This window comes from Lactuca sativa, chromosome 8 (genome assembly GCF_002870075.4).
Source record: "Lactuca sativa cultivar Salinas chromosome 8, Lsat_Salinas_v11, whole genome shotgun sequence".
Taxonomy (NCBI): Eukaryota; Viridiplantae; Streptophyta; class Magnoliopsida; order Asterales; family Asteraceae; genus Lactuca; species Lactuca sativa.
The window spans coordinates 26888775-26960863 of NC_056630.2; the positions used below are offsets into that span (position 1 = coordinate 26888775).

The following is a 72089-nucleotide window of genomic DNA, read 5'->3' on the forward strand; positions in this document are numbered from 1 at the left end:
AATTCATGTATAAATAATGAATTATGTGTTTCGTTTACAAATAAATCAAATTGTAATCGTAAATGAATAAATCATTTATATTTATAAATATACTTGTAATTATAAATAAATTAAAAACAAAGTAAATATAAAAAATCAACTAAATTTGTAATCATGAATAAACTTATAATCATATGTAAATATATTCGAAATCATAAATGCATAAGTTAAAATATAGAGATATTTTTTTAATGTCCTTGTAATCATAAATGAATAAATCATTTATATTTATAAATATACTTATAATCATAAATAAATTAAAAACAAAGTAAATATAAAAAATCAACTAAATTTGTAATCATGAATAAACTTATAATCATATGTAAATACATTCGAAATCATTTAAATAAATGAATAAGTTAAAATATAGAAATATTTTTTAATGTCCTTGTAATCATAAATGAGCAAAATATATTTTCATTCCTTCCAACGAAGGTGCTCTTGTTGATGTCTCTTTAGGACAATCTCAGTTGCATCCATCTTTTTAAAAAAAATGTTCGACGATACAAACATGATATTTTTAACAAATTTATAAATAAAGATTTATTACAATAATAGTCGTTGAAGTTGTTAATATAAATATGAAAAAAAATCATAATATATTCTTATATTTTTTGTCAAATTTTGTAAAACATTATTTAATACAGTATCGTCAATTTCTCAAGAAAATCTCTATGATACGTTTTTAATGGATTTAATTGAAAAAAAATCGAAGTTTATTTCCATCCATTTATGTATTAAATTCTTTGATCACTAATTATAATGTTTAGTTATAACTTTGCAACCAAAGTTGTTGGTTTTTATCAAATATATACATTAATTGATACCATTTTTATTTTTATTTTTTATATAATAATATATAAAAGTTGATCTAGATTCGTTAATTATTCATAACAAAGTCATAAAAATATTAAAAAATCACTTTGAAGTTTAAAAAATCAATTTATTTAGATTTTAGTTTATTTTAGTAGCTCGCAGATGTTAAAAAAACAAACAATTTTTTTTTTCAGACTGCAGACGTTTGATCCACCTCTTCTACTGCAGAGGTCTACAGATATGATCCGCAGACCGTAGACATTTTGTTTCAGAGAAAACAAACAGCATCTAACTCTTTCTAACTTTCTATCTACAAGAAATGGAAAGAATATCATACCTAGATGTTCATATTAAATGTTTAATCATTAATGAAATACGATTTTAATAGTATATGAATAAAACACAATTGTAATCACTATTAGGAAATAAAACCTTATTATCGAACAAAAAAAAATCAAATATGCATAAATAATTTTGAAACATTTATCTAGGACGATATTTTTATTCATTCTTAGAAAATAATATGAAAGGTTAAAGTTAAGTAATTAATTAACGATAAAAGGAATAATTAACAACCAAAAAAATCTAATCAACATATGACTTGAACAAAAAAAATTGTGTAATTCTTTTTTCCTTTCCACTTAAACTTTCACAACAAATCAGTCTACTAGACTAGTGAATATGTAAATTGAAAAACATAAAACCTTCCACTTTCAACACAAAAAAATTAGAATCTATGAATTAGCTAAGATATGATGTTTAAATAAAACCTATTTCCCTATCCAATTTCGTCGAGAATTATATTAGAAGTAACAAACATATTGCCTATTGTCATATTCACTTGTAAGAGTCATAATGAACTAACAAGCATATTACCTATTATCATATTCACTTGTAAGACACATAATGAACTAACACACATTATACATGTTATCTAAAACATACTAGGGTCTGATTTCTCGCGTTACGCTGAGCGTAATGCTCCAGTACGCAGGGCATAGTCTAGATCAGACCGGAGTCGTCATCGCTTACGAACGCGGAACACTTGAGTGGGTCATGCATCGGGGTACGTTGGGCGTACAGCACTACGCTGGGAGTAGTTGGATCGAATCGATGACTCCTCCCCTCCTTCGGATAATATCCGAATTCATATTAAAATTTATATATATATATATATATATATATATATATATATATATATATATATATATATATATATATATATATATATATATATATATATATATATATTAATTATTTAAAAACTTCTGAAATTCATATCTTCCTCATACGAGCTCCGTTTTCGACGTTCTTTATATCCACGTGTAGGTGAGACTACGCTCTACAACTTTCGTTTAGACTTCGTCGGCTAATTTTGACTTTAATTTTATTATATTATTTTAGTAGGCCAGGTCAGGAAAACTCCATTATAAATTCATAACTTCTTCATCTGACGTCCGTTTTCGTCTGTCTTTTTACCGCTGTACTACTATTAACGAGAACTTCGACTCTCGTTTAGATTGTTTCGGCTAGAAATCACTCGATCTCAAATCGAGTATTCGGGCTGCATACCGCTAAGCTGAAACTTCGGAAAATCATAACTTCTTCATGCGAAGTCAGATTAGGGCGTTCTTTTTATGCATGCTCTCGGTTTAACAAACACTACGACTTTCATTTAGATCACTAAGACTAAAAATCGCTCCAACGTAAATTCTCTTTTTACGTCATTCAGTGTCGTGTCGCATCTGTCGCGAAACTTCGACATGTCATAACTTCTTCGTTATAACTCGGATTTCGGCGTTCTTTATATGTACGAAATCCTTGTAACATATACTACAGATTAGTTAAGATTATTCATCCTAAATAATCTTCTATCAAAAAGTCATTTTTGACGCTTATCTTCTCTAAATTGACTAGCCTTGATCTACGGGCGTTACATGATTAGATCTCCTTCTTAGCAACTTTGCTTGTTTTTGGTCCAAATAATATAGTCCTTGAGAGTTGGACGTCCCAAATGGAAAGCACTTCAGATCCGGAGTCTTGAAGGACTTTCATGGCATAAAAGTGCCAACTTTATGGCCATAGAAGCCCATGCAACCTTTGGACCATCATTTTGGTCTTTTGAAGCTCCTATTGCCATGCAAGTGGATAAATTTTTAGACTTTACGTGATCATTTAGTCCCTAGAGTCCAGATCTATGACCTTATGGTCTACCTTGAAGTTTTGATGGCTTTTGGAGTTAGATCTAAGCCATTTTGGGTTAGGTTTTGAGTTTTATGCGTTGGGAGAGGACCTTAATGGGTAAAGCTGGAAACTTTACCCTTCTAAACGTATTTCCAGCTTGGATCCAGAGGATAGGGTTTTGTTTGGAAGAATAGGGACTTAACGCATTAAGAAGGCTAGCAGACTAAAGAACTCGACGAGTTCATAGAGGAACGCGGCGAGTTGACTCGAAAAGTCCCGATTCTGTTGAAATGGAAGAACTCGGTGAGTTTAGGGAAAACTCAACGAGTTAAAGCGAGATATCGCGATTTTGTGATTTACAGGAACTCGACGAGTTGAAGGTATGAATCGAAGAGTTGAGTCATCTCGAAGCGTTGACTTTGAGTTTGACCGAGGTTGACCCTGGGAGTGTTATAAAGTATGGAATGGATTCAAAAGGGTTGTTCCATGTAGGGGTTGGGCCCAATTTAGAAATTTGGGCCATTGGTCGGCCATGAATGGGCTTCGGAAGTCTAGCTAGTATTGGGCTTTTCATGTTATGGTTTTGGGCCTTTGGCATGGACCAAATTAGATCAGGGCTAAAATGGTCGTTTTACCCTAAGAAGGATTATTGGTTTTGACTAAGTGTCATTTTGGTAATGATAGCTCGGGCAGTCGTCGAAGCAGTCATTAGAGACCACTTACCGTGAGATTATGCATTCAGCTTTGTGAAGTGAGTTTCCTCCTATGTGAGCATGTCGAAGGCACCAATATCGGCCCGTATTTATGATTGTATGCTTTTTGGATTATGGTCCGATAGCATGCGGGGCTCGAGGAATGTGTATATGTTTGTTCCGGACTACAGTTCAATGTTGGGCGGTGCCCAATGAAGGTGTGCATGTTTAGTTATACTTGTTGTCTATGTGATACTTGTATGTGCTTGGTAGGGAAGTGAGTGTGGGCAGGGTCCCGTATCTCACCACTAGCTAAGTGTGGACGAGGTTCCATATCTTATCATTAGCATAGTATGGGCGGGGCCCATGATAGGCGAGGCCTTAGGACATGAAAGTATAGTACTGTGTATGTTTTCTTTATGTGCTAGCATGATTATGCGATTTTGATTGTATATGTATAGCGGGCGAGGCCCATTGACAAGCGTGGCTTGGGATAGACAGATTAATATACCGAGTGGGGCTCGATGCCAGGCGGGGCCAGATGTCGTACATTGTCTGATGCCGAGTGGGGCCCGATGAAGGGGCGGGGGCCCCGTAAATGTGATTATGTGTATGGTATGTGGTAGTTTGGGGATACTCACTAAGCTTCGTGCTTACGGTTTTCATTTTTGGTTTCAGGTACTTCTGGTAGCAAGGGGAAGAGCTCGGGATGACTGCATTGCATACACCATGATGATTTAGCCCGGAAAGTTTACTCAGATGTTTTGATATGATACTCTGATTTAATACTATGAATTATGTTTTTAGATGGAATGATTTTAATAACTATGGTTTATTTAATAATTAAAAAGGAAATTTATGGTGATGATTTTTTGGGATGTTACAAGTTGGTATCAGAGCCTTGATTTGAGGGATTCGACACACTCTTGGGTACGAAATTTTCAAAAGAAAATCATTTTTATAAAAAGGATTTCCAAAAGAGAAAAGGGTGTGGTGCATGCAATCAGACGAGCTCGATTAAGTTCTCCCAAATTACCCATACATTTTAGTTATGATATGATATTATTATGAGAACGGCATGCTAGATTAAGGCTAAGGATCTAGGAAGGATGCCTTGTATGCCTATTGTATGAGCTTATTATACTGCATGCTATTACCGATTAGTTAGTGATATGATGGCCTGAGTAGGAAAATGCTTGGTTTGGGTTTCTTAATGCTCAAATGCTGCTTGCTTTGTGCTTTTAGGAGTTCTAGTTATCTTTAACTAACTAGTAAACGAATATGTTAAGTTGCATATTACGAGGACTAAATAATTTCCGAAGGTTAGGTTTAGCCCTATCTAGCAGATCTCGTTTGAGTCTAACCGTTTTAGGGAGAGACCTCTCATTCAAAGAATTATATGGTATCAGTAATATGTAATGGTATTCTCAAGCTAGTTAGGGGGAGATAACAGGGACTTCTTATGCAGCTGATGATAGAGAGTGGGTCGGAGATTACCCTAGGGCAAACCTAGGATGAGATTAATGCTGGGAGCAGTATCAAAGGGACTTGGTGGAGTCAAGGAAATTCTTGAGGAAAGTACAGATAAATGTGGAAGGTAGTATGGGCCCGTACTACTCAAAGTAGAGGATCCATACTCGAGTCAAGGAGGGTTGAGATGAAACCAGGGAACTTGTAGTGTGTGTGATCCCTCGATAGTGATGAGTATTCTGATAATTGTTATGATATGTTCAAGCATGGTGACGCTACGTACAAGACCAATTGGCAATTCTGGTGTCGACGAGGGATCAGTCTCGGGCTCTGGAGTCGGGCAGCTCGATGATCTGATGAGGGAGTTCATTTCATCTGAGATTACGTGCAGTATCATTGAGCAGACTCCTGTGATCTTTGGTTTAGTAAAAGAGGGGATTTTGGAGCTATTGGATAGTCGTCTCGGGGCCTTTCAGGCCGATATTGTAGCAGGGCAGTTGGTGGCTCATCCAGAGCCTGAAGCCTGTGGATCTCTAGGATCCTTTTGGAAGGAGGATCCTATTATTAGCTTCTGTTATTTGGGATCAAAGGTGAGTTATGCACCATGTCTTCAGGAGAGTCAACTTCAGGATTGGATTGTTGCAGAGGTTTCGTGGGCCCTCCGCGAGGAGTTACCCGACGACATTGGGCGTGTCACCGATAGAGTGGTCACCGGGATCGAGAGGCGGGCCACAACTATTCAGGCGATTGATGAGGTGGTCAGGGTGACCCGGGAGCAGGAGATTGGTTTAGATAGTCAGCTGAGGAAGAGGTAGCGGACTTCTGGTCAGGCTCGACAATCTGGGCAGTTGGACGCTGTCGTAGCTGGTGTCAGAGACCCGAGGGGTCGAGATGGTTGCTCGAGTGATGAGGGGACACGGGAGGATGCGCACAGCAAGTCTAAGTGCGGCAGGTGCGGTTGGAAGGGTCACAAACACCGAGAATGCAAATTATCCTCTTTGGATATATGAGTTATTTGGGTAATTGGTCCTTTTTAGCAAATTTTGGTACTTTGGTGGCTTGTTTTTAGAGTTTTAAGCAACTCTGGAGGTGTTTGATGATGATAGTTTATGGATATATCATTGAGTTGGGGATTTAGTGCAAGATATGGCTCTTTATTTCCTATGTAAGTTGATAAGTACATTTTTGGGTCCTTTGGTGAATTAGGGTTTGAGATCTAGATTGTTTGGATAAAAAAGGATAAAATTGGAAACTTTATCCATCAAGACATCGTAGAGATCAGATATGAGAGTTATGGCCCTTGGCTTTATGGTTTATGGATTTAAATATTGGTTGGTAAATTGATTATTCGTGGGGAGCGATGCGGTTCTGTAGAGCGAGGCATGCTTCTGCTAAAATTGACTTGAATTCATCTATGGTGTTATATAGTGAGCCATAGAGCATATGCGGTTGAGCATCGTGCCTCTACAGGGAGCGGTGTTCCTAGTCAAAGTAAAATTTTGATTGTTAACCATTGACTTTTGACAAGTTTTGACTGTGGGTCAAACCCTTTGGTTTTAGGTGTGGACTGAGGTTTGAACTTTATGGGTGTGCAGGTGATAGGTTGGTCTGATCAATGCCAAAATCAGAGTGTATAACTGTGATTCCTCAAATTTTTGAGTGTAACATCTCGACTTCCAGGTATTATTCATTTTGACCCTTAGTATGAGTATTGTTTGTAAATTTGGTCCTGAATGGCATTTTTGTAATTTGTGGGAGTAGCTTGCATATGTTGAAAGTACCCAAGCGTATACTGTGCATACGTGGCCTGGACCAAAACCCTAATGATTAGGGTTTACACCCTATTTAAACCTCATTATAGCCTCAAAAACCTTTCATTCATCATCCTCCATCCTCCAACTCGACCCTAGCTAACCACAATCCATTTTTAGAGCATCTTTGAGCTTTGAGTGTGTATTTTGGTGACCTTTAAGGAGGAAGAAGGAAGAGGAGACTATCTTAGAAGAGTGAAGCACTTTGGACTTAGAAACACATCATCATTTGGCACTACTTGGAGGTAGAAAGCTCTGATCTTGATGAAGTTTTGCTTGGATCATGATTAGCCATGGATTGTGATCATTTTGGTCCCATAAGCTTGATGTATTGAGTATGGGTTCCTCTAACTCATATGAGCTATCATTTTAGACATTTTGGAGTGTTTAGAGCTATAAAAATGTGACTTTGGCTCTTAGTTTCTTTCCATGCATATGCTAGAATATTGTAATTGGTTAATAGCTTAGGGTTTTGTTTTTGGACACCTTCTACACATGTTAAGTCATAAAGAGAAACTTTATGAATTAGGGAGACTTTTGGGACTAGATCTGATCATTTCTCGTGTTGGCTTAGTGAATTAAGAGCTTAAAAGAAAGTTGATGGTTCAATAGAGTACGTTGGGCATACTAGATGGTACACTACACATACTCGGTCAACACCTCGTAACCTAGTCAATGGCGAACTACGTTGGTCGTTCTTACTGAGCACGCCGAGCGTACTCAGTCAGGAGGCTTACTTGACTTTTCTTGACTTGTTGAGTTTCACCCTTTGACCGAAAGTTTGACTAGGATTGACTTAGGGGTATTTTGGGTATTTTGAGTTGTGGATTGAGATTGGGTCACTTTTATTGCATAGGTGACTGGTAGAGTAGATATTCGGAGCAGTGACCTTTTCAGCTACCTGTTCAGACTCAGATGTGAGTTTTCCTTACTTTACTCATGGGTCAAAGGCACCAAGGCTGACCCACTAGGTTGTGTGCCCTAATATACAAGATGTTATTTATGAGGTAGTGATCTGTTAGATCTGTATCCTGGTATATAAGATTTGTTATGTGGTAGTGATCTGTAGATCTACATGTTGCATGTTGATTGTTTATATGTTTATCTATAGCATATGTCATAACATGGTTTAGGGTTAAGGCTTTACTACTATGTACATGAGCAAATAGACCGAGGGTAATCCAACCCGGTGGCTGTGGACCTAAGGGTAAGTCAGCCCGATAACTGATTGGGCCCATTACATATTGGCATTCTGGTCCGATTATTGATTGGGCTGAGGGTAAACCAGCCCGATGACTATGGACCTGGGGGTATTCCAGTCTGATAACTTATTGGACCTTGCATGCATGATTATTTATGTTCTGGTTATATGTGGTACTCTAGGGGAACTCATTAAGCTTTGGCTTATGATTTTAGTTTTATGTTTCAGGTACTTTAGAGGATCAAAGGAAAACAAGAGTCGGATCGTGCAGATCCTCTTTGTTTTGATCATACTGATTTGGGACACTCTGATATATGATTTCTACATTTTAGAACAATGTTTTGCAAACGATTAGTTTTGAATTGGGTGGTGTCTGAAAACAATGATTCTACTTGATTTAAAATGAAAATATATTCCTTGATTTTTTGGATGTTTCTAGTTGGTATTAGAGCGTTGGTTTGAGAGAATTGGATGATCGTTCATGTGAATCCAGACTCAAACTAAGGATCTGAAAAAGTTTTCAAAAATGTTTTCAAAAGTAACCAAGGAAGGGTGCGATGTGTATGATTAACCAAAGCAGAAAGTATACCCCAAGTTACCCGCACTGTTATATGTTATTGATGATTGAGATAAAACTGCATGCTAGTGGTAGGCTAGGGATCTTTAGGAATTTCATGATAGAATTGGTTGATGTATGATGCCTGATAGCTTAGGAGAACTTCTTGTATGTTAGATGAAATTGGCATCATTATTGTAGTTGCTTAGTGTGTACATCATAGTTGTACATAACTAAGATTCTATAGCCTGAGAATGTTTGATTTGGCCTTACTTCTTGTTCCTTTTCTGGTTGTGGTCTTAGGGTAGAATCAAGTATTCGATTGTCTATAGGATCCAATGTTATGTATAATTAGTATGTACGAGCGGTTACAGGGTTGGTGGAAGTTTCATGAGTGAGTATATGGGTGTTACATGCCAGTTGAGGAAGGATTAGCCACTCTCTCGAGAGTGAGGATAGGATGTATACATATCCTAGTTGTGGTTTTTGTTTTTGGGTAGTTTGTGATGATAATTTGAGACATATATGGGTAGGTGTGGAAGGTATTATAGGCTCGTACTACAGGAATCATAGGATCCATACGCATAGCAAGGAAGTCACAAAACCCGAGGGTTTAGTCTATCTGGGATGGTTATGATTGTATGAATAATGGCATTTCTGATATATTTTGGTTCACTTTCAGTATGGTGTTCATGAGAGGATCAGGTTTTGGATCTTGAGCAAGTGGCCAAGATAGGCCAGGGTTGACTGGTGACCAGATACGAGAGATGATTTCCGCTGAGGTGGCTACTTCTGTTCGGGGATCTATTATGGAGTTTTTTGGGTCTATCAAGACTACCAAGATTAAGTTATTCGATGATCGCTATGTTGCAATCTATGAGGCTGTTATTGCTGCAACTACCGTTGTTGTTGCTACCATGGGGGTCCGGGGGAGAGTGCTTTCCAATATCATGACTTCGATAATATGAAGCCCTTATAGTTTGCTGAGGTCAAGGACCCGATTATGGAGATGACATGGTTGTCTGATGTGGATGGTTGTTTCTTCACATGTTCTTGCCCGGATGACCAAAAGGTCAAGTGCGCCCTGAACCTTCTCCGGTTAGGGGTGAAGGATTGGTGATTGGTTCGTATACTCCTTATCAGAGGGCTGCAGTGACTTGGGAGCTGTTATTTGAGATGTTTTGTATGAGGTATGTGCCCATGATGAAGAGGGAGAGATTGGATCAAGAGTACCTAGATCTGAGATAGACGACTGAGACAGTGATGGAGATTACTAAGATGTTAACTGAGAGTGATTTGTTTCAATCCTGAGTTCTTTGTTTTGGAGCAGGCTCAGATGACTCGGTACTTGAGAATCGTCAAGATAGATATTCGGCAGTTTGTATCCACCCAACGTTATGGTGCCCTCGCTGAGCTTCAGGATTCCACGAGGAGACGAGTGATTGAGATGGAGTTTCAGACGAAGGAGCAGCGGCAGGCTCCCGTTCAATTATAGCTGGCAGTAAAGCGGTTCAAGCCCATTGATTCGTGTTCTAGGGGACAGACGGGCCGCACTTGTGGAAATTATGGAAAAGTTTATGAGGGTGCTTTTTGTTCTTCTTTAAGGTGCCACAAATGTGGCAGGGAGGGTCACATTTCTAGGGATTACTATCATCAGGCCTAGCTAGCAAGTTCCAGGATCTGTTATTACTATGAGCAGGTTGGCCGTGTGAAGGCCAACAGTCTCTTGTTTGCTGCGAGATCGACGCATGATCCAATACCGACTACATTGAGGATCACAGATGAACGCTAGGGTAGGGCGGAGCCCTCGGGGGCTCGGGGTGGTGCTTTTCATCTCCCAGCAGAGGACGCCAGGCGGCATCGGATGTCGTTACTAGTATGTTTTCATTTATTATATGCCGATTATTTTATGTTATGCTTATATTTATGATTATATTAGGTACCTTGTTAATGAACTCCTTTCCTTCTCTAATGCTTTTTGACTCAGGTGTGAGTCGTTCCTTTGTATCTCGGTCATTTAGTAGGGGTTTTTATATGACTATTGGCGATTTGGAGTGTCTGTTAGGGGTTTCTATTGCAAATAAACAAGGGATTTCTACATTGAGCGTTTACTAGGGTTGTGGTTTGGAGTTCTTCAGGATGTCATACCCGATTGATCCAATCCCTATTCCCATGAGGGGCGTATGTGTGATAGTAGGGATGTACTGGTTGAGCAGGTTTGGTTTGATGATCGAGTGTGAGGGTCAGCGGGTGGTAGTTTGAACCTCAAGTGGGGTAGAACTGATTATTTATGGAGAGGGTACCCGAATTAGATCAGTTTTTTGTTCTGCTGCCAGGGCTCGACAATATCTGCAGCACGGGTGTATGGGTTATCTTGCGTATGTGGTTGACACCTTGGTTGGGAATGAGGTTTTAATTTCGGATGTGCCTGTTGTTAGAGAGTTTGCTAATGTGTTCCCTGAGGAGTTACCCGGTGTGCCTCCTAAGAGGCAGGTTAAGTTCAGGATCGATTTGATCCCTTGTTTAACCCCTGTTGCTAAGGTACCGTACCGATTGGTACGACCGGAGATGCAGAAGTTGTCCTCTCAGCTTTAAGAGCTGTTAGGCATGCATTTTATTAGGATGACCAGTTTTCCGTGGGGAACACCAATTTTGTTTGTCAAGAAGAATGATGGTTCACACCAAATGTGCATTGATTATCAAGAGTTAAACAAGTTGACGTTGAAGAACCGTTATCTACTTACATAAATTGATGACCTTTTCGATCAACTGCAGGACACATCCTGGTTTTCTAAGATCGATATGAGATCAGGGTATCATTAGATGAGTGTTAGAGAGGAGGATATGGAGAAGACCACGTTTCGGACTCGTTATGGTCATTACGAGTTCATGATGATTCTGTTTGGGCTCACCAATGTTCCGACAACATTCATGGATTTGATGAATTGATTGTTCAGGCTGGTGCTCGATCGTTCAATCATTGTTTTTATTGATGATATCCTAGTCTATTTCAAGACCAGGGAGCAGCATGAGGAGCACCTTTGAGAGCTTCTGGGAGTTTTAAGGAGGGAACGAATATATTCCAAGTTCTCAAAGTGTTAGTTTTGGTTACGTGAAATCCAATTCTTAGGACACCTTGTTAACAAGAATGGGATTTTGGTTTACCCGACCAAGATTGAGGCGGTTATGCAGTGGGAGGATCCAAAGTCTCCCTCACGGATCAAGAGCTTTTTGCGATTAGTCAGGTATTATCAGAGATTTATTCAAGATTTATCCAAGATTGTTGTGCCCCTCACTCATATGATGAGGAAGGGAGTGGATTTTTGTTAGAGCCCTGAGCAGCAACCTATATTGGATACTCTGAGGAAGAAGTTATGTGAGGAGCCACTGTTGACCCTCCCTGAGGGTTTTGAGGATTTTGTAGTATTTTGTGATGCATCTATCACTTGCATGTGGGTAGTTCTTATGCAGCATGGGAGGCTTATTGCTTATGCTTCTCGGCAGCTGAAGCTGCATGAGGTTCGTTATCCAACTCATGATTTGGAGTTGGGAGTAGTGGTGTTTGGTCTCAAGATTTGGCGACATTCTTTGTATAGGGTCCGATGTACTATCTACACGGATCACAAGAGCTTGAGAAATCTCATGGATCAACCAAATCTGAACATGAGACAACATAGGTGGCTTGACGAGGTCACGGATTATGACTGCGAGATTCTGTACCACCCGGGGAAAGCGAATGTGGTCGCTGATGCTTTGAGCCGCAGGTCGGTTAGTTCCTCGGTTGGGAGTTTATATTTGATGATTTTGATTGATTCGCCATTGCTGGATTTGATTAGGGAGGCTCAGGCTGAGGGAGTTAAGAAAGAGAACTAGAAGTGGGAACTAGAAGCGGGAGTGAATCGGGGGCAAGATTGATAGGTTTTCTTCCTACGGTCGTGGATTGTTGACCCGGTAAGGTCGAGTTTCGGTACCATATTTTGGTGGGGTCATACAGACCTACTGGAGGAGGCACACAAGTCCATATTTTCAATACACCCTGGAGCCACCAAGATGTATCGGGATTTGCGACTTATTTATTGGTGGTCGTGCATAAAGAGGGAGATATCATGTTATGTTGAGAGGTGCTTGACCTGTCGGATGGTCAAGGTCGAGCACAAGAGGCCGTGTGGAAAGCTTCATCCTTTGGAGGTTACCATGTTGGAATGGGAGCATATCACCAGGGAATTTATCATAAAGTTACCTTAGACGGCTAAGGGGTTCTATGCGATCTAGTTAATAGTGGATCATCTGACCAAGAGTGCCCACTTCTTAGCTATTCGATAAAGATCCTAGGCCGAGAAATTGGCCGATGTGTACGTGCAAGAGATTATTGCCCAACATCGTGTTCCGGTTTCTATTGTATCAGATTGGGATGCTTAGTTCACTTCACGGTTTTGGCAGAAGTTCCACGAGGAACTGGGTATGAGGTTGCATTTTAGAACTACTTATCATCCACATACTGACGATCAGGGTGAGGGGACCATTCAGACACTTAAAGGCATGTTGCAAGACTATGTGATTGATTTCAATGGGAGTTGGGACTCCTACCTTCCCCTAATTGAGTTTCCAGACAACAAAAACTATCACTCCAGTATCAGTGCACCGAAGTAGTCCTTCAAACGACATAGCTTATTTAGCAGATCATATAGAGATTGCAGGCAGCTCAGAGTCGGCATAAGAGTTATGCCGATAGACGCCAATCGGAGTTGGAGTTCCAGGGTGGAGACATGGTTCTACTGAAGGTATCACCCTGGATGGGTGTAATACACTTCAGGAAGAGGGGCAAGTTAGGGACCTAATTTATTGGACCATTTTGAGCGATTGCCAGCGTCTGCAGGGTAGCTTACCGGTTGGATTTACCTGAGGAGCTCAGTTAGATCCACAACACCTTCCATGTTTCCCAACTTCAGATGTGTGTCGTTGATGATTCAACAATTGTTCTGTTGGATGATATTCAGTTTGATGATCACCTGGATTTTTTTGAGAGACCAATGGAGATTTTGGATAGGATGACAAAGGCCTTGTGCAACATGGTGGTATCTATGGTCAAGGTCTAGTGGCAGCATCGGAAAGGTTCTTAATGGACTTGGGAACCCAAGCCAAAGATACAATAGCATTAACCTGAGTTGTTCACTACAACGGAATTCGTGGACGAATTTTGATTCAAGCGGAGGAGAATTGTAACATCTTTACTTACAGGTATTTTTCATTTTGACCCTTAGTATGAGTATTGTTTGCAAATTTGGTCCGGAATGGCATTTGTGTAGTTTTTTTGGAGTGGCTTGCCTACGATGGGCGTACCCAAGCATACACTGGGCGTATGTGGCCTACACCAAAATCCTAATATTCAGGGTTTGCTCAAACCCCTTTCATTTATCAGCCTCCATCCTCCAACTCGACCCTAGCTAACCCTAATCCATATTTAGAGCATCTTTGAGTTTTGAGTGTGTGTTTTGGTCATCTTTAAGGAGGAAGAAGGAAGAGGATACTATCTTAGAAGAGTGAAGCACTTTGGATTCAGAAACACATCATCATTTGGCACTACTTGGAGGTAAAAAAAATGTGATCTTGATGAATTTTTGCTTAGATCTTGATTAGCCATGGATTGTGTTCATTTTGGTCCCATAAGCTTGATGTATTGAGTATGGGTTACTCTAATTCATTTGATCTATTATTTTAGACATTTTGGAGTGTTTAGAGCCATAAAAATGTGATCTTGGCTCTTAGTTTCTTTCCATGCACATGCCATAATGTCTTAAATGGTTAATAGGTTGGGGGTTTTTTGTTATTGGATACCTTCTAGACATGTTAAGTTATAAAGTTGGAAACTTTACGAGCTAGGGCGACTTTTGGGACCAAATCAGATCATTTGACGTGTTGACTTCATGAATTAAGAGCTTAAAAGAGAGTGAGTTGTTCAGTGGAGTATGTTGGGCATACCAGATGGTAGACTGCAGATACTCGGTCAGAACCCCGTAACCTAGTCAATGGCGAACTACGTTGGGCGTAGTTACTAAGCACATCGAGCATACTCAGTCAGGAGGCTTCCTTGACTTTTATTGACTTGTTGACTTTAACCCTTTGACGATAAGTTTGAAAAGGATTGAGTTAGGGGTATTTTGGGTATTTTGAGTTGTGGGTTGAGCTTAGGTCACTTTTATTGCATAGGTGACTGGTAGAGTTGATATTTTGAGTAGTGAGCTTTTCAACTATCTGTTCAGACTGAGAGGTGATTTTTCCTCATTGTACTCATGGGTCGAAGGCACCAATGCCGACTCATTAGGTTATGTGCCCTGATATACAGGATGTTATTATGCTATAGTGATCTACTAGATCTGTATCATGGTATATAGGATTTATTATGTGGTAGTGATCTGTAGATCTTCCTGTTTCCTGTTGATTGTTGATATGTTTATCTATTTCATATGTCAGCATAATATCGTTTAGGGTTGAGGCTTTACTGCTATGTGCGCGAGCCAACAGACTAGGGGTAATCCAGCCCGATGGATCTGGACCCAAGGGTATTCCAGTTTGATGACTGACTGGTCCCGTTAGATATTGGCATTCCAGTCCCATGACTTATTGGGCCAGGGGTAAACTAGCCCGATGGCTGTGGACCCGGGGGTATTCCAGTCCGATGACTGAGAGGACCCAGCAAGCATGATTGTATATGTTATATGTTGTGTGGTGGTACTTTGGGGGGCCTGTTAGAGTGTTGTATGAGTCCTCGGTAGGTTAGGACTTGATTGTGTTGTTGTATGTTGTTAAGCAGACAAACTAGTTTGTTAATTGCTTGAGGTGTTGGACTGTTTGTTTATCTACTGTGTGTGTGTATATATATATATATATATATATATATATATATATATATATATATATATATATATATATATATATATATATATATATATATATATGTTGACATACTCTGGGATGAGTTGAAAATGATCCAACTATGTGCTATAGGTCAAGATACTCGGAGCGGTCCAACTTTATGCTGAAGGAAAAAGGAAAACCAAATTTCTATTGAAGGATAAGGGTGGACCAGCTTTGTGGTGAAGGGTGAAGGGAGGGACAACCCAGTTTGATGTTGAAGGTTGACACGTGTTTGCATTGTGTGTATATTGTAATATGTGGCATTTAAGGGAACTAACCAAGCTTTGCGTTTACAATTGTGGATTAAACATTTTTAGGTACTTCAGATGACTATGGGATGGCGAAGGCATGCTTGTACACACTGATCAACATCTTTCGTATAACGTGATTCCGTGATATGTATTAAGCTCCGATTTTATGATTTCACCTTTTGGAACAAATGGTTTTATTGTTTTTGGTTTATAAAAATGGTATTTAATCTTAATTAAGAATTGAAAATTTTATTGTGAAAAATGGGACGGTACACTATCTGTACAAAACAGAGAAGAACTAAAAACATAATACATGTGCCATCACCTTGAGTAATGGCAAGGAATATTATGGTCCAAGTAAGGTTGAAGAAGAAGAAGAAGAAGAAAAAGATGATGATGAAATAGATCTAGAGAAGGAAGAGTCTAAAGTGAATTAAAATAAAACACCAGTTGAAGTGAAGATTACCTTTCCTTAATTATCTAGAAGATTTGGAAAATCAAAGTGTAACAGAGAAGATAATGAAATCATGCAGATGTTCAAAAAGGTTGATGTAAATATTCTACTCATTGATTCTATAAACTAACTTCAAGGATTTGCAAAATTCCTTAAGAAAGTATGCACATCTAAGAAAAAGTTGAATGGGAATGAAACTGTGAAAGTAAGTGAAAATATATTTTTTATGTTATACAAAAGATTACCTCAAAAATAGAAGGATTTGGGTGTTTCACAATTCCTTGCAAGTTAGGTAATCTTTATGTTCCACGATCTATGATAGACCTTGGAGCTTCTACCAATGTTTTTCCATATTCCATTTTTAAAATATTTAACATTGGAACATTAAAGAGGATTGGGGTAATCATCCAATTGGTTGACCATTCTTTAGTACATCAAAAAGGCGTGCTAGAGGATATGTTAGTTCAAGAGAATATACAAGTATTTTTAGAAGATTTTTAGATTTTATACATGGATGATGATGATGCACCTAATTCAAGCTTAATCCTTTTAAGGAGGCCCTTTTTGAAAACAACCAGAACAAAAATTGACTTTTTTTAGTGGCAAATTGTCATGGAATTTGATGAAGAAATGATAAATTTCAATATTAATATTGTTATGCGATATGCAAGTGATGATTCATATTTGAATTTTGTGCATGTCATTGAGCCATTAACCGAATAATGTTTTGTTTTATCTCATTTTGATGTGTTTGCCTAAGTTCTATGTGACATCCCCATATTTCTCGGCCAAAAAAGACCGATTTAATTTATGCTTTTTAAAATAAAATCAGAGAAATCTTTTTATAAGATGTTGCGGAATTGGTCCCCAAACAACATATGATAAAAGTTTATCAAAATCATTCATTAAGAAGGTATATATTTTCCATATATATATCAAAACCTCGGGATGTCATGTTCCGATACAGATCAAAAGCATAAACAAGACATTATAAGCCTTTCAACAGTTATTTACAACTACTGACCTATAATCCAAAAATCACTCGTCATCCTCCAACTATGCTCGGGGCCCACTACCTGTGATCATAAAACTGAGTGGGTCAGGCTTGGGAGCCTGGTGAGCATATAGGGTTTTTCAACCCACAATAATAATATACTTATTAAGTTCACCAATCAACAATAACCCTGATTACCCATTCCCGTTGTCCTCACTTTACGTCCCTAAACACCTATCACAAGGGACCTAGCCTAAGGATTATCATCGGGATGGACACTACTGCTAAGGGGATTCCTCGGCAATAAATTTCCTAAAGGCAACCATGTGGGGGATGGAGTACATCTGGTGAGCACACAGTTCAAATAAACACACAGTTTGAATAAACACCTACAGGCTGCGAGCCTGCTAGTGTTCCACTGGACTATCTAGAAAGTCCGTGGTCGTCATCTATACTCCGCTAGATGACTAGATCATCAATATCATCTATAACGAGGCCTCTCATTATTTCATTTTATCACACAGCAACTATTATATCTACCCATGTTTTACCCAACACATTTTGTAGATAAAAAGCATATACAATTTAAAACTTGTATAAAACATCAATTCAACAGTCACCTCGAATAAACAATTAGCATATTTACACATAACACGTATTTCAAGGTAAATACTTCATATCTATGTGTAAATTGAAAGTAACTACACACTCACGTATTTTGGTGAAAATTGGGCAGCAATTCGTTTCCTAAAACGATTATTTCTAATAAAACCGGGAGTTTTATTGAGAAACCGGGCTCTGCAAAAGTCTGGCTTCGAAACCGAAAAGATAAATTTTTCGGGCTTCTCGAGCGCTTCGTGGCGTATTCCGGGCTTTACAATCGATACCGGGGCTTTGCGGGATGTTAAGATGAAAGAAATATGGAGAAAGGGGCTAAAAGTGGCAATTTCTTAAAAATATCCGAGAAGGCTCGGAGCCTTCTATTTATAGGGGGAAGCTTCTGATCGGACGGCTGAGAAGCTTCTGATCCAACAGCTGAGAAGGCTCGTAGGCGAAGACTCGCACATGGCTCGCACCTACGAGGGCTCGCTGGCGGCTTCTAAGTGGACCGCGGCTTACTGGTGTACCTGCGAGGCTCGGAGCTAGGTTAAGCGAGGCTCGGGGCTAGGTGCGAGGCTCGGACTGAGAGCTGGCTGCTTCGGATTGGGCCTCCTCTTCGGTCGAATCAGAAGAGGACACGTGGCTTCGCATGACTCAGCAGCTTCGGTGACTCAGCAGCCTGATGACTCAGCAGCTTCGGTGACTTAGCAGCCTGGTGACTCAGCAGGACACGTGTCACATTCTAAGCGAGGGTGACGTGGCAATTGTGACTATGCGAAATTTCTCGGTTTTCATGCCAAAACTTCTAAAATTCATAACTTTCACATACGAGCTCCGTTTTTGACGTTCTTTATATCCACGCGTAGCTAAAATTACGATCTACAACTTCCGTTTAGACTTCGTCAGCTAATTTTGACTTTAAATTTTGTATTATTATATTTAACAGACCGGGACAGGAAATCCGTTAAAAATTCATAACTTCTTCATCCGACGTCCGTTTTCGTCAGAATTTTTACCGTTGTGCTCCTAATGACGAGACCTTCAATTCTCGTTTAGGTTGTGTCGGCTAAAAATCGCTCGATCTAAAATTCGAGTTTTTAGCTGTCTACTGCTACGCTGAAACTTCGAAAAATCATAACTTCCTCATACGAAGTCAGATTTGGGCGTTCTTTTTATCGAACTTCTTAGTTTAACGAATACTACGACTTTCATTTAGATTACTAAGGCTAAAAAGTAGTTTATCAAAAACTCACTTTTTACGACATTCAGCACCGTGTCGGTTTTGTCGCGAAACTTCGACATGTCATAACTTCTTCGTTATAACTCGGATTTTGGTATTATTTATATCCCTGAAATCCTTGTTTCGACCACTAAAACTTTATGTAAAGATATCGGGCTTATCTCACACTTTAATTTTGACGCTTATTTTTATTCTTAATTAATTAAGCCCTAATAATTAAGCATAAAACACATAATTCACATAATATTCACATAATTCCTTTCCATTTCTTCAAAATAAGTTACAAAGGTTAACCTAGACTATCAACTCAATATAAATACCTAGGCTAGAAGCACGAGTGTTACATTCTAAATAGGAATCTTCAAAAATGAAGTGGAGAAACTTTCCAAAAGGTTCAAGATCGATGAGGAGCGTTTGAAGTATGCTTATCTTGGAGAAAATAGACTTTACCCGCGATCATTTCCATCAAGTTGACAACCAAGAAGAAGAAGAAGAAGAGCTTGTTACAAATTTAAAACAATATTAGGAAGCTATTGGGTGGGCTATAGCCGACATCAAAGGTTTAATTCCTTCTCTTTGTATGCACAAGATCCTTATGGAAGAAAACTATAAGCCTTCATGAGAAGCTCAAAGGCGTTTGAACCCTCTGATTATGGAAGTTGTGAAGAAAGAAAACTTAAAGTGTTGAATATTGAATGATCTATCCTATATCGGATAACAAGTGGGTAAGCACGATCCAAGTTGCACCAAAGAAGAAAGGTATTACCATTACTAAGAATGACCAATATGAGTTAGTCCCCTCTCGTATGCAAAATTGGTGGAGAGTTTGTACAGATTATAGAAGACTCGCTGCCTCACTCGAAAAGATCCTTTTTTTTTTAATTCTCTTTATCAACCAAATATTGGAAAGGTTAGTGGGAAAGACTTATTATTGTTGTTTGGATACATATTTTGGTTTTCATAAAATACATGATGCACCTAAAAATCAAGAGAAAACCGTGTTTAATATTCTGAATTTTAATAGGATTTATGATTCAAAATTCTATTCAAATTCCATGTTGTTGGATGTTTTGGACTATTAAAACTCATTTCATCTAGATTGATAATTAAAACACTAATATTCTCTAGTATTTTAAAATTGTCAAAAGCATTTTACTCAGAATATGATCTTTAAGTAAAACCTCATCTAATTAATCTAATCTAAACAAGTTCTTAAATTAAATCACTAGATTGCTTTATGTTTCTTGCAGTTGTTACCAATAATGCCTAATATTCCTCTTATGCTTCAAAATGTAAAAGAATTCAATCTTTGATTACACTTATTTTGATTCTTTTAAAATCAATTTGTATCTAGTTCTAAACTACAAAGCATATACGAATTTCATACTTTGAATAGCTAGGATACTTCAAACCCTAAATTTATTCATCAAGTGAAAAGAGTTTGAATCACGTATGTAATTAAAATCAAATCATAGATTACTAGATAAAAGAGAGAATTAAGTTCACATCACAATTCAAACAAATATTTCAGAGTCTAAGAACCGAAAATGAAAGGAAAATTAGCCACACATGACTAATTTGAAATACAAATTCAACTAGTTTAGATCTTAAAACAACTTACAAATTCAAAGAAAGAGTATTTCCAAAGTGTTAATCAATGACAAGTTCTCCCAAAATCACCCCTCTAAAGTATGTGTTCGAAGTTGTCTAAAATTAATAAAAAAAATGATAGATACATCGGACATGAACCAAAAACTACCAAAATTACATTACGTGGCCTGTGTAATGATTAGCCTTGTGAAAGTGTGGTCGTGTAATGACAAAGTACATTTCTATGGCTAATTTTCGAACCAAAGTACATTGCTCAAATATTAGTGCATATTGTAAAACCCAGTCATGTAATGGTATAACATTCTGAAAGGATGGCTGTGCAATGAAAAACTTCTACTGAATTTCTATGAAACATACCCGTATAATGGTATGAGTAAATGAAGTGCGGGCCATGCTTTAATCTGAGAAAAATTCAGTCTTTGATTTTCTAACTTCATCAATTTAGCTCCAAAAAATCTGAAACTTTGCGTAGCACTTCCTTCAACATTCCAAGCATACGTTAATCTTCAAATCACTTGAAATATCCACGAAAACCATGAAAGTAGATGAATTATCAAATTATTCCTGAAAATGCAAAATACATATAAAATTATACTAAAATGCAATGTAATCCATGAAATAAACATGGAATGGAAATGCAAAAAGGTGCATTTTATGCACTTAAAGAGACCATGCTTGCAAGCACAAGGCATACAACTCTTTTTTCCTATCAAACTTTATGTTCTAATTGTTCTAATTTGTATCAGATAAGTCTTTAGGATCCATTTTAGGTAGGACATTCTCAATAACATACACCTTCTTGTCAGTTATAGAGATATTCAAATTTATATGCCACTCAATGAAGTGTTCACCATTAAGTTTCTCCTTATTAAGGAGGAAGATATGGTTAAGTTTTTGAAGGATGTTATGGTTACATACAAAAGAATTAAAGTTTAATTTTACTATTTTTGATATTTCATCATTTATAAATTAATCACCCTTATGTTTTTTATGAACTCAAGTTAATAAATGCAAAAATCTGCGTTAAATGATTATTATTATGCTTTGTTGATCATACACGTAAAAATAAGTTTAACTCGTTGGCAATTGTTACCAATTGTATCTTCATACAACTCTTAGATCATTATGAGACTCTGAACGGTAATACAATTATCATATGGCATGGATAATCCTATCTTTACCGCGTACTTATGTCTAACCAGAGTCATAGTTAAATCATACAACTTGAAACATATGAATTTCTTATTGAGTAGGTTTTGAAAATTCAGCTTGGGATGACAAATTATTGGTTAGGTGTTACCTTGTCGAAAGTTCTATGTACAAGCAGTTAAACATTTTGACGATGATATTCAAGTTTAGGTTGTTTATTAAAGTTTGTATATTTGTATTTTATAAAAGTTAATTTGTGTTACAAATATATTGCATCTATACAAAAGATATTCGTCAACATGATATGTTTAAAACAATTTTACAACAAAAATCTAAAAAACAATTTTTTGAAATTATTATGTTTAGGAAAATAAACCGTTTATTTTAGGAAGTTGTTTCAATGTTTCTAGTTATGGTTCATAAAACTATGGCAATAAAAACAATCTATTTTAATAAATAAAGATTTTTTTTTGTCGCATGTCACATTCTCATTCATTTTGCAAAATTTCATTTTGTAGTTATTTTGAATTAATTTTTTTTTCAACATGTTATTTTATGGGTTTTTCTACTTTCTTAAATTCCACATGATATTTTAATGTAATAATTTCATTAAATATAGTAATATATATATATATATATATATATATATATATATATATATATATATATATATATATATATATATATATCAATTTCAGTAATTGACTTAACTTCTAATTTTAAAGTTCTCAAATTAAAACTCATTAGTTTTTTTATTTATTTAAATTATTTTTTAAAATTTAAAAGATAAAAAATATTTCAATTATAATAATTTATTATTTTTCTAACTTTCTTATAAATTCAAAATTCTCAAATATTTACATCTTCATATATATATATATATATATATATATATATATATATATATATATATATATATATATATATATATATATATTTATTTTAAATTAACCTATATATTATGGATCTTACAGTTAATAAATAAAACATAACAAATAGTTATAACCAACATTAAAGTAAAAGATATATATTGGCTAAACTGAATCAAGTATATGTAGTTTCTTGCATGGTTTCTTTTCTTTACCATGTGTATACAATGACAAATGCATAACATTTGAAGAGAGTTGTCACTCGTAAATGAAGGTGGTGCACCAAATGCACTACGGAGGTCCGCCACTATATATTTCTTATTTTCTATTGTTTCATTATGTATAAGGATCTTGTAATATTTGATTACCACTTATAATTGTTGTGTAGTCTTTTCTACATAAAAGATACCATTTAAATAAATCAATAAGAATAGTCAAGACATAAGTTCAATTGTATAAATATAAAAACTAGAAACATAAAATTTAAGGTTAGTAGATATTAAATAATTGATGTATATAAGAATAAATGTTATCTAATAATAAATATGTATAAACAAATATTATTATATATGTATATGTAAATTTTAATACATGTAAATAGATGTTTGTATTAATACGTAAATGTTATATGATATAAACATTGTTTGTTTGTTTTAAGTAGTTATTATGTTCTTAAAGAAATGCATGTTTTGATTATGATTGATGAGCTGTATGTTTTAATATCTAGCTAGGTTTTGGGTTGATCACATATTATAATTCGGTGCGATTAAGATATGATTAATCAAAACCTATTGAGAAATTTAAGGATAAAACAGAAAAAGTTTGGAGAAAAATGAATTAATTATTAAAATGTATACAAAGGTGCCTACTGCCTATGTGACATTTTATTGTGTGATATTTATTTCGTAAAACCCTTTATTCATTGAACATGCATTGTAGATAATATTTTATAGATTTGACTATACAATGGAAAATTATGTAGTCACTCAAATGGTCTCTCAATTATTTATAATAATTTTAGAACTTTTTTTTTTTTTTTTTTTTTGAAGATAACACTCATCGCAAGTTCTCACTTTTCATTACATTATCATATACTATAAAGTAAAATATGATTGGTGAATGATGAGATTTCCTCCTATCCCATTAAAGGATGTTTCCTTTTTCGAAAATAACGACAAGAAAGCGAAAGTTTCGAAAAAAAAAATACTTCATACTCAAATAATCTTAATAATCTTAATTAAGGGCATCCATTAACTGAAATTTTGATCCATAACTAACACTCATTATTAATACTTAATATCTTACATAAAACAACATTCTGATCAACAACATTGAAACACATACCCATTAATTGAGTAGATACAAAGTTCTAAAATGGCAAAATAACATGAGGGCCCGGGGTATCCATAATTGAAACGCATGCATTTACATCACATTTCCATGGTCCCGATTAAACCATGAGCAAGACATCTACACCCTCATTAACACAAAAACCACCACACACTTTCTTACACATACAAACAATTTCTTCCCATCTTTTTCAAGAAAATTGACCAATCGATTTCTCTCAAACATGGGTGCTGCTTCTAAACGATTCAATGGCCCTGGCTGCACCGGCTCTCAAGATGAATTGATGGTAGAAAGCCGCGATGGCTGCACCTATACAAGGTCCGACCCAGAATATCCACTACAAAGTCAACGAACAACACAATTAAGTCATAATCTTAGAACTTTTCTATAAATGGTATGAGCATCGAATAATTAAAACTCACTTGATCATCCCAAGCTTTCTCCTTGTTGTAAATGACCGCAGCTCCCAAACTCCTAGCCGGATTAATACCCGTTCCAGTAATGGGAATCGTGGCTAAGTGAACCACAAACACAGCGAACCCAATGGGTAGAGGTGCTAACACCTATACATGTTAAAACACATATACGTTTGATAGTTATAAAAGAACAATGATAGATAAGATAGCAGGAAGGAAAGTATATATACGTACAGGAACAAAGGAGTCTCGGGCACTCCTCTTGGGGTCAGTGGCGGAGAAGACTGTGTAAACAAGAACGAAAGTGCCGATGATCTCTGCACCCAAACCAGCGGCTTTGTTGTAGCCATCGGCTAGCTCATTGGCACCACCACCATAGTTGTTGTAGTAAGTCGGGTTGAAGCCCTTGACTATTCCCACACCACAAATGGCTCCTAAGCACTGAGCCACTATGTACATGAAGGCTCGATTGAATGACACCTTACGAGCCAGAAAAAGACCAAATGTGACGGCTGGGTTAATGTGGCCACCTGCACATTCAGTCTAGGTACATGAATATATATGCAATAATTGTATATGATGAATAGTAATAATAATTCTCAAAGTCACGGCCGAGACATTTATGGTTAACTCATCTTTTTGTTTTTATGTACATCCATTAATGGAGTATGAGGTTAAAGTATCAAATGAAGATTGTGCAACGGTTGAAATAAAAGAAGAGGTGCCAGGCCAACTTACCGGAGATACCGGCGGTGCAGTAAACCAGAACGAAGATCATGGAACCGAAGGCCCAAGCAATACCCAGGATACCTACGCCGCCGCAGGGATCGGCGCCCTTGTCGATCTGACCCTTGTAGCCGATAACTGTTAAGACAGTAACGTAAAGGAAGAGAAGGGTGGCAACGAACTCGGCAATCACAGCCCTGTAGAATGACCACTTGATCAGCTCCTTGGGCTCTATGAATGACACCGGTGGTGGGTCGTGGTAGTCCTTCGGCGTGTCTCCCACTTCCGCCACTTCCCCCACTTCTTGCGTCATGTTGAAAAGAGAGAAAGATGAGTTTTAGAGAGAGTGGCGGTGGTTGCAGATGTGGCTGTTGGCTACTGGTGTGGTTGTGAGATAGCAGTGGGATGATAAAATGAGTGTGGAGGGGAGTGTATATAAAGGAAGTGAGGGGAGATAAGATGAGGGGTGAAGTTTTAAGAAGACTATATCCTTTAGGGGGGGAATGTAATATACCAGGAAGATGGTAGCCTTCATATGAAACTTCGTTAGTTCGTTTCAACCTAATCTATTTACATAATTACCCCACCACCTTCTCATGTTTTATCGTTTTTCGCCCTACATTTCTTCATTCTATGGTTTTTATTGGAAGAACACAGCTAGTTTGGTGACAATAATGGTGATAGCTATAGACCTTACAAATGAAAACAAACTCACAACTATCATTAAGCTTATCGTATTTCTTTCTGATGAAAACGAATGTAAGATAAAATATATATCTAATACAATAAAATACATCATATGTAAATATGTATGAAAAAAGTTTTAAATAACGTTTTTTAATATAATAGCTTAGTTTAATCACATAAGGATGTGGATGTTGTGGTGTTCGATTTTGCTGACATGGAATCGATTTGCTTATGTATGCTCTATCATTCATGTCCTTCTTTACAAATTCCTATACCCCACATTGTCCAACGCGAACATCCCTTTCACGCAACAATATATGTCCATGATTTCTACAAACAGCAAATGTACAACTCCATCGATAAAACTAAGAATAGGCCCATTCTTCGTCGACAGATTTGGAATTAATTACCTAACATATTAAATTACACTAGGTCAAGTAATGATTTCAATGTTTTGATTCAAAAATTTATTGGAACTGTTCAATCAATTGAGAACTAGGTCAAGTAATGTTTAGATTTGGAGGAATGGGTTGATGGAAAAAAGGATTTGGAAGTTACTTGGAAGCAAATGTTGTAAAAAAATGGAGTTGTATCAACTCTAGAATCACCCAACTTAACCCATGATTCCAATGGAATTTGACATTCCAAGCTTACTAGAATGATTAAAATGTATAATACGAGCTTACTAACCACTTAGAAGGATTCTTGGTGATGTTGGAAACCATTAAAGGTTTATTGGATACAAAGAATCATGAAAGTCCATAAGAGTTACCATATGACTTGGATGAAGACCAAACGACTTAATCATTAAATAAGGAATTATAATAATAATTAAGTTAACTAGTGTAAAATTACTTCAAATGTTTCAAATATATATATATATATATATATATATATATATATATATATATATATATATATATATATATATATATATATATATATATATATATATATATATATATATATATATAAACACACACTAGCCGTTTGCCTGCGCAAAGCAGCGGCGGCGAATAGTTTCTTTCAAGCAATTAGTTCCATTCGGAGACATGTTATATTTCTAAGATCACTTGCATCATTATCGATCGGTTTCACAAAAATAAAAAGTGCAATGCCAAAACAAAAAAATATTGTGGTGGTGGATTCCATGGAGGAAAAGGAGATGAATATTTGAATTAGTCTCCAGTCAACTATATTTTATGCAAAAAATTAGGGAACTCCAATTTGAATGAGCTTTTAAATTTCAAACAATTTGTCGAAAAGAAGTGTTTCAGATTTTGAATGCACCAGATACCAGAGAAGAGATATTTTAGGAGTATAAGTTGAGTCAAAATTGATGAAAATACTAATTCAATCCCTAAACATAAGGAAATACTAATTTAAATGTGTTTATAATACTTGTATCTCTAGCATTATCATTTGTAAGATATATATTATAATATTATTATATTAATAGTTGGTTGTATTTTAAGCTTAAAGACTTGAAAGTCTAAAAAAATATTATTATTATATTAATTCTATTTATAGAAATAGTAAGATTTCTTTTATAAGGTAACTAGCCGTCTCCCCGCGCAAAGCTGCGGGCGGCGAATAATTTGATATCTTTAGAGTTAAAACCATTTTGCGTTCACTTCGAGAAATGAATATTAAATGACATTTATTTTTCAAGAGCATTACCATACCATATTAAGGGGGTGTTTGACTAAGTTTTTTTAAAATAACTTATTAGGTTCCACATCACTATAAGTTAAAAAAGTATTTGGATTAAAATAACTTATTTCGGTGGGAACCTCTAATACGTCATTTTTTCATAAGTTACCCTACACTTACTTATTAACTTATAAGCTAATAAACTAATAAACAATAAATTTTTTCTACCAAACACCCCCTAAATGGTTATTACTTTCATTTATACATATCCAAACCACTTGTACTGTTTATCGTCCTCTCTTTTTTTCGTTTTCCTTAATTCATTTATTAATTTAATGTCCTACTAAGTAAAATGCTAAAATATATAAATAATAGTTTATAAAATAAACCTTTAGAATATCAGGTGTTGTGATTCAAAAGTCGATAAATAGGCTTTTGAGAAGGCCAAAATACTCAGGTGTCAACTTGTTCATTGTGATTTTAAACCAAGTTTGGTCACAAATTAAAACATTTTCAACGATGGTATATAATTCAAGGATTCATATTGATTTAGGTTCTCGAAACCTTAAAATATTGAATAAAATCTATATAGAACCTTATAATAAGGGCAATAATCACCATAATCAGAAAGTCCATGTGTTGAAACTTGATAGTATAAGGACCAGTGATGAAAAAGGTTTTATTTTTAGACTAAACAAGATTAAAAATATACAAACTACCTTAATCATGTCAAATCTTGTGTTTAACCGTTCTTTATTGCAAAAGTGAGATGCCAAAATATACAAACTAATGATAATACAATGCTCTAACTGGCCCTCTTGGTTGAGTTCTTTGAACCTGCAAAGCCAACACATTAAAGAAACATAGTAAAAACCTTTTTAGGAACAAACCTGATATAATAAAGCCTTCACCCCATATATTTATAAGATAAAAATACAAAAAGTTAAAAATGATGAAATCAATTACAAGTAAGGATTAAAATAAAAACCTGTTAAGAAAGAGCCATCTGCAGGAGGGATATTTGAATCAACATGTATTTTCTGATGGTTTCAAATTTTGAATTATCCGAAATTTAGCGAAGGAGATAGAATTTGTTGAGAAATATAAGGATTCAAAACACAGGTTAAAATTTAATATTATTTTATTAATGACTACTTGTACTATTAGCTTAATGATTTGAACGTCTTAAAAAAAATAATATTATTATATTCAATCTGTTTTTAGAAATAGTGGGATTTATTTTATAAGATAGTAAAGATATATATATATATATATATATATATATATATATATATATTATGCTTTATCCACATAAAAAATCCTTCCTTATAGACATATTATGTAAAGTTTTTTTTTTTTTTTTTTTTTTTTTTTAATTCAACATGAAAGGAAAGGTCGCTTCATTGAATATAAGACATGTTTTCGTTTAATTGTGGTGAGTATAACTCATGCAAACTCGTTATTATAGGTCAAATTCATCATTATATGGTAGGGTGTTTTTGAGGATGTATCTATCTTATTTTGATAACCGTCATGAATAATACATTTATAGTGATGTGTTTTTTCCCTATAGTCATAAATGTTCACTTATAGTCACCATTATTTTTGACTTTTGGAGATACGAATATAATTATGTTTTAATGATAAGTTATCTTTACCAACATGTTTAATGGTTTATTATTATTATTGTTTCTATACATCGAAAAATAAAAAAACTAGGACGTCACCAAAAATGATCTATACTAACGTGTTATTTCTTTTCTTATGATTATTGATAACTTTTACTGACATGTTTAATATTATATGGTGAATATTATGTAAGTACACTTATAATGATGTGTTTTTTTCCTATAAAGTCATACATGTTCACGAATGTAATAAGTCGTAAGGATAATTTATCTTTACTAACATATTTAATGTTTTATCATAACTATTGTTTACATACATCGACAAGTTTAATCCGTCACAAAAAATGATTTATACAAACACTAACACGTATTTTATTATTTATATTGTAGAATGTTTTTTTAATTTAATTACACATATTATATAAAATATAATGTAATAAAAAACTAATTTTTAATAATATTAATTATATAAAGTTATTATATAAAAAAACATACATACATACAATGATATAAATCAAATAAACTAAACTCTACTTTTTTATTATGAGTATTGTTGTTTTTAGTTGCTGCACTCTTTTATCTTGTTGCTGGATAATAACTCTTGGTTGTTTTTTCTTAGGCTTTGTATTTCATTATTTGCTTGAACCATATGCACATCTAAATCTTGTAACAACATAAATAAAAATAGGTGTTAAACTTGCATTGAAGTAAACATGCACAATTAATGTATGTAATAAACCAATAGAATCGTTTTTTAAAATTTATATGGTTTAACTAATGACTATAAATATTAAGAGTAAATTACAAGAATGGTCCCTATGGTTTGTGGTAATTTTTACGTTTAGTCCCTAACTTATTTTTTTTTTTTTTAAATCGGAAGGTCCCTATAGTTTATTTTTGTTAAACGTTTGGTCTCTGTCTTACCTAAAAAGACTATTTTGCCCTTGATTTTTTAATTTATTTAAATAAACACACTCCAACCCCACTTCCACTTCACCTTACCTTACCTTATTTACCCTGTTTTATTTATATAAATTAAAAAATCAAGGGTAAAATAGTCTTTTTAGCTAAGACAAAAACCAAGCGCGCAACAAAAACAAACTGTAGGTACCTTCCGAGTTAAAAAAAATAAGTTAGAGACCAAACGTGCAGATTACCCCAAACCATAGGGACCATTCGTGTAATTGACTCAAATATTAAATAATATAACTTATACAACTAAAGTACCTTAAGATCAAGGGTTACAAGATTTTTTTTCCCAAGCAACAAAACAAACTATTACATTGAAAACTGTTAACGGTACGCAGGTGGCTAGCTTTATTGCTTCATCCACAGAAACTCTATAGTAATCAGTCGTCAGTGGCTTTCCATATATTGTCTAGTTTTCATCGATAGAATAGTGTACATAACCCTTTGCAAAGACATCGGTATGATTACATACTGAAAGTTAACATTTTATTTTCTACAAAGATATAGATACATATATTAATAAATTTATAAGTACAAAGTTTAACTGACACCTGAATATCTATGTAAACATGTCAAATATACGTACTTTGGTCAATTGTTGCAGTGTCTTGGGTTGAACTGTTGATATCCCATTTTATGTTGAAGATACAACTTGTGGCTCCTCACAAATAGATGCAACATGATTTTCTTCACCAACATGCAAACTTTCCCGAAAATAATGCACCATGTTTTGTCTATGGAAAACATGAGTTAATTAAAAATATTAGAAAAGAAGTGTACAAAACATATTATTATATTATGGTGTTCAAACCATTTGGGGGGTATTTAAGAAGTTGATGTACCTACAAAATTGTTAATTTTTCTGGGATGACAATATGCGATGAAAACATTAATTAGCAACCCATTATAATAAACCTATCATCAAAATTCACTTACTTTTTCTATAGGAACCTTTTTTGGAGATGGTGTAGTAGTTATTGGAGACTCCCCAATATTATGATTCACTTGATTACCCATAGGAGTTACCAAACTCATCAGATAGTCAACTTTTGTCTTTAGATCTTGATTTTTTCTTTTTTGTTCTTCTAGGCTTTACTGAAAGAAAGCAATTGTTTCTTTTGATGAGGATCTAGCTCGAGGCAGATCCCAACATCTTGTTGGAGCAACTCCCATGCCAACCCCTTACATATACACCATAATATTTGCCAAAGACTAGTTAGAGGGCATCTGTGGCTGGTTCAAGAATGGTTTTTCCTTCTTCAACTGCAATTTCATGATAGATCTGGAAAGAATGCATGTCAAATAAATATAATATTAATTAGATGCGTTCTTTATCAATTAGCATTAAAAAACACCAAAACCAGATATATAGAAGATGCTAGTTTGACACTACATACCAATTCTTCTGCAACAAGTTTTACTTCTTCTCGATCATATTTTCCCTCTTTATTTTCCCGTCCTTTCCTCCACGATAAAGACCGCTGGGGAACTTCATCCATACCAATTACTTTATCTCTCACCTACTAAAAGAATGATCAACCGACAAAGCAAAAATCAAACAACTTGCAAGTATATACCATATTAACTAAACAAGTAATTAATTAATAAAGACATACATGTTCAATAATTGAAATACCGATCAATGGACTTACTATTTTTTTGTAATTTAGCATACACCCACGTCCTAATTTATGTGGATAAATGGACTTTGCTCGAGCGGCTTTTCCTTTATCAGACTTGGCATTCAACACAAAGTAAATAAAAGGATGCATGTCATCAAATGATTTATAAATTAAGTAGTTATAACATTAATTTGGACCAATTTTATTACTGTATAACCTTAAATGCTTTTGATTTTACAGTTTCAACGAATGCATACCAATCACTTTTTTTTTTTTTTTTTATAAACGAACGATATTGAGGTGATCAATGTCTAAGTATGTTTGGTGTACCCAAGTTTGGCTTTTTGAATTGCTTATTAACATGATTTCTGAAAGTGTGCCGAAATCTACCAATAAGGTACAAACTTTCTACCTTGCACGCTCATCGATTTAAAAAAACCATTGCATGAATAATTACGTGTACACTAGTAAAACAAAGTGTGATTGGGATTTGGTTATTTAACTCATGCGTGAGAATGTGGGATTGCTAATAATTTAACTCAATAAACATTTTTTTTTATATATTCCTTACTATTAGCTTATGTGGTGACAAAAAACTCTTTTTTAAATGTTTAATTGGATAAAAAAACTTTGGTTTCGTATATAATTAAGCTATAATAATTTGATAATTAAGTCATCTTATTTGTATTACCTTATATATATATATATATATATATATATATATATATATATATATATATATATATATATATATATATAAAAAGAGAGAGAGAGAGAGACAAAAAAAACTTTTTTTTTAAATGTTTAATTGGATAAAAAATTTTGGTTTCGTATATAATTAAGCTATAATAATTTGATAATTAAGTCATTTTATTTGTATTACTTTTTATATATATATATATATATATAGCATGTCCGTTTTGTGGTGAAGGTATTTGGAAAAGTTATTTATGTTAAGGGTCCATAAGTAGCACATAAGTTATTCATCCAAAATAATTTTATAAATAACTTTTTTTTCGATCACGCATATAGTGGCGGGATGAAACCAAAATGTTGTTTTAAGACCATTGGAGTTTGTCTAATATGTTATCAAATATAAAATAATGTACAATTAATGAAAAAGAGATCAAAATTCAAATATATTACATTCATGCATGCATATCCATTGTTGTTTTTGCCCATAAATTGTCCTTCACTTTAACTGAGACTCTCTTACACGTGTTGTACTTCGGTATGATATTTTTCCAAACACCAAAACTTCATGTCAATTGGGATAGATGTTGAATTGACATGAAGTTTTGGTAATCTAAGATCCCTCTATAACCCTTGTTGTTGCAATTTGCTATAGCAAAACCAATCAAACAATGCATGTAAAGTAATATATATATATATATATATATATATATATATATATATATATATATATATATATATATATATATATATATATATATATATATATAACCAATGAACCAAAGAACCAATCATTTTTTTCAACTTTTAGAACTTATTTTTTTTATCAAGAAAAAAACTAAAAATACAGAAAATCATAATTTTTTATCCTTTTTCCAATGATACCAAATTCGATAAAAAAAATTTACTTTTCGTCAAATTTACAGTATCAATCTGTGCAGATTCACAATATGAATCCGAATTCACATGGTGAATCTGAAATACGGTGAATCAGAAAAATATATAAGCATTTATGAATTTAGATATTTTAGTTTTTTTTTATATAAAGAATAAACTCCAAAACTTGAAAATGTATTTAGTCCTTGGAGAACCACTAATAATGATTCTCTATTGAACTTTCTCTCTCTCTCTCTCTCTCTCTCTCTCTCTCTCTCTATATATATATATATATATATATATATATATATATATATATATATATATATATATATATATATATATACACACACACTAGATTAAAAAGTTGTAAGTAATTTAGTACCAACTATTATCATCCACCAAAATAATGTCATCATTTTCAGCACCGAACGCTGAATCATCTTCGCTTTTTTCCAAGTCAAGACTAGAACTATATATATAATCTTCATTGAGTGAGATTTTAAAACAATGTTATAGTATTTTATAGATTATACTTTTAATCTTCTACGTCCTATCGAACTTGTTCGGCTAACGACATTCCACCGTGCAAAGGAGCGGTGGGTGAAATGACACAATTTAACGGTCATTTTGTAGGTTGTTTCCTTATACCCCCTCTTATAGCGTGGCTTCGTAAATGTGGTCTACTATTGATTTGAGTGACTTTTGTTATAGATATACTATTAAATGTTTATATATATATATATAAGGGTGTATTTTTAAACCTTTTTAAAACACAATGTTTAAATATTAGTTATCAAAATTATTTATATATGATTAATTAAACAATTTAAACGTATCATGGATTTATAATTATCTTTTAATTAATGTTATAATTAAATTTATTATTGAATTCATAAGGATATTTCAATTTAATTAATCTTATAATTAAATATTATCTTTCCAAGATTATCTCATAATATATACGGTTTTATTTTAATTATCCAAGATATGCAAAAATTCGGTTTTTGGCAGAATTCAAATCAGATAATTACTAAAAATTAACCACACAAATCAGATTAGGCAGAAATTCCCGAGATTTGGTTTTGATCCGAAGTTACGTCGTGACACATTGGCTGTCACGTTGTCACAAACAATATTTCAAAAAATTATTTTATTCGATTCAACTTATGCACTTTTAATGTTAGACACACCAATACTCTGATACCATTGATTGGTTTATTAGGTTACAAAAACTATTTGTTTGTAGAATTTCACTTAACGCATAATAGGCACATGCAACCTAAATGATCTATGTCTTTAACACTTTGAATGTAACATACAATGAAAAACAAAACTAACATAAACCCTAACGGAAACCCTAGTGTAATCAAAATATAATAATTATGGTTACATACATTTGATTTGTTGTAGCAAACAAATCATTTCTATCCCTTGTAGTTGTTGGTCTTGAAAAGCTTAGCACCAAAATGATGATGTCTATGTTGGCTCACACCCAAACCCATAAACTATAGAATGAAGATGAGAGAGAGGAGATATAAAGGAGTTTTCGTTCATATGCTTATAGGTAATTTCATGAATGAAAATTGCAAGCCAGGGGGTCCTATTTATAGTTTAAGTAACTTATAGATAAAGCAAGATTTAAATTGATTTTAATCCAAATTCAAATCTTTTCCTTTTATACAACCAGAAGGCTTCCAGAAACCCTAGAAGAGCTCCCAAAACCGTCCATGATTGGACAGTTCTAGAATTGTTTTTTCGTTCAGATATTGAGCAATTACAATTCACCCATTGCACCTTTAATCAATTCTAATTAATGTCGAATTAGTTGCAAATTAAATCTGATTAATAATTAATCAATTCTAATTGATTTCACATTAATTTATTAATCATATAAATTAACAAATCAATTATTTAACAATCTGTCTCATATTAATTTATTAATCACATAATATATTAAAAAATAATTTACCCATAATTTCCAATTAGTTTGTTAATCATATAATCATCTAATAATTTATACGTTTATCTCCTAATATCATTTCTAGCTATTTTTGGTCATGAGGGCAACTCAAACATGACTTTGTTTCTCTTTACAAGAGTATACCAATTTAGTTATGAGCTTCGACACCTTAATCCAACAGTAAGCTTGAATTTTCGGATGAACTGAAAGGTATTCATAAAACCTTTCATGTGTGTTATCTAAGGAAGTGCTTGGGAGAAGAACTTGACAAGAGGTTATTTGAGGAACCAGAAGCGATTGTCGATCGTAAAACGAAAAAGTTGTGTCACAAGATGATTGATTTGGTACTTATTGGTTGGAAACATAGCGCGTGTTGAACCTAACTTGGGAGACAGAAACTAACATGAAAAGTCGTTATCCATAACTGTTTGTTGGTGCATTATTCCGGGATGAAATCATCCAATATGGGTGATAATTGTAACGCCTGCATTTTTTGTTAGACATTTTAAGAATAGACCCTTATTTACGTTGTTATTTAAATGTATAGTGTATTCTAAATAAATAATAAATGAGAAGTTTTTCTTATGTGATATGTTTATGGAGTGTTCTTTGTATATAATATGGATTGATGTTATATGGATAAATATTATAACACTATAATATGTGTATAAAAATACGATTAAGAACAAGTCGAAAGACTAAAAATATGGATTAAAAATAAATTGAAAATCATCTGATGAAGTCTGAGCAAAAGTTGTAGTACCCATAAATATCTACATGTACAAATAAAGAATGTCTAAATCTAACTCCGTATGAAGAAATTATGATTGTTTTCAAAGTTTCGAGTGTGACACACTACAACACTGTGCGATATAGAAATTGAAATGAAAATCGGTTGATTATTAACCAAAATAATATATATGAAAGTTGTGGTACTTTTCAATAGGAGGCCAACAAGATAAAGAACGTCAAAAACGGGGTTCGTACAAAGCAGTTACGAATTTCGCAACATTATCTACGGTCTAAGCCTTCGTGTGCCGTAAAATGAAAATAAACTGAAAATTAGCCGATAGAGTCTAAATGAAAGTTTTAGTAATCGTCGAGTGCTACACTTGGATATAAAGACCATCGAAGATGGATCTCATATGTGAAAGTTATGAATTTTACAAAATAATAAAATTACGACCAATCAGGAAGCGACACGTGGCCCCATGGGAGTGCGACACGTGTCGTGATCAGACTCACCCTTTCCACTCCATGCATGGCTAGGCTTGGATGTGCGGCACATGGCGATAGGCACGGTGCACCCAGCCGAGTCACGTCCTTCTTTGCTGGCTATAAATAGATGCAAAATCATGCTTAGAAACTTGCCAATTCTCTCAAAACTCTCCCAATCTCTCTTGAATCCTTGAGGCTCGGTTCTAGTACTTCTTAGATCTTAGTATCAAAGCTCTGAAGCTTTGAAGAGCCCAAAGAATTAGATTTTTTGGTTTTGAAGTTCTGCCCGCGCAAAGTCTGGTTTTTTGCTAAATGACCTATAAGTTGAGTTATGTAAATGCTTTAAGTATAACTTATATTTATGTTTATAATCATTATTATGAACTTATAAATACGATTTATCCATAATACCAGTCATTATATTGATCGGTCTACTTATGAAAATGATGAAAAAGTAAGAACAGTGAGGTGTTTAAAGTGATTTTCCAAACACTGTATCTTTATATACCAAACGGATCCTACCTCTAAACGATCTTACCTGGTTTTTTCTTATCAGCTATAATTTGGTATTTCGTTTGGAATTATTTATAAATCTAAGAAACAACAATTATAGCCGCAAATGATATAAAGATGAGCGGACATAATAATATTTTATCTAGGTTCTTTTTAAAAGAAAAAGTTTAAGCGTATCTGGAGCACATATTTAACTTAAAGTCTTTCACCTTTAGTCAGGTAAGTGCGTAAATACTTTGAAGTGCATAATTATAATAAAATTAATTATCACAAGTATTTATCATTCGAAAGATTGTTTATATGTTAACTGTTTAATATATGTATTTTTTGTGTTGATTTTAATTATTAAGTCATAATAGTATTGTGAAATCAGGAAACTTTATTTAAACTCGAGTTTCTTTTATGATAATCTTGTTAAATTTAATTTAATATTATCAAGAAAATTTAGATCGAAGTAAGTTGAAAGCCTGAATAGTCTCATAGTCGGGTAATGTGTGAGACTTAGAGCGAAGTGTAGTAGTTCTCCTCTTTTTGGGTAATAAGGATTAGAAGGTCTAGATTAGATAGTCGCGGGGGGGGGGGGGGGTATGTCTAGAGGATCTTCTAGACTGAGATGACAACACTTGATTATTTTAGACGGTCTTGTGAATTACATTAATAGTGTGACGTTATTGTAACACTCCAATCCACGTATTCCATTATTCCCCCTCAAGTATTTCAATTTTATCACAAATGGTCCTTTTCGTATGTTGGGTGTACATCTGTGTACACTTAGCGTACGTGTGTGAGGGTATCGGGTGGTTGGGGATCGTACGTTGGGCGTACGAGCATGTATGCGGGGCGTACATGGCGGATGTCTAAAACAATAAATCTTTGCCTTGCACCCTATTTAAGCAACCTTATATCATTTGAACCAAACCCTAATTAGCCTCCATAGCCTCATTTCGTCCCTTAACCCCAGATTTTCTTGTGAGTATGATTCTTGAGCTTAAAGAGTGTTTTTGTGGCCATTTTAGAGAGCATTCAAGAAGGAGAAGGTGGTGATCAAGTTTTGGGTGTCATTGAGCTTCTGGATCCTGCATCTAGTTCATCTTGAGGAACTCCTGGAGGTATAAAGTCATAACCTTGTCATCTCTTTTGTTAGTTACAACTAGGGTTTTGTTATGAAGTCCCTTTTTGGTTCTTAGACCCTCTCTTGTGAGTTGAGCAACTCCAAATGTAACGACCAAAATTTCAAAACAATTAAAACTTTTCAAAAACCACTCATTTTAATAACGTTGTTACAAAAAGGTTTTCAATACATTATTTAACAGAGTATTTTCCCAGGTTCATATCATAAAACATCAACGCGAGGAATGGTACGATCACGCCTTTGCCTTGCCACAGCCTCCTGAGAACCTGAAAACATCAAACCACAACTGTAAGCCCGAAAGCTTAGTGAGATACCCCCAAAATACCAACCACATATACGCCTTTCCAGGCCTCGACCTTCTGGTCCAAAACATATCGCCTTTCGGCCCATAACACAATGCCTTCTGGCCCATAACATATTGCCTTCCGGCCCACAGCATAATAAGCATACATATCAGCATAAAGGCATACATAACCTAACAGGACATAGAGCGACCCTGCATACCGGGTCACACCCCAGGTCTAGCAATCATATGCATAACACATAATCATATAACAGTTCACAGTCAGCAATCGATCAACAGACCACATAACATAGCATTACTCTATTCAAGATACCAGACTAACCGGTCACTAGCATAACATCACCATAAGAATCAGTCAACATACTAATTACACACATACGCCTTTCCAGGCCATGACCTTCCAGTCCACATAGCAATGCCTTCCGGCCCACAACATGTAATGCCTTCCGGCCCACAACATGTAATGCCTTCCGGCCCACAACATATAACCACTGACAACTACCCGGATTTCCATCCGATAAAAAGGTTGGCCTTGGTGCCATAAACCCTAGCGATATAGTGAGGATAACTCACCTCGAAACTGCCGACTGAACAGATAACTCAAGCTGCTCCAATCACTGATACGGTCTCCACCTCCGGACAGCCACCAATGCACTGAACTCAACAATAATCAATAATTACCAAAATACCCCTGGAACCACTGGTCAACCCTTGGTCAAAGACAAGGTCAAAGTCAACCCCTGACTGACCCTACTCGCCGAGTCAACCCGATGACTCGCCGAGTTCCCATAATCAAAACTTCACTCAATCCGCGACCTAACTCGCCGAGTCACCCCGAGACTCGCCGAGTTCAACAACTCTGAGTCCACTCGCCCTCAACTCACCGAGTCATCCCTTGACTCACTGATTCTCTACTCAACCCTAGAATATCGGGACTCTTCGACAAGACTCGCCGAGTCCAAGGACAGACTCGCCGAGTCTATGGCTATCTTCAACCTACTCACCGAGTTGTTCATACAACTCGCCGAGTCCAAGGGCATCTTCAAGCTACCCGCCGAGTCTGTTCATCGGACTCGGCGAGTCCATGCCATGCAACCGCTCAAACTGCTTTCTAAGGTCAGATCTGCTCCGGCAATTCATAGGTCTGGCCTTCCTAGACTGGTTCATCACGTAAAGTCCTCATTTCGGTGCTCATAATACACTCCATGCCTCATAATTCACATTTTGACCTAAGGCATAAGGATTCCAATCCAAAACCTCCATTGATTCTCGAAAAGCTCAGGCATGGGACCTTCTGGACTTCCAAGGGTCCCAATATAGGGTTCCAATCGCTTGGGGGACTAAGGAAGCACTCAATCTAGCCACAAAAGGGTTCCATAAACCCTAAATCCATATACACATCAACATAGAAGGGAACAACTCGAAAATATTACCTGAATAACGTTGCTCTGTGTCCCCAACCCTCAGAATATGGCTTCTCGTGTTGTTCCCTTAACCAAGCCTCCTCCTCCTTGCAAAATAACACTTCCAAGATCAATAATGGACTTCCACCTTGCTCCAGATGCTCACAATCGAATTAGGGTTTCTCTCAAAGGACTAGGGTGAACAATGACGGCCATAAGGCCCCTTATATATGTCCCAAACCTGGGAAGTTAGGGTTTCGCTAAACAGCGCGGACTCGCCGAGTCCATATCCGGACTCGTCGAGTCCAGTCGCAAACCCGCGACCAGATCTGCGATCCTACTCGGCGAGTCTGAGCTCCAACTCGCCGAGTCCCCTCTTAAAACACCCAAAATCATAAATATAACAATATTTGGAATTCCGGGCTGTTACAATTCTCCCCCACTTATATTAGGCTTCGCCCTAGAAGCCTACAGCAACTCAACTCCAAGGATATTCCCATAACACTCCACCGGGCCTTAACCGGCCCAGGTCTCTCAAGGCATAAATATCGAAACTCGAACATACATTCCCCTCCTTCACGGTGTCCTGATCACCATCTCGAACCGGGCATCGACTGTACCCCTGATCATCACTCTCAATAACCGAGAATTACCCAAGATGCAACTTTGCTCTAAATCGCAACGATCACTCGACCCATAAGAGCTAGAAAACGCTGAACCATCGAATCCCCAATCCGAGTTCCACTCTATCCATTCCGCGACGACGGAATGACCCATCCTCAATCTCAGAGCAACTCTCACGAGTTCCCCTCTTGCAACCGCATACTCATGCTGGACTAGCTCCTACACCCTCAGGTTGGGAAAACCTGACGCACTGATAATATCCTCAAACATCTCCCAGAATGAATCACTAATATACACCCCATACCCTGATCAGAATCACATTGAGAGTTCAAGACACTCTCTCTCTCTACATCCCTTCCGAGCCTTTTGGCTCTACACTTGCGGATTTCCCTCCGCGACCTCAGCGGTCATTCCAAACCGGATGAGCTTCTAATCCACTGCCGCAAACACGCTGCTCACTAACCATACTCGAATTGCTCTAACATAACTTTGCTCTGCCACTTTCACTTCCGTGGACTTGTACTCCCTCTCGGAGTTACACACCTCTTACCTTTCTCTCTTCCTTTACCAAGGAATCCACCCGGCTACAATGTCACTCCGACAAATGCCATGGTGCTTGCCCGACGCTACACCACCCTTAGCATGTCCGCTATCCATCCAATACACTTATTCTGACTCTCCTCGCAGGGACTCTCAAGCCCATGCACTACCTCAACTAAACAAGATCGCTACCCGGGGCCAGACCTTCCATTGCAAACACACTGCAACATACACAATCCGCAATCTCAAACTGATCCAACAATACCAGCAGAGTCTCCAGCATGACTGGACCGACTCACATAACACATATTAGCCACTCGAAGCTATATCTCTGTGGGTCCATACACCCAAACTCTGCGAACCCTCAGGTTCTGACTCTGGGAACCTTCCGGTTCCAACTCTAGAAACATGCACAACATAAATCCCGTGGGATTAATGCAGTACAACCCATCACGTACATCAAGCATACAAATACTCTGATCACATAACCCCAGTTACCTACTCAAACTTGATCCCGGCCTGCTCCCAGGCCTCCACAATCAAATGCCCTAGGTCTGTATCCCGCCCCGCATGCCCGACACTCGCTCCTATCAACCTATACTCTGGGCTGACAGAATGCTGCTGAATCCCAACAGCTAAGCATCCTCAAATACTCATCGATCTCCTGGAGAATTCTCCAATTCTCCCCCACTTAAAGCACTGACTAACAACCACCAGTCGCCAACAACGACCTTCCAAAACAACCCTACACAAAGAGAACACTTACACACTGGCTGCTTCCCACAAGCATAAACAACCCTCAGCAAAACACATCTCCTCACTGATCAATCCGCTCAAAAGAATCCAATCTCCACTTATCCATCCCACGATTGTAGATGCTACCCGACACTCAACCCAATGCTGCATCTCCACTAATAACCCTCACGAACGATAACCAACGATAGCACAAAACACCAAAATATAATCATACCAAACCCTCAGGGAACAACGGATACCAAAACGAAAACCCGAACATAAATCCACACAAAGATACCAGCACAAACAATACACCACCATAATCGCAAGATAACAAAACATCAAGAAAGAAACATACCCGCAACTGCCTCCGACACTGTTCTGACCTCCTCTGCCGCAAGCTGATAAGCACGACCCTGAGCCCTTGGGGCTCTGCTCCATCCTGACCTCCTCCTGGAATCCTCAAAGTGGTCGGTGCTGGAGCCTGCACCGGTCCTGCAGAAAGCTGTGGACAGTTGACCCTCAAATGTCCAACCTAACAACAATGATAACAAATCCTCAAATCCCGAACCGGCACTGACTGCCGACAATCCCGCGCATAGTGCTCCTCCTTTCCGCACTTGCGGCATGCACCACCGGACCAACAAACTCCGGTATGACCCATCCCACACTTCCCACAAGTGTGGCCGCTCAGATTCCCTACTTTAACATCAACGGTCCTGGACCGTTTCGGCGCCGGCTGCGACTGCATCGGAGCCTGCCTCAGCTCACGCAACTGTAACTCAACCTTCAACTCACGCCGCCTGGCGGCCTCCTGGAACTCCAACAAGGTCTCGCACCTCTGCGCAGGCACGGACTGTCTGATATCCCCCTTGAGCATATTCAGATATCGGGACGTCTGAGCCTGCTTCGAAATGAACTCAGGGCAAAACACCGCCCTCTCAGTAAACATCCTGATGATCTCAGTCACCGACTCCGAATCCTGCTTCAGCTCAAGGAACTCCTGAGCCAATCTCTCCCTCTCACCCCGCGGAACATAGCGAGTGCTGAACATCTCTCTGAACTGATCCCTTGAAACCGCAACCCTCTGCGCAGGAATATGACCCCGTGGTCAATCTCCACCAATCCTTGGCCCCGAGCCTCAATAGGTTCAGAGCACCCCTCACCCTCTGATCATCAGGGCATAAACGCGTGGAGAAACACCCCTCCACGTCTGATAACCATCTCATAGCAACAATCCAGTCCTGAACTCCATCGAATGTGGGAGGCTTCGTATAATAGAAATCCTGATACTGAAAACCCCAACTAGCTCCTCCCCTTACAGCCGCTACTACAGCCGCTGTAGCCGCCACGGCAGCCGTCTCTGTGAGAGCCGCATATCGCTCATCAAAATACTCAATCATGGCGGTCTTGATCGAACCAACAATTCCGGCAACTCAGCCCGGAACAATGCAGCAACCCCATCACGTAGGATCTCGCGAATCCTCGCATCCAACTCGCTCATGCTCGTCTGATCGATAACCTCAGACGACACCGATCCACCCGGAACTCGCTCTCCAGCTCCCGATCCTGATCCGGATCCACTATCATCATGCCTCGAAATCTCCATACCGAAGACACCATACCAATCTCAGACACTTCCCACAATCCTGGGATCCAACTCTCGCAACCCAACCCTAGAGATCATGGTTTCCCTGATACGCGTATGGGTCCTGTGCTTTCAGTAGTACGGGCCCATACTACCTTCCACACCTACCCATATTTGTATGAAGTACTACCACTATACCTTAGAGAACATGCATAACAACTATCAACCCTCACCACTAGAGGAACACTGAGAATCTCCCATAAGGGACCCTAGGCTACAGGCATCACAAATCAGGTAACATTATCATGAATTCCTGAAGATCCCTAGCCTAACTCTAGCATGCTGTTCTATCAAGCTCAAATAAAACAAATATCATGTATGGTATCTTGGGGTTACTTACTGGCTCCGGCTGATCGTACCTCCGCGTCCTCCCTTTACTTAATTTGAAAACCATTTTAAATTTTCTCTTTTTAAAATCCTCCTCGATTTGAGACTGGAGTCACACGAATGTTCCCCCAATTCACTCAAACCAAGGCTCTGATACCAAGTTGTAACGACCAAAATTTCAAAACAATTAAAACTTTTCAAAAACCACTCATTTTAATAACGTTGTTACAAAAAGGTTTTCAATACATTATTTAACAGAGTATTTTCCCAGGTTCATATCATAAAACATCAACGCGAGGAACGGTACGATCACACCTTTGCCTTGCCACAGCCTCCTGAGAACCTGAAAACATCAAACCACAACTGTAAGCCCGAAAGCTTAGTGAGATACCCCCAAAATACCAACCACATATACGCCTTTCCAGGCCTCGACCTTCCGGTCCAAAACATATCGCCTTCCGGCCAATAACGCAATGCCTTCCGGCCCATAACATATTGCCTTCCGGCCCACAGCATAATAAGCATACATATCAGCATAAAGGCATACATAACCTAACAGGACATAGAGCGACCCTGCATACCGGGTCACACCCCAGGTCTAGCAATCATATGCATAACATATAATCATATAACAGTTCATAGTCAGCAATCGATCAACAGACCACATAACATAGCATTACTCTATTCAAGATACCAGACTAACCGGTCACTAGCATAACATCACCATAAGAATCAGTCAACATACTAATTACACACATACGCCTTTCCAGGCCATGACCTTCCGGTCCACATAGCAATGCCTTCCGGCCCACAACATGTAATGCCTTCCGGCCCACAACATATAACCACTGACAACTACCCGGATTTCCATCCGATAAAAAGGTTGGCCTTGGTGCCATAAACCTTAGCGATATAGTGAGGATAACTCACCTCGAAACTGCCGACTGAACAGATAACTCAAGCTGCTCCAATCACTGATACGGTCTCCACCTCCGGACAGCCACCAATGCACTGAACTCAACAATAATCAACAATTACCAAAATACCCCTGGAACCACTGGTCAACCCTTGGTCAAAGACAAGGTCAAAGTCAACCCCTGACTGACCCTACTCGCCAAGTTAACCCGATGACTCGCCGAGTTCCCATAATCAAAACTTCACTCAATCCGCGACCTAACTCGCCGAGTCACCTCGAGACTCGTCGAGTTCAAAAACTCTAAGTCCACTCGCCCTCAACTCACCGAGTCATCCCTTGACTTACCGATTCTCGACTCAACCCTAGAATATCGGGACTCTTCGACAAGACTCGCCGAGTCTATGGCTATCTTCAACCTACTCGCCGAGTTGTTCATACAACTCGCCGAGTTGTTCATACAACTCGCCGAGTCCAAGGGCATCTTCAAGCTACCCGCTGAGTCTGTTCATCGGACTCGGCGAGTCCATGCCATGCAACCGCTCAAACTGCTTTCTAAGGTCAGATCTGCTCCGACAATTCATAGGTCTGGCCTTCCTAGACTGGTTCATCACGTAAAGTCCTCATTTCGGTGCTCATAATACACTCCATGCCTCATAATTCACATTTTGACCTAAGGCATAAGGATTCCAATCCAAAACCTCCATTGATTCCCGAAAAGCTCAGGCATGGGACCTTCTGGACTTCCAAGGGTCCCAATATAGGGTTCCAATCGCTTGGGGGACTAAGGAAGCACTCAATCTAGCCACAAAAGGGTTCCATAAACCCTAAATCCATATACACATCAACATAGAAGGGAACAACTCGAAAATATTACCTGAATAACGTTGCTTTGTGTCCCCAACCCTCAGAATATGGCTTCTCCTGTTGTTCCCTTAACCAAGCCTCCTCCTCCTTGCAAACTAACACTTCCAAGATCAATAATGGACTTCCACCTTGCTCTAGATGCTCACAATCGAATTAGGGTTTCTCTCAAAGGACTAGGGTGAACAATGACGGCCATACGGCCCTTTATATATGTCCCAAACCTGGGAAGTTAGGGTTTCGCTAAACAGCGCGGACTCGCCGAGTCCATATCCGGACTCGTCGAGTCCAGTCGCAAACCCACGACCAGATCTGCGATCCTACTCGGCGAGTCTGAGCTCTAACTCGCCGAGTCCCCTCTTAAAACACCCAAAATCATAAATATAACAATACTTGGAATTCCGGGCTGTTACACCAAACACTAGGATAGTTAGATCTAATCTCTTTGAGCATGCTTGATGCATAAAGGTGCCATCTTGAAGGTTGTTTTGATTCCATGCATGAGTTTGAGGTCTTAAATGAGGTCTTAATGGGAAGAATAAAGTATTGGGTACCCTTATGACATGCAAGGGCATAAAGTTGCCAACTTTATGCTCTAGGACATCTTAATGGACTCAGATATGAAGTTTAACGTTGAAATCCCAAGTATTAAGCACCTAATGGTCGTGGTGCATATTCTGCTTGTATGTTGGATGTAATATTGTGTACGTTGCATGTACAACCAAGGGGCTCAATATGTTAAGCGTACTAGAGTGGTACGTTGGGCGTACGCACCCCAGATGGGTTTGGGCTTCGTTTGGGCTTGTAAGCTCTTTAGGCCTTATTTAGTTTTGGGCCTGGTTCCATTTTGGGTTAGTGGTCTGATTATTCTGTTTTGGACCATAGTTATTTTGGTTGGGCCTTATTAGGCCATGTGGCCCATTATTAGCTTTTATCTTGGATCTTAGGCCTATTAGTTAAGGAAGGACTTTTGGGCCACCATGTAAGGACTTAGGTTTAGGTTTTGGACTCTTTGACTAGGTTGAGTTATAATCCTAATTTAGGGTTATTTGTACTATTGTTTAGTGTGAGGTTTCGGGCAGTTAGCGAGCAACTATTCTGTTTAGCAAACCGATGTGAGTCTTCTCATCATACCCATGGGTCGAAGGCACCAATGTCGACCAATTATTTGATATGTAGTGATTAGTTGATATGCAATTATATGCTTTGTGGTATGGATTGTTTTATGTGAACACCATGGGGGGGAGCCCATGCACTTGGTTATCAGGCCATGAAGGGAGCCCATGACACTTGGTTATCAGACCATGGGGGAGCCCATGGCATTCCAAATAAAGACCATGGAGGGAGTCCATGGCAATTCATGTATGTCTTTCTATTGCATAGTTTTTATGTGAATGTATGTGTTGTGTATTTTGGGAAACTTACTAGACATTTGCTTATAGTTTATTGGGTGTTTCAGGTACTTCTGGCTCTAAGGGAAAATGTCCGGCTTGATGGCGCAACGTGCACTCTCCAGTATTCCGCGCTAGTTGTTTTGAATACTCTGATCTTTTGAACAATGTACTATGCAATGGAATTTGTGGGAAACAATTATGGATATTGTTTCTAGTTATTAAATGAAAATTTTTACCTAAGTTTTTAGGTTGTTATAGTTATAAACCTCAAATGTAGATAAATTGGGATACCATATTTATCAAATACTTTGAACATTGGTTGCCTTTAAAAGACTTACACTGGCCAAGGACTCTCCTAGCTGTGTAGTCAAACAACTGCTCAAATGATTCAGATAACCGTTGAACTAGGATTCATGAAAATCAATTAGGTTGGGTATGTTTGAGTAGAATGTCTTATAGATATTTACGTCGGATTTATATATCTATATTGTTTGGAAATGTTTGTTTTGCAGGATGATTAAAATATAATTTAATAGCATTAAAGTGTTGTGGGCTTGAAAACCCTATGTATCCCAACAAGTTTTCCAAACCTGAACCGCTCAATTTGTATGGATCACATGTAGCGGTTCTAAGACTGCTGGAATCTAATTAAGATATCGATTGAATAAGAGATGAGTTTGTTATAAATATGTTATAATACTTGGGACCTTTAAATATTTATGATGTAACCAATGTTAGATATTTAATTATGACATCTTTGGTATTGTAATATTTTGAAACTATATTTTTATCTCAATGAATTCATTTTATTACATTTGCATTTTTCGCAACAACACAAATTATTATTTAAAATCATAAAGAAAAAAGTTTTAATTAGTTCTGAAAAATAGAAGATGTCACTATATATATAACGTCCGTCCAACACACATTCATGTGATATCTAAAGAGAACACCTTGTCTCGGCACTTGGAGTTGAGCCACCGAGTAGGTGGTCAGTGAAATCCTTCAATGTAGGTGTTCGATTCAAATCTCAAAAATGCTTCTTTTATCATTGATAGCACGTAATTTATCTTTCTCTTGATAACATTGATAAGATATGGAACGTGACCATCAAAATACACGATACCAATATTTAAGAAAAAAACCTTGACTACTTTACATTGATGTTTACTCTTATTTAAGAAAAAACCTTAGACTACTTTACATTGATATATGATATTTACAGATTTATCATAATTTGTTTAAGTACGTTAGTTTATGGTAGTTTGCAACTTTTGCATGAGATACACGAGACAAATATTTCAAATGATTTTACTCATGATTTTATGCACTTGTGACGTCCTTTCAGCTATTAATAATTGTGTTGAGATGACAAATGTCTTATTTTTTTATTTAATTTTCAGTGTTCACAAATAGTTCAACATAGTTGTGAGACGAATTATTTCAACATATCGACATACTATTAGAATTGAAATTTCTTTTTCTTTTTAACCTTATAAGGCAATTACACCAAATGTTTGACCGCGTAAATATGAAAGGGGTTCGTAAGAATAAACCACTTTTACAAAATGTCAAATTCTTGTCGAGACGTCATGGCATCAGGAGATAATCATTCAAAAGTTACACTACGCCAAAAGCAATAAAGTCAACATTTAAAACAAGCCTTATAGCACCCAATCCCTTCTTGCAATCATCTTTCTTTCGAAGCACATGTGGACTTCATTTGCAAGGCAACTCATCATATGTCTTTCACCAAATGAAATGAAAGGCTTGCAAAGCATGAATGAGACCCATCATCTTTATATAATACTATGTATATACTATATCCTTGCCTTATTTATATTAATATTATATTTATATAATACTATGTATATATATACCATATCCTTATTTATATTAATATTATAATTATTTAATTTCCTTTTTATTATTTTAAGCACAATACGTTGGATCACCAAATTTTATATTAATATTATTCTTTTTTATTTTCAGATTAATCGTTAAGTTCATTATTATTTGATGAGTATGTATTTTAATAATTGTTTGTATTTAGATTATACATAGTCAATATTCATATTATTTTAATATTGAATTAATATTAAAGTAAATATTTTATAAAAAGAATAAAATACTTATTGATGTTGTACATTTAAAAGAAGGTTGATACTGTATTTATATAACAGAGATAATTGTAAAATCTGATGTGATACATTTGAAAGACTAGTTGTATTGCATTGATGTGGATTGTCTTATGTTGTCAAAATTAACAAGAAGCAAGAGTTAGGGACTACTTGTTTTGCATTTATTGGGTCTAGTCAGAGCAGACTGCTGACTCGGTCAATAGTCAACCCATTTGATAAGGTGAAGTTTGGTTGACTCGGTCCGCTAGTCCTTACCAAAATTGCTTACTTGGTCCATCAAAATATAGCGGCTGACCCAAAAAGAAATTACCCCTCGCTGTTTTATGTCCTTCGCCCTACAAGAAAAAAAACGAGAATGTCATTCATCTTGTTGCGCTACCTTCGACATAAATTAACGACTGCACCTGCACTTCCTTCGACCATCGACACCTCATTTGCAACTGCCGGCAGCGACCTCCACAACGGCATAGGTACGTTATCTTCTTTGTTTTTTTTTTCAATTTTATTGTTGAAGAACCTTTTTCCCTTTGTTCTTACAACGATGGTAACCATTGATGTGTGGTATGATGTATTCTGATGAGAAAATAAGAAGCGGAAACAATTATAAACAAGGAAGATTAGGGTGATGCGTGTATGTTTAATAGAATGCTCATTATCTAAAAGATTAAGGAACCAATAGGTAATAGAAAATACTAATTTTATGCAGAAAAGTACAACACAAAATAGATAAAAAAAATTAAAAAAAAAGAAGATACAGATGACAAAAGAGATAGTCGGCTGATCCTCAATAATTGATAATTTATATTTGTGTATGAAATCTGGTTTTATCTATATGAACTAATTAACATTTGTGTATGAAATATGATTTTCATTATATGAAATAATGTGTGATTTTAACATGAATTAATGTGTGCATAAAATTAGATTTTAGGTAGTTGAAATCAGAAAATGTTGAATATGTTGTAGATGTTTGTATGAAATTAGAAATTAGAAATTGTTATATGCTTATGAAATCAAAATTTATGTTGTATATATAGTTAAAAATGTGATGAAATCAGATTTTTTGCTTGATTTATGTTGTAAATATATGTTATATGGATGATTTAGCTTTTTTTTACAATAGACATGACATATAAAAGAACTAGAATTAGTTGGAAGTCGGAGATTGTTAACAAAACTTTTTTGGAAGTATGTATACACGAATTAGTTGGAAGTCGGGAGGGTAATGGCCTAAAAGCAAGCACATGGACTGTAGTCGCGGAGAAATTGAAAAAAGATCATAATTTTTTTGTCGACAAAAAACAAATGAAAAACCGATACTACTATTTAAAAGCAAAGTATGCAGTGTAGTTAAAACTTAAAAATAAATGATATGCTTTTTTTTATGTATGACAATTTGTATTTGGATTTTGTATGACACTTGGTATTTGGATTTTAAATGATGTATGTTTAATTTGGATTTTATGTGATAATTATATTTTTTATAATTATTTTATCCAGCACAAGAGATAACATAAAGGTAATATGATCATTTTTATCATTTAGCAAAATCAGTAAGATAAATAATCAAATAGTATAAACTTAGTCAGATGTGGACTCAATCAACATTTCTAACTCAGTCAGCTCTAACTCAATCAACAACTATCAAACGACCCCTTAGAACGCAAAACAAATGAATTTCTTTGTGATATATATGTTCTTCGAAGAAAAATAAATCTAGATGATCATAAAATGTTTATATTTCTAAAAATATTAACTTCAGTACTTAGGAAAATCTACATAAAATTCTCATTATTTTGAAAAGTTTAATGATTAAGTCCAAAAAAATTGAATAGAAAAATACAAGAAACCTACAAATTCCTTTACTTTAGCTTTTTTTTTTATTTCATATTTTTTTTTCATCTTCTGTGAGGACTGTCCTCCTAGCCATTTCATATCCATGTTCAAAAGGCTATGACATAAAATCCATAATTTTTTTTAAAATAATAAGAATTTTCTGTAGGTTTCCTCAAAATTTATATATAATATATAAAAATATTTTTATGCATTTATATGTATTTTTAAAATTTTTATATATAGATGTTTATGTATTTTAAATGTATAAACATACTTTTTTTTACATATATATATATATATATATATATATATATATATATATATATATATATATATATATATATATATATGTATTTTTTAAAAATATTTTACTTATCTTCTATGTGTATTTTTATGTATTACGTATTTATATGTACTATTACGTATTTATGTATTTTTTAATTATTTTGTATACATGTTTATGTATTTTTATGTATTTTAAATATATAAATGTATTTTTACATACTTATGTGTACATTTTAAGTATTTATACTTATTTTCATTTATTTTTGTGTGTATTTATATGTATTTTTTTATGTATTTATGTATTTTTACTTCACGCGATCTTCACCATTTAATCCAATTCCTATTGCTTTTTCCAGTATGTTTGGATGGTTTTCCTGCATACCCACACATTTTAAGCTTTTTCCATTCTCTTATCTTGAAATTAAACAACACATTAAAACAGCAAAATAATAATTTATGTACATATGAAAACTTGGGGTTCCCTCGAGGCCTCATGATACTCGTGAAGTTGTCAACTTCTTCCGGGACATAAGGTGCGTCGATCATCATACTTTCGTAGAGGGACATGAATGGGTCTTACACAATTTCATTTATAGTGCATTCATAAAAGATTTTTGCATCATAGAAAACATAAAACAACTAAAAAGCAAGAATCAAATATAACAAAATTTTCTTCATTTACAACGTCTAATAGTTAGCTTACATTCATACTTAAAGTATATATATATATATATATATATATATATATATATATATATATATATATATATATATATATATATATATATATATATATATATATATATATATAGGCTTAGGTTATTCTATTTTAACTAACTATTGTATTGATATCGTATGCTATGAGAATTACTAAGAGAATAAGTTGTTTAACAATGCGAATATGTTCAACCTTACAAAAATATCGTCATTTTCATGCATTCTCACTAATTATTATTTATTTTTGTTCTCACACATCGTTTTTCACTCATTTTTATTCTGACAGAATACGACCCAATAAACATTCTGACAACCATTCTGACAAAAATGAGAATAATAATAATAAATGTATAATAACCTTATAAACGATTTAATTAGTGAGAATGTGTATTAATGATGATATATTTCCTACAAATGAAGTTTCTTTTTATAATTTCTTGCACGAAGAAATTGAATCAACGGCATCGAATGCAAGCTTTAATAAAGTTTGATTCTTCTTTAGGGACTACAAAGACCGACTTAAAACTAAATTTTGACTTTTTTTTCTTCTTTTTTTTTTGCAAAAACTTAAACAAAAAATAAAAATAAAAATAAAAAAGGAAACCATATATTTATAATCGAATAGAAAAAAAAAACATTCAAATGTAATACACAACCAACAAAAAGTATACAACAACAACAATAGTAAGAAACCCGTGGATCTCATTCAAATGGGGTACATGACAAGAAATATTGGCAACATGCAACAAGCACTATTAGTGGTGACTCCAAACATTCGTTTTTAGTGTCGCCGCTAATAGTAGTTTTCGTCGCTAATGGCATCGCCACTATACCTACATCAGTGATCTACGTGACGCCTCATCTAGTGAACTTAATCATTTATATGTGAGATAAATCCAACGGTTGGCATCTGGTTCATACAATATCATTATCAACAATGCTAATAGCGGCGACAATTATCGCAACTAATTATCTACCGTCGTCGATAATGCTCTAACGTAGCCGCTAAAAGTCATCGTAGATTAATCCATTTTCTTTAATTCTTTCACGTATTTGCAACCCTTTCTCTCTAAGCTTCTCTCAAAAGATTTATAACAATTTCGACAATTTTATTGGACTTTCACCAAAAAAACCACCAACGCCACCAACATCCACCTCCACTACCGGCGACAACAAAAATCATCATCGGTGACGGAATGTATGTGTGTATAATGTATGTATATGTGTGTACAATGTATGTGTCGTCACAAAGTTTAATGCTATAGAGGTTTTTCTGTTTTGTATATATCAAAACAAAAAATTATGTATGTATATGTGTATTTGTATGCATTATGGAATATATGTGTGTATAATGTATGTATACAGGGCCGGTCCATAGATATTTTATGCCCCGGGCAAAGGCACTTAAAAATGCCCTTATATTCCTTTATATTTGTACTAAACTAAAAAAATGTAAATTTATTAAACAAAATTAAATCATATTCTTTTAGTGCTCAAAGTATAGGCGAATTCTTTTTATCCAACAAGTATCAGTCAAAAAAAGAGGGCAGTTATGTAATTTTATAAATGGTGAGAACAAAAAAGTTTTGTCAAAGTTACATTGGCTAAATCTTAAGGTATGAATTCTTGAAATCCAGACCGGTTCTTCCATAAGCTCAAGTACAACATGCAAGCTTTTATGCATTAACAAGAGATTTGCTTCACCATTAAATCCGTATTGGCAAATTGCTATTGTAGCCTCAACATCCTGAATCAAGACAGAGGGCAAAAATAACAAATGTTGTTCCTTTTGTCCGTTTATTTCATATTTACAAAAATACTCCAGCAACTAAACAATCATACATTTCTGCACAAGCAGTGAAAATTGAGATGAATACATATAAGTGTGATTTGAGCTGACTTTCAAGATTTGGTTGAATTGGTAAGTAAATAGCTCATTTTCATGAGTATACACAAGCAACGAAGATTAAGACAAATACACTTCTGTAAAAAAAAAAATTGATCTAAAAAATGATAAATCCTAATACGTATATATACATAAATTAAAAACAAACAACCTTAACCTATAATTTATTATTATGAATATAAACATAAGATTAAAACAACAATAACAAAAAAACAATGACCAACAAACAAAATATTGGACTGATTATAGAAATGCTTATATCAAATTTTAAAAACTTCAGAAAATATCAGAAATGCTTATATCAGAAAAAAAACATAAAAATGCAAACTTAAATCACTAAATCATATATCAGAATTTAGGAAAAGGGCAGTGCATCAGTCCTTGAAAAATAGAAATATCAAAATAACTTTAAGTCATGTGACTTTTAATGTTGTTTAGAAGAAAGGAATTAGAAAAACCTCAACCCTCGCCTCTCTGTATGAAAGGAAGAATTAGAAATCAACATGTTTTTTAGATGAAAATAGTCAGTCATGGACTCTTTGATTCTAAAAGATAAAACTAGAAATACTTAAATACCTGAGTCTCTCCGACTCCTCGTAGCTCTCACAGTCTCTTCGTCTTCAACATGATTTTTTCAGCAATCGAGAATTGTCGCCCATTTCATTCACGTTTTAACAACCCTTCGGTCGTTCCCTTACCTTGCCCATACGATTTGGACATGATCTGATGCCCCTTGTTATATTGGTGCCCTGGGCGACGACCCAGCTCGCCCTGCCCTTGGGCCGGCCTTGTATGTATATATGTGTTTATAATGTATGCATATGCAAATTTGAATTTATATGTATTCAAACATGAATGTATGTATATGTATATATGCAAACTCGTATATATGTATGTGAAATAGTCATAGCCTTAGAATTTGTTAATTTAATTGGAACATGACTTAAATTTAAATGGCTTAATTATTAAGTACTTAATCGTAAAGGACTTTATTTTAAAATACTTAATTGATAATGGCTTGATGATTTGTTAATCTTTTATGTTTATACTTAATTAAAAGTATGTTTTTTTGTAACTTAATTGTTTAGGAGTTTATGCATTTGTTAACTATGACGTTAATTTGTTTTGTGACTTAATAAGATAAGCCTTAAAAAGTACATAATATGTAAAGTACAATGTTATATTGGAAAAAAGTAGGATGCTATAATTCACACTCTATTTAAAATACAAGACTATAATAGAAAACAAAAACATAATATTATTGTTTAAAGTACAATGTTATAATATGGAAAAAAGTAATATGCTATAAATAACAAAAATATGAAAAACTACAATGATATGAAGAAAAAAACAATATAGTAATTAAAGTAAAATGCCATAATTGGAAAACTAAAACAAAATTAGATGCCATAAATAACAAAATTATTGAAAAGTAAGATGGTATAAATAAGAAAAGTATGTTGCAATTCTATTCATTTACATGCCTTCATTTTAATCATCATGAGCTTAGAAATACTCAATTTATTATGGGTTATCTCCGTTTTGGGACTGCCATTTGAATTCTTAATCTTATTTAGAATCTGAGCATGTATTACATGATTGTTTGTTTAAGAAAGCATACCTGTGTTTACATATTAGAATGACGATTTCAACCTCGAGATGTTTACTTCATATCCACAAATGGATCTTAAGGCTTACACAATTTGTTAAGATAACATGGATTAAAAAACCTCTAGGTTAAGCTATATAGTTATTGAAATGAGTGTGAGAAAATTCTTTTGTAAAAAGTTTTTCTAAATTTGTATAGATCTTCATGTATGTATTCTTTCTAAAAAAATTACATACTCTTTCTAGTCTTGCTATAGAAAGAAGATTAATCAAGCCCATACTTGATTACTATTTTGGTGTGACACTAGTGTTGAATTAAATAAATTATGATTTGTAATATTGTAGTAGTGTAAAATATGCAGGTGTATGTGATAAAGATTAAGTAATAGTAATAAAAGTATTTAGGCCAAAACGGGTATTTTGGTCATTTTGAGTAATTCATGGATTTTGAGTAAAAAGTATAATGTTGTAAAAGATAAGTAGTGCAACTTATATAGGTGTTATAAGATGAATAAGTTGTGAGAAAAAAAGGGGCTTAATGATTTAAGAAGTATGACATTTGAGACAAGGGAAAAATAGGAAGAAAAATCCTTAAGAATGGGAAAACTGTAGTTTCCGCGGCACGGTAAGAATTGCACCACGGTGTGGTGTTAGAGGCGTTAAAATGGATTGACATAAAATGAATAATGACATCAACGTACTTTGAACCACGATGGCGCAAAGAAAAATAAATTGTGACTGTTCGAACAAGCTCTTATTAACCTAATCAATGTGAGTAGTTTAACTTAAACCCACAATGACTATTGAGTTAATATTGTTTAGAGTTAAATAATTATATTTAACCTAATCAATGTGAGTAGTTTAACTTTAACCCACATTGAGTATTGAGTTAGTATTGTTTAGAGTTAAATAACTATATTTACATTGTTATATATATTTACATGAAGACAATAAAATGAGTATTTTATCATGATTTATAAAGAGTATAAGTCTATTGACTTAAAATCATAGTAAGAGAGAGATGCTTGTATTGTTGAAGTCATAAGTATTATGACAAGTTTCAAATAAGATGAAAGCCTCCTAATGGGTACACAAAAATTTGGTAGAATATTAAGTTGAAAATGATGAATATGATGATATGATAACAATATGTTATGATGTGATTATGTTAGAATTAAATTACTCATTTAGTTTATGCTCATTTGTGAATGTGATTTTGGAAAGCAGGAAATGTAAACCAAAGCAAGGGAAAGAAAACTATGGAAAACTATGAGTTAGTTTATTTATAACTATCATCTTTTGTATAAAACTTTATGGCACCAGATAGATCTTGGGCTCACTTTTAGTATGTATTTGTATGTATTTAGTTTTTTTTTTTTGAAAATAATTAACCGAATTCAGTGTTTTGATGTATAATATTTTGAAATTTTTTGATGTATTTTGTTTATAAAATTAGAGAAAAAAATATGCTTGTTACAAGTTCGTATCAAAGATAGTCCAAGTGAACTAGATTCTTAACTATGGATTCTAGACTTAAATTGTATTAGAAAAATGGAAACATCCTAGAGAGGCGGTGGAGTGAAGTATGAGAATGAGTAATAGAGTAAGTTTTAAGTAGAGATAATTACATACTGGAGGTATATTATGATGGAGATAGATTAATTAACTTTTTTTATTTTGAAGATGGTGAGTACAAGAAATACATGAGGTGGTGGTCGACTACAAGTCGTGGAGGGACAGGCGAAACAGGAGGAGGAAAAGGTACTAGTACCGGAAAGAAAGTTGGATGCACTTATAAGGAGTTTATCGATTGTAAATCTACTGGATTTTGGGAACTACAAATCTTGTTGTAGTTATGACTTGGCTAACTCTAATAGAGAAAATGTTTCGAACAAGTAAATATCTAGAAGGGGACAAAGTTGATTTTGTGGGATATGGTTTGTAGTATACTTGGAAGAAATTTGGCATGAACATTAACTTGGGAACAATTTAAAATTAAATTCATTAAGGAATATTGTTCCAATTTAGCTATAAAACAAATGTAAGAGGAGTTTATGCATCTAGAACAAGGAACAAAATCAGTTCATGCTTATATGATGGAGTTTAATGATAAAGCAAGGTTCGCACATCATTAAGTTGATACCAAAGAAACGAGAAAGAGAGGGGACCTCAGAGAGGCGAAGTTGAATCTAAAATAAAATGGGAAGGAAATCTAGGAGGGAGTTATAAGAAAAATTTTAAATTGCAGTCCCACATAGAGTTACAAAAAGGAGATGAAAATTGTGTGAAAAGTGTCGCAAAAAGAATTTTGGAAATTATGATACCCCTACTACAAGCTTTAAATGTTACAAATGTGGAAAATATGGGCATATGGCTAAATATTGTCCTAAGAGCAGTGTTACTTGTTTTAAATGTTGAGGTAAAGGACATATTCATCCAAATTGTCCTCGCGTTTCAAAAGTGAAAATTGCTGACAAAGGCACTAGATCGCAGGCTGGACAGGGAAACATTCATGAAGAACAAAGGAGTGAAGTAGGAAGTGTAAGAGGTCATGCTTTTCAAATGACTATTGACGAAGCAAGGGAAAAACTAGATGTCGTGTCATGTACATTCATTCTGAATTCTATACATGTACATGTATTCGTGTCGACCTCAATTATTCCAAAATTAACCACTACGCTAACTTCATTAAATGAGAACATTGTAATAGAAATGATGAACGAGAACCGAGTTACTTTAAAAGTGCATTATAAAGAGTGTCGTTTGGAGATTTACGAGACTGTTTTCCCTATAAATCTAAAATTGATCACTACCAAAGAGTTTGATTTGGTCATCGGGATGGATTGGTTATCAACCAACGAGGGGAATTTATTTGTAATCAAAATAATTTAATGATCAAAGCTCTCGATGGTTCACAAATTACGATACATATAAAAATAATTGTGACAGAATCCTGGTGGTGTCAATGGCAAGAACTCGAAATAATGTTAGTAAAGGTGAAATGTTTTATGTTACATGTGTGATACAATCAAAGTTAGAGAAAAGAAATGTATATGAGGTAGAGATAGTCAAAGACTATCCATATGTATTTTCGGATGAGTGACCGGGATTACCATGAAATCGACAAATAGAGTTTGTAATTGATTTGACACCTAGAGAAAATCCTATAGTCCGTACTCCATATCGATTGGGCCCATCAAAAATAGGGGAGTTAAAGATAAATTTTCAAGAGTTATTAGATTGTGGGTTTATAAGACCCAATTCATATCCTTGGGGTGCCCCTATTTTGTTTGTAAAGAAGAAAGATGGATCAATGCATAAGTGTATCTGTTGGATTAGTGTCTAAGTCCATAACTATTTTGGTATGTACTTGACCCAATTGTGCATGGTCCTTTTGGGTTGCCTTCACCAAAGCAACTTGATAGGATGAATTATGGAGAGAGAGGAGTAATTATGATTTATTAATATATTATGAGAATAATATATTCAAGGAGAAATTATATTGTTTAATTAATATTAGTCAAGAATTAATTTTGTAGCTAAAAGATATTAATTAAATAAAGGGGACTAGAACTGTCGATTGTGTGATAGTTGAATATTTGGCTAATGGATTCCATAGAGGATGGAGTGGACAAATTCTATGGGGAAACCCATTAGAAATCGTCCAAGGCCTCTAAGGAGGGAGTCCATGGGTTGCTTAGGGCCTAAGCAATCAAATTAGGGTTTCCTTATTAGATAACCCTAATAGCCTCACTATTTAAGGACCCCTAGGGCACCAAAAACGTGGCCAACTAATTCCTTAGGGTTTCTACACGTTTTTGGGTGCCTCCTCTCTTATCATTCTTCATCCTCTTGCTCTTGGTGTTTGTGAGCCATTAGAGGAGTGACACTTGTGACTCTAAGATTTCTAAAGCCATTACAAGGAGGATTTGAGATTGTTATTGTTACATAACAATCAAGGTAAGATCTAAACCCTATTCTTATGTTAATATGATCAATTGTATGCTAGATCTAGGGTTTATAGCTTTGGATATTTAATTTCATGTTCATTAGACAAACTAGATCCAAAAGCTATTAGGGTTTGCATGTACACCATAGGAATGATGTTTTGATCCAAACCCATCAGTATCAACTACCAAGAATTGAATAATATCACAATAAAGAATAGGTATTCCTTACCAATAATAGATTATTTATTTGATCAATTTCAAGGGGGGCACCTTTATTTTCAAAAATTGATCTATGATTGGGGTACCATAAATTAAAGGAGCGAGAAAATGATGTATCAAAGTCAACATTTCGTACCCGTTATGGCCATTATGAATTTTTAGTAATGTAATTTGGATTGACGAATGCATCCATAGCTTTTATGGATTTGATTAATAGAGTGTGTCCTCCATTTCTAGACAAGTTCGTCATTGTGTTTATAGTTGATATTCTCATTAATTCAAAGAGTCGGTAAGAACACAAGATTCACTTACAAAAGATTTTGGGACTTCTTCAAAAAGAAAATTTGTATGCAAAAATTTCAAAATGTGAATTTTGGTTGAAAGAAGTTCAATTTCTCTAGAATGTTGTCAACGAGGAAGGTGTTAAAGTAGACCCAATAAAAATCGAATCTATTTTGAATTGAGAACCCTCGAAGAACCCAATAGAGATACGCCATTTTTTGGGACTGGCGGGGGTACGATTATCGATTTATCGGAGGATTCTCAAGTATAGCGACTTCATTGATAAAGCTGACACGAAATACTGAGAAATTTGTTTGCACAGAATTGCAAAAACGAGCGTTTTTGTGTCTCAAAAGGGTACTTTGAGAAGCCCCGATATTATCCCTACCATAAGGTGGAGAATATTGTGTTGTTTATAGTAACGTTTCACATGTTAGGTTAGGATTTGTTTTAATGTAGAGAGGTCCACTAATTTCCTACGCTTCAATGCAATTGAAACCCACTAAACAAGTTTATCGTGTACATGATTTGGACTTGGCATCCGTAGTATTTGTGTTAAAAATATGGTGGTGTTATCTTTACGATGTAAAGTTTCGAATATCTGCCGACCATAAGAGTTTAAAATACCTATTTGATAAAAACGAACTAAAGATGAGAGGGTGAAGGTGGATGGAATTACTAAAGGGTTAAGAGTTTGAAATATTGTATCATCTTGGAAAGATAATATGGTAGCAAATGCTTTTACTCGAAAAGAGCCAACAATTCAAGTAAAATATGCTCGAATGGGAGTTACTAGTAAGTTAGCCGACTTGATCCGGGAAGCACAAGTTAAAGCTGATAAATTTGAAAAAAAAATGAAAAATGAGGGGATAAAAGGATATATTTCCTTACTAGAAAGTCATACCAAAGGTTTGAGAACTTTAATGGGGCGAATTTAGGTTCCTAAATTTGCTGATGTACGAAAAATGCTATTGGATGATACACACTATACTCGGAACTCGGTCCATGTTTGACATGTTTACAAGTGAAGTTAAACCATCTGAAGCATTAAGTGAACTACATCCATTACCAATTCCACGAAGAAAATCGAGTGATATTACTATGGATTTCATTACGAAGTTGCCCCAAACTTCACACAGATATGAGTCCATTTGGGTTGTAGTTGATTGATTAACTAAATCAACCTAGTTTATACCAATAAGAGAAAGTTATACTACCAAGAAATTAGCAAAAATATATATAGACGTGGTAGTTAAGCGGCACGAAGTGCCCATCTCTATTGTTTCAGATAGAGATAGTAGGTTTACATCACAATTTTCAGAAAGCTTTCAGGAGAAAGTGTGTTAAAAAATATTGATAAGTATCACTTGCCATCCATAGATGGATGGGCAAAGTGAGAAACCCATCCATACATTATAGAATACTTTACGAACATGTATAATAGATTTTGGAGGCATTTGGGACGATCATCTACTTTTTAGTTTTAGAAATCTATACTAAAATAGTATGATTCTTTAAACCGAGAGCGTGTATATAGAGAACGTCCAAATCTAACTTCACATGAGGAAGTTATGATTTTTCCAAGTTTCAGTGTAGTAGTACACAGCTCAGAAATTGAATTCTAGATCGGTCAATTTTTAGCCAAAATTATGTAAATGAGAATTGAATATCTCATTAATAGGATTTCAAGGATAAAAAGACACTTGAAAACAGAGTTCGTATGTAGAAATTATAAATTTTACATAGTCGTTAACAATGTAATATTCTCAGACTGTTAAATTTAAAATTGGTTGAGAATTAGCCAAGGGGAAAAAACGCAAAGCTGTATATATTATCAATACCTACGCGTGGATATAAAGAACGTCAAAAATGGAGCTCGTATGCGAAAGTTATGAATTTTTTAAAATGGTTGTTTTACATGCGTCCCGTGCCACGTCTCAGCACCAGGCGAAGCCGTGGTACCTACGCAAGGTTACGACATGAGAGGCATGTCTCACGATGTGAAGAGCCCCTGGGCAACCAATAAATAGAGTCGGAAATCACTCCATTCTGCACACCTTTCAACTCCATTCTCTCCCAAACCCCCCAAAGTCCTAAGACCTTTTCTTTAGCATCTCCTAGGTGTTAGTAGCGAAGCCTGGAGCCCCGGAAAGCCCCGAGGAGAAGAGATTTTGGCTCAGAAGTTTTGCCCGTGCAGAGCCTGATTTCTCGCTAAACCCCCTGTAAAGGAGTTATGCTTATCATACTTTAAGTATAACTTATGTTTAAGTTCATTATTGTTATTATGAACCTATAAACAAAACTTATTAGTGACTCCATGTCATTATACTGATTGATCTACTTACGGGGATGATGTTTAGGATGTGATTTAGTGAGGTATTTAAAGTGGGATTTCTAAACAGTATACTTCGTATACCAAATGGACCCTACATCTGATATGATCCTACATGGTTGTTCCTTACTTGATAGATCATGAAAGTAGACTTTGAGTTAATGATGAATCTAGACTAATAATTATTTGTGGTTTTGATGTCTGCATGCTTTCGGGTCTCTTTCGGGCGTCTTTCGTCTTCTGGAAAGAGCTTTCCTTTCCCTTTTGAATCTTTTGTTGAGTGAGAATGAGAATTAGAAGAAGGAGATTTAGAAGTAAAGTTAGACCTTTGATTATTGCTCTTCCTTACTTGAGAACGGAAACTACTTTCCCTTCGGTTCTTCTCACAAGTGGACTTAGGACCGAACCCATCCATTCGGTTGCTTACATGTTGAGGACCGAAAGCTTCCTTCCGGTTGTCATTCCTCGGGGACCGAAATTACCCTTTCGGTCTGTTTTAGTTTGGGGACCGAAAGTACCCTTTCGGTTGTTTATCACCTGATGCCCAAAAATTTCCTTTCGGTTGTTGTGACTTTGTGAACCGAACCTATGCCTTTGTTTGTTTTCATCGTAGTAGCCGAAATCCTTGTTTCGGTTGTTCTCGCCATATGAGGGAGACTGATTTCGTGAAGTAGAATTGGCTCTTGTTTCTACTTGCAATTTGTTAGTCTTTTCATACCTAACGTAATGAGGATTCTAGGATCACCAAAATTGTTTCCTTTCTATGAGATTTTTCTTATATCTCAAGTTACGTTTGTGCTTTCGTTCTGACACCTGTTTCGGGGCCTTGTGGATGTTAGCTTTCTGCTTCAGTCTTTGAGCATGTGTTTCGCTCTTTAGAGGTGAGGTTTCGCTTGCCTCTTTGACTGGTTCGACTCGAACCTCTTTTGTACCACTAGTGCTTGGCACATCAAAATTGTCAGGCTTGTTGAGTGGTTCTGCCACATACCTCCCCTTAACTTTCCAGGATGTTTTCTCCGATAGGCCAACAGTTTCATCAATGTTGTCAATTGGAGCTGACCAGAAGAATTCATCACAGCCATCAACATTTATCTTTGTGGTTTTCAGGTTCGCTCTTGACAAATTCTGAGTCAAATTTTTGTACAGTCTCGGTTCTCAGTTTTAGTATGTCGTTTTCATCCAACAAATTTTTGAGCATGTCCTTATGGTCTTTTAACTTTATGTAGGACTCTATTTTGTCAAGACCAATTTTGTAGGTGGGAGATATTTCATCAGAAGATACAACGTTTTTCACAGTTGTAAGCTTCGGCATCGACTTCATCCTCCTTTAGCTCAAGGAAGGGTAAAATCATGCTACGTATCTTCTTTCCTTTTTCACAATCAAGATGTAACTGAGTAATATTAAAATATAATCTTTTAGTAATCAATCAAAAACATTTCGTTGTTTTAAAAGCTTAAGATTGTCTCGTTGCAAATAGATTGTTTCATCCCTAGACCTAATTAATTCCTTCTCCTTTTGCTCAATCCAGATTTGCCTCTCCTCACTCTTCGACGATACCCTGCTAATTTGATCAGTCAGGTTAGAGTTTGAGACACGAGTTTGGGTAAGACTACCACTTAAACTAGAAAATTTAGATTTTAATCCATTTAGATCCTTTTGATAGTTTGTGATGGGTATTTTCAGAGAAATAAGAATAGTTTGTACCTTCTTGATCAACTCATCACATTCGTTGATCTGCACACTAACAGGTTTCGCAGCGAAACATATGTGCTCTCACTCCTTCTCATCATCCAGTCCACCATCGGTTGTGTATCCTTGCATCTGTAACACACCAACCGTCACCATTAAACATCTTCCCTCAACCTTTTCTTCTTTCACCAGCAGAGCCTTGCCTTACTTCTTCGTCCTCTGAATCTGTGGACCACACCTGAACTCCACCAAACTCATCATCATCACCAGTACCCTGCACAATTAAAGCATTCATGGTATTATTGTTAGTTGCTGATTTCTTTGTCTTGATCTCCTCTAATCGTCTTAGGAGGTTCGCTTCTTCATTGTCTTCGTCAACCCTTTCGGATGTCTTCCTCCGCATGCAATATTTGGCAAAATGATTCTTGCCTCCACAATAATGGCAATCAAAACCTGAGTCACCTCCAATATTTGTTTCCTTCTTCGTTTCTTCAGTCTTAAAAACCATCTTCGGTTCCTGTTTCACCTTTTCGGAACCGTAACTTCCCTGCCAGTTTCGGTTCTTATTGGCGGGGAGCTTTATTTTGATAAACTTTATCGGATTGGACACCATCAAAGCGTATTATTCACCAGTTAGATCATAGTCAGCAAGATCTAACTCTTCTTCTTCTTCAACTGCACTTTTTCCCTTGGAGATTAGAGCTAACGAACCCAAGCTAGAAACCACATTCATTTCCTTTGACACAACACTCTCATGAGACTTCAGAATTCCCACCAGCTTCTCCAAAGAATAGGATTTGAATTGTTCATGTGCCTTCACAGTAGAAACAACTACCATCCATTCAGGTCTAAGACCGTTCATGAAGGTAACCTTCTGCTCAATAACCTTTCTTTCGATCCCATGCTTTATCATCTTACTAAGAAGATGATTAAATCGATCAAAAGCATGAATAAGCTTCTCTTCGGGCTTATGTTTGAAGTCACCAAATTCAGAAAGTAATAGAGTTTGAATCGAATGCTCCAGATCTTCATCAGTAGAATATAATTCCTTCAGCCTATCCCATATCTCCTTCACTGTAGTGCAAGAGCTTACTAACCGAAACGTATCCGATTGCAAAGCGAACCTAATCATCCTTAATGCTTTGATGTTGCGTTGAAATTTGTCTTTTTCATCTTGAGCAACTTCCTTCACATCAGCGAGTAGTTCGTTATACTCCTTTTGCGTTTTGATTATTCTTGAAGTGCTTGAGTGAGCAAACGGACCAACTGTGAATGCTTCCCAAATCAAATACCCATTATCTTCAGAATCAATTACATAATCTTCAAAGTGTTGCGTCCAGGCTTCATAATCCTGAGTATACAAGATTGGAATCCTTGTTGTCGATCCAATACTATTGGAGATATTGTTCGGATTTAATTGTGAATCTTCCATAGACATTGTGATAATGTTTGATAGATAACCTGCTTAAGACCAGACTTGTAATTTATCGTTAGGGAGATACACCAATGTGGAATGACGGCTCAATTAATATCAATAAATGCGGTAAACCCTAATAACTTGTTCAACAGAAGATATGTGTATGAATTACACAGCCTCCTGCTCTGATACCAATTGATGAGATAAAATCTCTAAGATCGTTTAGATCTTTTACAGGTTAATCAAAGAAGAACAAACAATTATATTAAATGAAACAATGAACACAAGATGGAATCAAGATAATGCTGAATGATTCAAACATAGTCACGCCTCAGCAGAGCTCAATTGAGAACTTCCACTATAAAGGAGAGCTAGGGTTTACAATACAATGAAGAGAATTATTCAGTCGATAGTTACAATGATGCATGCATGCATCTTAAATACTAAAATGTGACATCCCAATTTCACGGCCAGAAAATACCGATTTGTTTATGCTTTGTTTTTAAAATCAGAGTAATCTTTTAAAGAAAACAGTTGCAGAATTTGTTCCCAAAACAAAATATGATAAAAAAAATTATCAAAGCATTTCTTTAAAGAAATGTATTTCATTATATAACAAAATCTCTGGATGTCATGTTCAATACAAACCAAAAGCATAAACAGAACAAAACAGACCTTACAACAGTTATTTATAACTACTGATCTATAATCCAAAATCTCTCGTCAAGTCCACCAACTTATACTCTTGTGCTATTACCTGTAATGCAAAGAAAACTGAGCGGGTCAGGCTTGGGAGTCTGGTGAGCTTATAGGGGTTTCAACCCACAATATTATATCTTATGTAACGCCCGGGTATCAGGGCTAAGCATTTTTGACAATGTAATAGTCAAGGTCAACTATTCTAACTCTTTTTGAAGTAATAAAGATGAAATATTTGAGTATTATGCGAATTATGTGTATTTATGTGCTTATTATTTAATTATAAATGTATTGTTTATGCTTATGATCTGTATCGAACATGACATCTCAAGTCTTTTTAATGAAATACATTTCTACGGAAATGCTTTTGATAAATCTTTATCATATTTTGTTTTGGGACAAATTCCGCAACACTTTTATTTAAAATGTTACTCTGATTTTTAAACAAAGCATAAACAAAATCGGTCTTTCCTGGCCATGAAAATGGGGAGGTCACATCTTATATATATATATATATATATATATATATATATATATATATATATATATATATATATATATATATATATATATATATATATATTCCATCATCAAACGATCATTCCGATTACCCATGCATCCCATTATCTTCCTTACTCTTAAGGGCCTACCCTAAGAGTCATCTATTCGTTCACTTCGTATTAGGCACTAAGACAATAGCTGCCAAGGTTCTTTGGTAAAACACTAATTCCATAGCTGCTATGGTTCATTGATCGGGTACTAAATCCATAGCTACCAGTGTAGGTACTAAGTCCATAGCTACCAACGTTTATCTAACAGGTACTAAGTCCATAGCTATCATCGTCTATCTAACGGTACTAAATCGATAGCTACCAACGTTCGTCTATACGATACTAAATCCATAGCCACCAAGGTTCATCTATATACAGTACTAAATCCATAGCTACCAAGGCTTATCTTTACATTACTAAATCCATAGCTACTGAGATTTATCTTTCGTCTCATCCTCAAACTTAGCCTTCGTCACACACCAACTATTTCGTCTACCCATGTTCTATCCAACATATTTGTAGAGATAAAATACATATACAGTTTATCTCATTTAAAACCTATATAAAACTTCAATTCCTTGCCCATCTCAAATAGACAAATAATATATAAACACATAGCACGTATTTCATAGCAAATACTTCGTATTTATGTGTTAGAAGAAAGTAACTACACACTCACCCAAACATATACTTAATACATTCAAATAATACTTGTATTATACTCGTGTTTATGAAAGGGACTATACACCCACACATATAAACAACTTTATTATACACATATCACGTATTTCATAGCAAATACTTAATATTTATGTGTTAGAAGAAAGTGACCACACACTCACTTGATCAGAAGATGATCGGACAACACTACAGCTTGTAGAAGTAGTATTCTTCGGTAGATCTGGAAGATCTTCACAAAAATCGGGCTTCTCGCGGGCAGAGCTTCGGCTCAGGAATCTCACTTCTTGGGATCTTCGGGCTTCGGGCCTTGATTCGGGTCTCGGGATGAAACCAGGGCTTCGAGGGTACTTCGGGATGGCTATAGAGGGTATCGGGAGTGAGAGAGAGGAGCTGGAGCAACCCAAACTCAGCTGGCCCTTCAAATCTATTTATAGGGCAAAATTTTCCCTTGCCACGTCGTGGTACGGTTTACCACGTCGTGGTGGCTGGGTCGTCACTACATGCGTCATTGCAGGTGGGTCTGACAGACTCCAGAGCTCCTGCCACTTCGTGGCACTTTTACCATGTCAAGGTGGCTGACAGTTTTGGGGTTTCGCGCCCCAAACTTCAGAAATTCATAACTTTCGCATACGAACTCCGTTTTCAACGTTCTTTATATCGACGCGTAGGTGAGAATATTCTCTACAACTTTCGTTCAGACTCCGTTGGCTAATTTTGACTTTATTTTTAATATATTATAAATATATTACTTTTATATTATTTTTAGTAGGCCGGGACAGGAAAACTCCGTTATAAATTCATAACTTCTTCATTTGACGTCCGTTTCCGCCTATCTTTTTATCGTTTCACTACTACCGATGAGATCTTCGATTCGCATTTAGATTGTTTCGGCTAAAAATCACTCGATCTCAAATCGAGGATTCTGGATGCATACTGCTAAGTCGAAACTTCGGAAAAATCATAACTTCCTCATACGAAGTAAGATTTGGGCTTTCTTTTTATGCACGCTTTCGGTTTAACGTATTCTACGACTTTTGTTTAGATCGGTAAGGCTAAATATTGCTCTAACATAAATTCTCTTTTTACGTCATTCAGCGTCGTGCCAGTTCTGTCGCGAAACTTCGACGGGTCATAACTTCTTCGTTATAACTCGGATTTCGGTGTTCTTTATATGCACGTAACCCTTGTAACATATACTAAAACTTAGTTAAGATTACTCCTTCTAAATAATCTTCCATCAAAAAGTCATTTTTGACGCTTATCGTCTCTAAATTGACTAGCCCAGATCTACGGGCGTTACAATTATCTCCCCCTTACGATGATTACGTCCCGGAATCATTAACGAAAATAGGGATTGGATAATGATTCTATACGTTACCTCTTCATCCTAAGTAATAGTCGTAACTTCCATGTGTAACAAATCGTTATTTCAAACTTATGTAATAGTGTAGGTCAAATTGTACTTCTTTTTAATTAAATAAAGAGAAATTTTGGCATACTATGTATATTTACATAATTGACCCTCAAAAATAAATTATTAAATAATCTCAATCGGGTTGAACCAAGTGATACAGATTGTAACAAGGTTTCCAAAAATATAAAGAACACTAAAATCCGAGTTATAATGAAGAAGTTATGACCAATCGAAAATCCGCGACAAAACCGGCAAAACACTGTTCAGTGTAAAAACTGAATTTTTAATAAAAGGCTTTCTAGCCTTAACAATCTAAATGAAAGTTATAGTTTATCTTAAACCGAGAACTTTCATAAAAAGAACGCCAAAATCTGACTTCGTATGAGGAAGTTATGATTTTTGTAAGTTTCAATACAACAGTGTACAACTAAAAACTCGAAATAAAGATTGAGTGGTTTTTAGTCGACACAACCTAAACGAGAATTGAAGGTCTCGTCATTAGTAGTACAACGGTAAAAAGACAAACAAAAACGAACATCGTATGAAGAAGTTATGTATTTATAACGAATTCACGTCCCGGTCTGTTTAAAATAATAATATTAAAAATAAATTCAAAATTAGCTGACGAAGTCTAAACGAAAGTCGTAGAGTATAACTTTACCTACGCGTGCATATAAAGAACGTCAAAAATGGAGTTCATATGCAAAAGTTATGAATTTTACAAGTTTTGGCAAAAAAATAAAGAAAAATACCAAAAACCGGGAATATTCGCATGAACACTAACTCGCACGTCACCCTCGCATGCGAGGCCTCCATGTGTCGGCTGCTGAGTGGACCGATGTCTGCCGTGTCACCTCCTGATTCGACCAAGTTCGAGGTCCAGTAAGAACCGGACAGCCTCGCATGAGACACACCGGACCTCACCCTAGCATTCTCCTCGCACACCCCTCACACGCCTCGGACCAGCCCCCTTCGCACGTGTCGTCTTTCCATTGGACCGAGGGATGGTCCAATCCGAGCCAGCCAATAGCGAGCTTCCGGTCCGAAGAACTTCCTTCGCCTCGCCACCTGTCAGACACGTGTCACCCTCGCGCAGCTTCGGGTCCGAACCTTCGGACTATATATAGTATGCGAGGGTTCCGACCATTTTACACTTTTTTACCCTAAATTTCACCATTTTTCACATTTTCCACTCCCTTAAGCTCATATACAACCCCTAAAGCCCCGGTATCAAGACTCGAGCCCGAAGTAAGTCGTGAAGCCCCGAAATTCTCGAGAATTCATCCCCTCTCCTGTCAAAACTCTGCCCGATTTGAGCCGGTTTCTTGACAAATAAACTCCTTTTCGTGAAACGAAACTCTGTCCGAATTACCACCTACCAAGTGAGTTCATACCCCCGTATTTTCATAATTTCTACTGTTTTAAGGGGGGAAGTACAAGTATAACACAACAACTTTGTGTTATAATTAAATGATTTCAAATCACGATAAAATGATTTTAAAGCATCAAAAATACTTCAAATATTGAACTCTTTTATAAACTTATATTTTTCCCAAATATACATATTTGGGTAATCGTCGATAGATTAACCAAATCCGCACACTTCTTACCAATCAAGGAGACTGACAAGATAGAAAAGCTAACCAGAACATACCTCAAGGAGATTGTTAGACTACATGGTGTACCAATATCTATTATTTCAGACCGAGATAGTAGATTCACCTCTCGTTTTTGGCAGTCTTTACAAAACTCTCTGGGAACTAGGCTATACATGAGTACAGCCTACCGTCCACAAACCGATGGACAAAGTGAGAGGACGATTCAAACGTTAGAAGATATGTTACGAGCTTGCATGATAGACTTTGGAAAGGCATGGGATATTCATTTACCCCTTGTTGAGTTCTCTTATTGACCATGGAAACCGTCAAAACTCTGTGGTTACTGCCCCAGAACAACCTAGGGAGAACAACAACAACAAGAAGAAGAAGGGTTGTAACAAAAGGAAGGAAAATCTCCTCTAGAACCTTCAAAGAAGCAACAAATAGTGGCAGTCCATGCTACTACTGTGCCTGCTACCATACCTACTACTGCACCTGCTGTTGCCCCTAACTACTCAGCACCAACTAAGCCCTATGCCGGTAGCCTCCCTAAATGCAACAAGTGCAATTTTCACCACACCGGAAATTGCCCTGAAATGCAGTGTCGTAACTGCAAAAGGAAAGGGCATACTGCCCGATTCTGTAGAACACCACCTCAACCCCTTAACCAAGTACCTGCCGCTGGAGTAAGTCGAGCATGCTACCAATGCGGTGATGTGGGGAATTTCAAGAAAGATTGTCCAAAAGCTGGAAATGCCGGTGGGGTTGGGAGAATTCTAACACTAGGTCACGAAGAAGCGGTGGCAGACCCTGCTGTGGTCACGGGTACGTTCCTTCTCAACAATACTTATGCATGCATTCTTTTTGACTATGGTGCCGAGAGGAGCTTCGTGAGCCATAACTTTAAACATCTACTAAATCAGAACTCCCAACCACTAAATAAAACCTTCATAGTAGAAATGGCTAACGGGAAATCCGAATCCACCAATGATATATACATAGGATGTACCCTTACCTTAAATGACTTGTCTTTCCCAATAGACCTTATGCCGGTCTCTATCAAAATTTTGACATCATAATAGGTATGGATTGGTTGTGCCCCAACCATGCCGACATCCTATGCTATGAAAGAGCTACTCGTTTGAACTTGCCAACTAACGAAACTCTTATTATCTACGACGACAATCCCGGAACGAACCTTTAGATCATTTCTTGCATCAAGGCACAGAAATACCTTCGCAAGGAGTATTGTGCATTCCTAGCTCATGTGGTAGACAAAAAGCAAGAAGTGAAAGACATCGCAAGCATTCCTGAGGTCTGCAACTTTCCCGATGTATTTCCCGATGATCTTCCAGGGGTGCCTCCCGAGCGACAAGTCGAATTCCGAATCGACTTAATCCCTGGAGCTACCCCTGTAGCCAAATCCCCCTATCGTCTTGCACCTTCCGAAATGCAGGAATTATCCAGCTGTGACATCCCCAATTTCACGGCCAGAAAAGACCGATTTGTTTATGCTTTGTTTTATAAATCAGAGTGATCGTTTAAAGAAAACGGGTGCGGAATTTGTTCCCAAAATAAAATATGATAACCATTTATCAAAACATTTCTCAAAGAGAATGTATTTCCATTAAATAATAAAACCTCGGGATGTCATGTTCCGATACAGACCAAAAGCATAAACAATATAAAATAGACCTTACGATAGTTATTCAA

The 72089-nt window shown here is 35.8% G+C and overlaps 1 protein-coding gene across 1 annotated transcript; it reads right to left on the reverse strand.

The window, feature by feature from the left end:
• Positions 1-24112: 24112 nt before the first annotated feature.
• On the reverse strand, positions 24113-25764 carry LOC111877215 (aquaporin PIP2-1). The gene is made up of 4 exons (XM_023873735.3): positions 25357-25764; positions 24853-25148; positions 24625-24765; positions 24113-24539 (listed from the first exon to the last, which is right to left on the reverse strand). Exons 1-4 carry the CDS (start codon positions 25655-25657, stop codon positions 24420-24422), a joined length of 858 nt encoding a protein of 285 aa, XP_023729503.1. The 5' UTR covers positions 25658-25764; the 3' UTR covers positions 24113-24419.
• Positions 25765-72089: the final 46325 nt, after the last annotated feature.

Excerpts from the sequence above, each read along its gene's own strand:
- LOC111877215 (XM_023873735.3), bottom strand. The coding sequence starts at position 25,657 with ATGACGCAAGAAGTGGGGGAAGTGGCGGAAGTGGGAGACACGCCGAAG. Across the intron at positions 25,149-25,356 it reads CTGCACCGCCGGTATCTCCG|GTGGCCACATTAACCCAGCC; the intron begins GTAAGTTGGCCT and ends CTGAATGTGCAG. Across the intron at positions 24,540-24,624 it reads AGAAAGCTTGGGATGATCAA|TGGATATTCTGGGTCGGACC; the intron begins GTGAGTTTTAAT and ends TTGACTTTGTAG.